The 72089-nt window shown below is 46.5% G+C and overlaps 3 protein-coding genes and 1 pseudogene across 3 annotated transcripts; 2 read left to right on the top strand and 2 right to left on the bottom strand.

Moving 5' to 3' along the window:
* Window positions 1–18711: 18711 nt before the first annotated feature.
* On the top strand, window positions 18712–19644 carry LOC120849315. The gene has a single exon (XM_040221522.1). It carries the CDS (start codon window positions 18712–18714, stop codon window positions 19642–19644), a length of 933 nt encoding a protein of 310 aa, XP_040077456.1.
* Window positions 19645–37538: 17894 nt separating this feature from the next.
* Window positions 37539–39901, top strand: LOC115309147 (P2X purinoceptor 7). The gene is made up of 3 exons (XM_040221536.3): window positions 37539–37669; window positions 38503–38718; window positions 39742–39901. Exons 1-3 carry the CDS (start codon window positions 37539–37541, stop codon window positions 39899–39901), a joined length of 507 nt encoding a protein of 168 aa, XP_040077470.1.
* Window positions 39902–42745: 2844 nt separating this feature from the next.
* Window positions 42746–46715, bottom strand: LOC120849314. Its single transcript, XM_042294564.1, has 6 exons — window positions 46648–46715; window positions 46271–46357; window positions 44360–44682; window positions 43979–44150; window positions 43649–43797; window positions 42746–42921 (listed from the first exon to the last, which is right to left on the bottom strand). The coding sequence occupies exons 1-6, from the start codon at window positions 46713–46715 to the stop codon at window positions 42746–42748; spliced, it is 975 nt and encodes a 324-aa protein (XP_042150498.1).
* A 12435-nt stretch (window positions 46716–59150) lies between these two features.
* On the bottom strand, window positions 59151–59858 carry LOC115327808 (annotated as a pseudogene).
* Between the last annotated feature and the right edge of the window lie 12231 nt (window positions 59859–72089).

The raw sequence follows: 72089 nt of genomic DNA, 5'->3' as shown, positions 1-72089 counted from the left end.
CCGTAGCCTAACGGTTATCGCGCTTGCCTCCCACGCGAAGGGTCAGGGTTCGATTCCTGGTCGCGGATACGCATTTTGTTGACACTGTAATGTGATGTTCTGGTGAATTCGAAAACCGTCTAGCTGATTCGAGTTTAGAATGTTCTACGCGTCGAACCTTCTACGTCGAATGCTCCAGAAGCCAACGCGTGTACAAAAGCGGCTCCGCGTGGCAAGCCGGAGTCAGTTTTCGCCCAGCGTTCGACTCTGCTGCTACGCCGACTTCGACGCCCGCGACGCTCTGTTATTATCTTTTGTACCCTTTTATTTATGGCCCAAGTTCACCACATCAAACGTTTATTTCTTTCTGTTTATTTATTGTTTATTGGTCACCACCCGTGACAGTATTAATTATTAATCTTACCTACTTGTTGCATAATACATGGTTCACTGCGACAGCAATCGCTTTGGTGGCCGAAGTGTGCGACACCAATCGTCGCGATAAGAATCAATGTGCCGAATCCTCCGGACAATCACCGGACAAAAGCTCACCACTTGAGGCCCTCACCTGCACAAAGGCTTAATGAAAGGAACGCTGTATTCTATCGCTGATTTTGATAAGAGGCTCGGATTTTTGTTTCTGGGGACCGAGAAATCCAATCAGAAATGTCCAAAATATTCACGTTCGTTTTGTAAAAAAGAAGAAAACAAAAACTACAATTTAGTGTAATTACACATACTGCACCGAATTCACCTAACAATTTATAATACTAACAATTCAGTTAGTCGTTTTTCTTCCATGCGAGGGACACCATCTTTGCGGGACTAGGGACACGAATAAGAAAAATACAGCAACTCATACAATACGGAAAGACTGTGGCTGAGGATAAGCAGGATTAACGATTCTGAGAACTCTCGTGGGCCCTACATTTGTTTCCGCTCCAGATATTACGACCTTTTAAAATCAAACGCGTGACAGATTGTCAATGGTCAACTAGTTCAGTATTTAATCTTGTGACATGTGTGACCTTTTAAATGTAATTTTTTTTTAAATATTGAAATTATCTTTATTTTTAGATATCTAAAACGAACAATAAATGCATTGTTTTGGGTGTTTTTATGAAGTCTACAAAATACACGACCATAATTTTAATTTCATTTTGGAGACTTCACAGAGGCAACGTCAGTGGGACACACTCAGCGGCACACCAAAATAGCCGTGCATAAAAAATCCCGGTACTAAAATGGCCGGTGCCGAAGCGACCACGTACCGAAATGATCGCGTACCGATATCTCCGCACCGAAACGTCCGGTTCCCCATTTCATCGAACGCGTGTTTCACCACCCTAACTATCAGTAATCCTACTATTCAACAAAGAAATGTCTTCTAAACTTTATGCAAGGTTCATTCTATATTTGTTGGATATTCAGACTCGCTGGACATTGAGGCTCGTTGGACATTCCGTCTCGGTTGGATCTTTCGTCTCGTTGGACATTCAGGCACGTTGGACATTCCGTTTCGGTTGGACCTTTCGTGTTGTTGGACATCCAGACTCGATGGACATTCCGTCTCGATTGGATCTTTCGTCTCGTTGGACATTCAGGGTCGCTCGTCACGTAACCGATTGGACATTCAGTCTCGATGAACATTCAGGCCATAAGCGGGTTTATATTACCCCATCTTACCTTTTTATCTGACTTGGTCACACTTATAAATCAAAGCTATAACCTGCCATGCTAAATAAACATTTCAAAATTTTGTAAGTTTTATCGCACTCAATTTTTTACACAATTTCTCCACAGCAAAAGAATGAGTGCATAAATAAAACGTATTTCTCTATTGTGGGAGTGTTTGCAGTTAGCGAATTAGGAAACGGATTGGAGTTTCTGAAATCACAGAGGATAAACTCTTAACACCAGCTTTTTCGCGAGCAAGCATGGGGTACTTAGAGCGCGTAACTTCGTCGCCACATCATCACCTCTCCGCCACTTTGTCGCGTCTTCAGAGATGGCAACCCTGGCGGAAGGTTGGGCCCACTAGGTCAAAGTGTGAGTCGCCAGGAGTGAAGGGCTAGAGGCGACTGGACGGGCGCAGCGTGGCAACAGTGGCAATAGTCATTTGTAGCTTGCGCAGGTCCCACTACGTAGTCGCAAGGTGAAGTTTGGAAAATAACCCGGTGGAGTCCTTGCTTTTTTTGTGAGGGGCTCTTCAGAACAGTCATTTTAGCCGGTGGGGCATTGTATGAATAAGAACTTATATATATTATTGGCGGTCGCGGTGCTGCTCATCCTAAGGCCGTTTTGAAGCTTGTTTCTTGAACAGTGCGCATTTTGGTGAGTTGTCAGTGGTGACAAGGCCACCACTGACAACTGGATTGATGCTGTCAGGCACGTTCTTGACATTGAAGCAACGTTCCGACGAGGGGGTGCCACAAGTGCCCACATCCAGCCCATCGTCATCCAGCTGGATGGAGAAAACGCCCCATCCGAGAGTGACCTGTCTGGTGTTGAGCCCCTTGACGAAGTTTAACGCCACCATTATGGAGAAAGCGTGGAATATCTCGGAACAGAAAACGTTCTTTTTAAGGACCACTCATATGCTTTAAAATCGAATTGTTGTTCTTGTCCACCACTGACCTCCCGTGTCTCATGTTGTCATGCTTCTCTGCTCGTTGCCGTATAGCATTTCGATATGCAGCCACCAGACAAACCATTTATATTTGTTGCGATAATGGCTAAGCTGGTCTATACATTGCACTGTGCCATGAATCACCAGTATAAATTTTAAGTTCGTGAAAACAAAAGTTGGCAGCCCATCTACGCCAAAGACGTCAGATGCCATAATGGCCCTTCCCGCTGTCTAAACATCTTTGTTACGCAACAAATAGAATTTTGATTGCAAATAAGCTCTTTTTTGTCTAAGAAAAACTACATAACAGATCACTGCAAGTGCTCTAGTTTGAATCATAATTAAATGAGACGTCTGTAGCCATTCACAAGTGGTAAAAAATTTATTTTTTACCACTCGTGAACCAGCCTAACTATTTAAAACAAACTTTTTCTTTTTTTGATTTTAGGGGCCCTTTAAAGGGGTACTCCACCGATTTCTTCCTGGTCCCCGATTTGCTTGAAATTTTGCTATACTCGTCAAACAACATCGCCAAAGTAGTATCCCAAATATTAGGTCAAAATAATTTTTTTTCACGAAGTTATTGAATTTACAATTTTGGTCCTCACCGTGTTTTTCAAACTGAAAGTCTCTACTGGCAACAATGAAAAAGTGACGTCAGTGGAAGTGCAGGCGTTCTCTCTTTTGACTGTAGAATTTGTTTCCAACTGATTCGAAGCAGTTTCATGGTGTCAAATGAATGCTTTGGAAGCTCGCTCCAGTCCCCGCGCTCCAGCACGGAACAAATGATTGGCATATTCTATTTTTTGACTGCTCGCCCGAGTGGCAAGCTCACCTTCCACTGCCGTCACGGCCCTGAAAAGGGCGGGTTTATTTGAATATTTGTTTTTGCTTCATTTTCATTTGCCGATTTCGCAATAACTATTATGAATTTCACGATACTAAATAGCATACCAGAAACGGTAAAGGCCGGGGAGCCAGAAAATATAGTTAGTTGAGGTAGCTCAAAAATCGCCGGAGTACCCCTTTAAGGGCCCCTGAAAATAACAATTTTTTTAAACATCCTTGTAGGGATACGCGTGTCAAGAAAAAAATTTTATGCGAAAAAAATATAATTTTTAGAGCAACATTGATAGCAAGGGATTCATTTGAAATTCTGCTCGCAAAGTCTATGACATCACGGAATGGTCATTTGCTCAACGAGATGGTCATTCGCGCTTTCCACATCAGCATGAAGGCAAAGCCGATCCAGCTCTCCTCCACGCGCCTGAAAGGCCAAAAGAGAAAACAAGTGGAAAGGACGTGAGCGCCGACTGAATCGCGACTCGCGAAGTCAAAATTGCTCTTAGAAATCTTTTTTTCGCTTCAAATTAATTTTTTGATAACGCATGTTCCAACCACATTGTTAAAAAAAATGTTCTTCAGGGTTCTTTAACATAACACTTTATATCCCTGGAAAGGGACATAAATAAAAGCAATGATGGGCAGCTAAAAGCATGTTTCACGGCTAAAACCCATAAGGAGGGTTCACCTTTTAGGACCATTGTAGCAGAAAGAGGGACATGGCAGCGGTTGGTGAGCCAATACCTTCTGAAGCAATTAACTACCCTGCAACATAGTGACCCATTTTTAAAACGAAACTCAGAGGCGGTGGTTGAGTACTTGAATTCCGGTACCCGCGTGAATGTGCCTGCATTTTCTATTGACATAGTTGATTAGTTTTACTTTGTTCACCATGAGAGCCTCTTCCAGGCGGTGCCTTAGTGTGTCGACGAAGACGGTGTGGCCAAGTTCCAGAACACTAGCGGTGTCGGTGTTGATGGTTTCTTGGAACTGCTTTCAGTCGACCTTCGTTCTGTTTGAAGGCATATAATTTACAAAAAGAAGGAATTTCTATAGGCGCATGCGTAGGTCGAGTACTTTGCAACATTTCTCCGGCAAAGATTGACCAAAACCAAACCATTAGCGGGAATTGGGGTGCGAGCAGTGCCAGTAAGGTATTTCGATTTGTTGACGATTGCCTGGAAGTAACCAAAACGTCTGAGGGGGCTTCTAATGATTGCATTGTCAATTAAGTGTTGCATGCTTTTACGCGACACACTGGGCGACTAAAGTTTACACACAAACGCCAAGGCGGTGTTTGTGTGCAAACGTTTTTGTCGTTTCTTGACCAAAAATTGAAGTTCACTGTGCACCATGTGTGTTGGCTCTATCACTCTTGCACTGCGAAGAGACTCTTGTCCAAAAATTGAAGTTCACTGTGCACCATGTGTGTTGGCTCTATCACTCTTGCACTGCGAAGAGACTCTTGCCTTTTGATTCTTCTCACTTGATGCTAATTAAGGTGTGCGTGGCGTCACCAAATCTGCAGGCGGCCCTAGAGAAGTCTTCCACCATCAGTGATAGAAGCGGTATTTGTTCTCTTGTAGCAGGTTCTGTAGCAGGCAAAATATTTGTTTGGAGCAGCCACTGGGGCTTTTGGAACAGATGCCAACATCTGTTAGCACATGACTTGAGAATGAAAAAGTGATTGCATCTCTAAATGAGTTCATTTCTGATAGGGATCAAGAGTTTCTCTTTGATACTCGAGCATATAGTACAAACGTAAATGGTCAGCTAGAACGATAGGGACAAAACACAGACGGGGAGAAACAGAGACATACACGTCGCTTACAATCAACTGAGACTTTATACTTCCTCTTCATCACCTTAACCCAAAGATTCTCACCTAGAGCAATACCAATAAATCACCCTAAATCCTTACATCACACTACCAAATTAAAATAAATTAAAGTAAATTATTAAATTTGGTCACTAACACCTCCCTGACCCAACCCACAAACCACCGCCCGACACATATCGCTCTTATTTCCTTTCACGGAGCCGTGCCATATAAAAAAATTGCTTTCTCTCTTGCTGACCGGGATGGAGGGCATGCTCACACAGCCATTGGCGCTTTCCTTAATGGCCAGGGCCTCAAAAATGTCGCTCGCAAAGGCATTTACGTGGCTTTTAATAATGGAAATAATGGAATTTGGCCGGCGCTCGCACGTGCAGCAATGGGCTGCAAGGTGCCCAGCCCCCGTGCCCTGCACCGACGCCGCGTGCTCAATGACTACAAGGTACCCAGCCCCGACGAAAGAAAGAGTAAAGTTACGTCCGACGGAACCCGAAATAAAAGTTAAAAGTTACGTCCTGTGTAATCTGCGCAACCTATGTTTCGCTTTAAGGCCAATAAAAGATGTAAACATAAAAAAAAATTATTGTGAATTATTACTGCGTTACGTTCGATGCAGCATTCGTGAATCGGTTAAAATCTCACCTTTATATGTACCTTTAGCGTTGCTGAGGGGGCTCATGTATGTTCCTCGCACATCGAGGCTGCTGAAGCTGGGCATCCCCTTTTTAAGGACAATTTATTTTTTGCTTGTTTTTCGATATGAAAGCATTTCTTGCTATATCCTTGCCGCGTTTGTTACACCTGCTTGTACCCTTGCTGGTCCCTGCTGGGAGCAAAGTTGATATGGCTAAAGAATGAGAGTATATTGTCATTCTCATACCCGGGCGGCCCCCTCGAAATAGCTCTTTATTTCAAAGAGTCTGGGAGAAAACACTGCCAAAGCTAGTGCGCGTGGTGATTTGAGTGGTACGTGAAGATTATGCCAGTTGTCTACAAGTCTGCCGGAAACCCAGATGCTCTAAACAGCACACTTTCGCATCACATTACCATTCTATTTCTCCGAATAATTGCTTCGAACGTCCGCGTCTGCTAAAAGCAAGCCTAGCGAAAAATCGTCTTGAAAGGAGAAAAGGATGTCGTAAAGGAAGTAAAAAAAACGAGAAAAAAAGGTGAGGGGCATCGAACTCGGCCGCCTCAGCAGCTCCGATGCACGAGGAACCCACTCCAGCTCCCTCAACAAACCTGGAGGTACGGATGGAGCCGCCATATTAACGAATATTGCATCAGACGGAACGTAATAATAATTCACGATATTTTCGGGGTGACGTCGTGCATCGGCAGTAAAGCCTAGCATTCAATGAGGTTGCGTAGGTTACACAGGACACAAATTTAACTTTTATGCCCGTCGGACGTAACTTTCATTTTCATTTCGAGTCCCGTCGGACGTAACTCAGAACCTTGGGGTAAGGTTTCGTCGGACGTAACTTTCATTTTCATATGAGTAAAGCTATACGCACTACGTAGTGCACTTCGGTCGGAAATGGCTATACGCACTACGCGTAGAGCTCATTGCCATTTGGGTCACCCTTTTCGAACGGCGCGTGTACCACTGGGGAGCTCGTTAACGCCCCCCTCCCCCCCCCCCCCCCCCCCGCCTGCGTTCAAGCCGCTTCGCGGCGACAGTGTGTGACTGTTAATTACAGAACTTAACCCGTACACGCTGCTTCGCGGCGTCCACCTGGCAACCCAAGCCCCGCTGTCCCCGACTGCACCTTTGGAGAGGGAGTCCCATAGCATTTAGTTCTGCAAAGTTTCGTCGACAACATTCTTTTTCTTTTTCAGTGTCGATCGTAAAAAAGAAATGTCGTAAATATCGCCAAATGCCTCGACAAAACAAAATGTTAGAGAGAAAAAAAAGAAGAAAAGGAGGCCTCCACCGCGGATCAAACCCGCGTCCACTTGCGCAGGAAGCAGACGCCGTAACACGAGGGCAGTATATAGCTCCTACGGAGCAGAGTAGCGCAATCCTTTGATCCGCGTGTTTCGCCGACAACACGGCCGACAGAGCAGCTCGGCGCGAGTCACGTGGTACTCAGGGTTCCAGGAGGCAGCCCGCCCTATGGGAGAATTCATGGAGATCGACGCAACACACAATATTAAAAAATAGACGCAGAGTTTACACTTTTCGAAACTAGACTGTCGTGAAGTTGGTAAAGCACTAAACACTTTACCAAAGTTTCAATAATATTGGATGCGCGTGAAAAGTTTGAGAACGTAAGTTCCAAGGCAATGGCGTTTGAAGCAGGCGATTGTTTTACGCAGCGGAGATGAACTTTATGGATTGACCGGAGTGGGTCACGTAAACGCTGTGACGTTGCCGCGTCGTCTGCTGCATGATGCCGCTCGGGCAATTAAAAAAAAAAAAGAGTTAAGTCATTACATGGAAATAAACTTCGAGCAAAATATTGTAAACTGTTCTTTTATTATGTCAAAAACTATTGTCGTTCCGTACATCCCCAAAATAATCAAGAAACAGCGATTTTCTCCCGTTCCCCATGCATTTGTGACCGGAGTTGGAACCCCCGGGCGTTCGCCGCTAGCCGCCGAGAGATGGCATTCTAGATTGCGCTACTCTGCTCCGAAGGAGCTATATATACTGCTCTACGTACCCGAACAGTACTCTTTTTTACATCTTTAATGCATGGCAAAAAATACAATCAAAACAAATCAATACACAATCGCTGCATATTAATACTTCATGTCGACTCGATTGGCTGGCAGCGCCCAGTTCTCACTCCTTGTTGCACGAAACATTCAAGCCACTTAACATGTAACGTTATGCGAGTCGCGAAGTACAAAACTGCACAGACGGACATGAAGTAAAAAAGAAACTATGCTATGCCACCGCTTACAAAACTGGTTGTAATCATTCGTTTTATATGAGTTTCGCGTAGTGCGTATAGCCATTTCCGGCCTAAGTGCACTACGGAGTGGGTATAGCTTTACTTTTTTCATATTGTTTAGATGAAGTTCGGCACTCGTCCTGTCGATTCCTCCCTTTGTCTATTTTTTTGCGCGCTGCTATCAGTTTATAAACATGAACCAACTCGGCTGCATCGCTACATGGATCCATTAGTACTTTACCGGCAAGTCTCGTTTTAATTTTAATTGGTTCGTTTAATGCTTAAAATGGTCAGGCGAGTGCCCCATTTTTACGACTTCAGATGACGCTACTCGTGCCAAAAAGCGCGAAAAGTCGACGTTCAAACAGTGTCACATGATGCCACGGCCATGAGCAGGGCCTTGCGCAGTTTATGTCAATGCTATCGCCTCGCACCTAACGATTCAGTCTTGGGAACAGTACCTGTTTGTTGAGTGGAGAAGTCTTTGACGTGAAATCAACTTCACTTCCACGCGGGGCCGTTGCATAGCCGTTGTTTCTGAAAGAATGTTAAACGAGTTATGGATCAAAGAACACGACTAAAGCTGAAGCCTTTGAATCGGGCGGCGACTCGCGCCATCTGCTTCCTGCGTCAGCTAACGAGCGTCTGCTGCGAACCGGTGTGAACCGCTGCGTGAGTTTTTGTCATTTGGGTAATAGTATAGTGCGTGTTTTTATAGAAACTATTATATTTAAAAACAGAAACTAAGGCAGTTCTCGAGCCCGGGGAGCCGACGATCACGGTGTGAAGTGCAGAATCAGTGCAATCAGGCGTATCGCAAGCTGCAAAACGAAACGAAAACAGCGGACAAGAGACGTTCTATGGAGCTGCAGCCCGCCGAGGAAATTGAAGATCGGCGTCGCGGGGGCGCTGCGAAAGCGAGTCCAGGCGTTGAAGGGACACTTTGCGAAAACCCTTGAAGAAGTCCCTGCCTCGATCATGTCGGGAACGACCAAGGCCAGACGTCACACCAGATGCCTTCAGTCAAGAGGTGTGGCGGATCCCAATCTTTTTAATAAACGTTTTCTGATCTGACCAAGGCCAGGGACGACGGTGGCTTGGCGAAATGCAGCGACTGGGGAAGGTCGGTGTTTTTGGAGGAAACGCCGTTTAAATGACTGAAAAAAGAACACATTACGTCTGCACGCGCGAAGATTAAAGCTACCCAAGAGGTGCTAACGCAGGCAGTGAAACCCAATTCCAAATAAATTAACTAACAAATAAGTGAATGTATCACACCGCTGAATTATTTTATTGAGACAGTAGCTTTCGGCATCTATCCAGAAGATCCGCAATGGAAAACACTTTTCGAAAAGGAGTGCGCACCTTAGCGAATCTGCACGTAAATAATAAGAAATGTGTATCCTTCTTTCAGAAACAGAACAACCACCGGAAGCGGCGTAAAAAGCAGGAAAATGAGGAAAAGAGAGAAAAAGTCCGAGGACACCTAAGCACTTATGCGTTGTGAGTGCGAAAACATTGATGTCGTTCTTCCGCTCCTCTTCATCGCGCGCCGTCGCCATACTTTTCGTAGGGATGTCGCGAACCGGTCGAGGTTCGAGTTCCACCTGGTTTGAATATTTCTAACTTCTTGGGAAAAGTTCGACGAAGGTTCGACTCAGGTTCGACTGCGATGCGAATGCGCGACAGGCGGGCCAGTTGTCTTCGGATTGGATGGTGATGGCTAAGAGATGAATTAAGGGCAGCACTGGTTATTTCAGTTAATACAGTAAGACAAAAATTAAGTTCTTAACTTCCTCAGAGATTAGCATTAGTTTCTGTTCATTGCAACTGTTCACAAAATTTAAAAAAACACCTCTGCGTAAAAACATTCTCCCAACCTAGACATGCCTATATCAAGGTCTGGCCACACTGTCCCCAAAGTTGAAATAGTCGAATCTGGTTACAGTCGCCTAGGGAGGGGTAGTTGGTTCACTCGGCCGCGAAACCGGTCTTGGCGAGAGGACCTGAAAAAGTGAAAAAAAGTGGAGGATAGCGGTGGCGCTGTAGTCGACTTTCCCTCAACAATCTCGCCGGCCGTGAACATCCAGCGTGTTGAGGTCGCTCCGAGTTCGCGGCCTTTCATTTAATTTAAGGAACATCCGCTTTTTGGCGGAGCGAATATGTTTCACATGCACAATTATGAAGCCTGGGGTGCTGAAGTAGAATAAAAATGGACGAGGCAACGAATCGCAAACGCAGCTTGGGTACACTGGCTTGAAGTTTATTGACCAGAAAACGCGAGTTCATACAATAGACGTATTGCTAAATTACCCAAACATCAAAGAGAATGCAGGGATAGGTGTTCTACGCGCCACACGCGCACGCCTTCCCCGTATAAAAAATGCGATGTAAATAACCAAAATAAAGCGTTGACGAACGCGCGTGCAAGATGCCATTTGTTTTAGATATTTGCTTTAGAAAAGTTACTACTGTGCTGAGGCCAGCACGTGCGGCGCGTGGAACACAAATTCCTGCACTCTCCTTGATGCTTGGGTAATTTAACAATAGGTCAATTCAAGCAAAAAATAGGGGGAAAAAAAGGCGTGCCTAAGCTCATACCTCTGTCAGACGGGCACGTTAAATGACATTTAAGGAAAATGACATTACAGCTGCGCCAATCCGCGTGTTCAATACGCCACGCTGCGGGTGCACGCGCCACATGCAGAACCAGGATCACGAGCTGATTCGCCGAGCGGTGTATGACATTCGATGAAAACGACATTTACTTTCCCGTCTGACAGGGGTATTAGTGTGTTTACGGGCACTAGTCCGGCTGGCTAATCCCCTTCAAGGTTCGCACACTACTGAGACAGAAAATAGGCACGCAAAGACACAACAAGGAAACATTTCCAAAGAATAACCAGAACTAGCAAATATTCCTACTTTTGCCAGAACCCCCGTGATTATCTTCTCACTACAATCCGCCTAACAAAAAACCGAAGTTAGGGCAATGAAGTAAAATAGAGAAACTTAAAATAAACTCCCCTACCCATTAATGTATACCAACGAGTATGTCTCCCGTAAAGCGGGACGTACACATAAATACACGGTTCAATATGTTTGGCAAGGCTCTTTCAGCAACGCAAACGCGTCTGTTTTGATCTACCAGAAGCTCGGGCCCCTTTTTTTTCATGATTATTTAGACAGAATGAGTGATCTGAGGGATCTCCAGAAGGTATATATCACATCGGTGTCACCGTTGAAAGGGGAACGGAAGGACAAGCCATTGGCCGTGCTCGACTAGACTGGGTTATTGGTAGCGGTCCCGAAGGGTACGAAGCTTTAATAAAAGAAAACAATTAATTTCTGCTTAAAATAGTTTTGAAAAAAACAGGAATATATTCGGGAAGCAAAACGGGAAGTGTGTACGATTTTGGGTGACGATGAAATAACTTCCACTTGTAAAGGGACACAGTTTTAAAACAAAAGTCTAAGGCCTCACTCAGTGCTTTCTATCGCAGTAATAATAGATAAAAATCGCTCATAGCAGAAGGTTCTTGCAGTTTTTATATGTAATTGTCTGGGGGTATGTTTCTGTGGAAAGGGATCGTGCTCTTTGAATCTCCAAGAAGCCGCTCGAGACTGGTCTTTTTCCCCTTCTTCAAAACGCCTGCACCATGGTGTATTTAGACATAAAAGAACTCTATTATGCTATGCACAGCAACATATCACATGCCATTTCCTAAATAACCCAAGCGCCAAGAAGCGTGCGCGTGCTAGCGTTTGCAAAATTACTTTTCAAAGCAAAAAAAAAACCTCTTTGCACGCACGTTTTTCAACGCCTTATTTTGGTTATTTGCGCACTTTAAATATTTTATGCAGCTAAGGAGAACACGCGCGTGTACTCGCATTACCAGTATTCTGCTCGATATGGGCAGGTTGGCAAAAGGCATGCACTATTCCAATATTTACAGGTCCTCAGGCCAACCACGGCCGGACTGGAAGCGCGCGCTCTCTTTCTCTTCTTACGGCCTTTGCAATCGCCCGGGAGTCAATGGCATTTTTTCTACGTATGTAGTTCACTTGCTTGCCGACAGGGGCGCAACCACCTCACCCCACTTCACCCCACTGGGAGAGTCCCTTCGAGCTGCTTTGCGCTGGTGTTCGAGCTTCGTAGGTTGTTGTTTGGGCTACGGTGTATTGAACTTCGCTCCGATTTAAGTCACTCTAATGACAGGCAGTGTCGTCAGCAAACTGCGTTCCCCTGTGACATGAACGGGACTACAGTACTCGACGAAGCACTTTAGGCTGTAATATGCACTGTGCGAAAATTGCACAGTACACCCTCGCAGCTCACTGACTTCATGTGCGGCCTATGAAATGATGATGCAGACCACGGCAATAGATAGATTGGGCCTGCTTGCATTTCACGAGAGTCTACACATAATTTATCATTTAAAGTTCCTCCACGTAGAAGGGGTCCGTCTCCTCCTGTTCTTGAGTTGCAACAGAAGTCCTGGAGGTAAAGACGAGTATAGTTTTTCAGCAATTGCATTCGTTGTCTCTACTTACTAATTTTTACTCCCGAATCTCTCGGAGATGTGCGTCAAATATTCACCGTTTTGGGCTCATCAGAAGCGCACTAGATAGTGGCTGAGGGTCTAAACGTAAGGCTCAGGTGTCGAAGGCTATAAAAATCTCGGCCGCAAGTTGAGATAGCACTGAGGTACACTGTCAGACGCGCTCTGTGCAAACGGCAAAGGGTAGCCCAGGGGTGAGGTGACAGCGCCCCCACGAATTGCGGTGGGAGGTGGCGATTGCCCTAATTGCAAAGGCCGTAAGAAGAGAAAGAGAGCGCGCGCTTCCAGTCCGGCCGTGGCACAACGTCCGATCTTCTCCTTCCAGTACGCGCGCATGTTCGCCGCTTCGGAAAGCGAGCAAATCACGCGCCATAGGCACGAACACTGAAAATGAAACAGTTTAGGAGCCCTTTTTTGGAAATGTCCTTATTTAACAGAGTGAGAACTTAATTTGCTCCTTTTCGAAGTTCGGGCTGATATCTGGTTGCTAAAACCCTTGAACTGTTTTTAAGGTGAACTGCAGTAAATTTTAATAGCAAGTCTGATTCAGCGAAACAGCGCGAGCTCGCCGGCTTCCCCAGTGCTTTGGTTGCGCGTGCCTGCGCGTTCACAGTTGTGTTAGCAAGGGCGGGAAGCTCGCGCTGAAGGTGGAGCTTCTAGCCTCAGCTTAAAGCACGGTGGCTTAAAGGCCGGCTCTCACATGCAGCGAAGCGCTGTTGCAGCGCTGTTCACGTGCTATCTGCTACTTATCGCCTGTCATGAGCACCAGTTTCGTCAGAGCAATACAAAGCTGGTGAACGCTCCCGTCAGCACGCTCTTCACGCAATCCGTGTGTTGAGAGCCACTCGCTCACCGAAGCACCGAAGTATTAGCGGCAAGATATTTCGGTGGCTTCCTCCTATGGTTACCTCTCCTAACGTCGTTACCCTGTGAACAACAAGTTCGATGGTGTTTCTAATTAGCATGGTGGCAGCTGGAAATCATTGCGCTTTTAAACCAATACTGCCAACACCGTCAAAAATGAAGTTCTTCCATTACTCTTATTTCCGTCGATGAGGAATCCTTTGCTGAGACGACGACGACGACACAGCTTTGGGTTACCTTCGTCTGTATCTCCTAATTCCAGCTAAATAACTAACTGTATAACGATCCTACTTGCTGACATTCCGAGGTGTCCTTCAACAAGGGAGGGATCCGATCGCAGCGCACAAGGGGCCTCCTCCGAGGAGGCCAGGATATTTGCAAAAATGTCCACCACGGCATCGCACCTACCGGCGGCCCTCGGAGAGGACCAAGGACAAGCAAGTTCCGCCACGCTCGTAAAAGATGGGTACACGATTCCGCTGAAGGAAGCTCTCACAGGTACAGTCACCAGCCCGTCATCGACGATCATGTGTACCCACGACAACGATCCCATGAAATCCGACGAGGGAGAACATGAGGCCGTTCATGGGAAAAAGCGACGCAAGACCTGCCCGAGCAAAACGCCAGCTCTCCAGGAAGGGGCAAACCTTCAAGTCGGATGCACCGTACTCTACGCCCCCACTGACAACCAGAACATTGACTCGCTCAGCAAGTTCAGACTCACAGACTTTCTGAACAACGCTGCGCCAGGCATGGTCACTGTTCGCGTAAACAAAGCTCGGAACATCCTTGCAGTCGACGTGAAAAGACCCACGTTCAAAGCCGAGCTCCTCAAGGTGACCAAGCTTTGTACAGTGCCGGTGAGAGCCTACCTACCAAGAGAACACTCAGGCGGTTTTGGCGTCCTCCGGGATATAGACCCGGACTATACCGAAAATGACATAAAGACACACCTGCAGTCATCCATCGGCATAGTTGAAGTGAAGCGACTCGGCAAAACATCGCCCGTGGTACGCGTAACATTTGCAGGAGAGCAGGTGCCCCAACACGTAAAGGTGGGCCTCGTGAGAACACAAGTGATTCCCTACAGAGCACGCCCTCTGCAATGTTACAAGTGCTACAAGTTTGGCCACATTGCAGCTGCATGCACGACTATGTCACAACTGTTCCATCGGTGCGGCAAAAGTCATGACGGCATGTGCGAAGGCGCCCCGTACTGCGTGAACTGCGAAGGTGACCACGCCTCTAACGCAGCGGATTGCCCGGTTAAAGAGAGAGAGACTGAGATTATAAGGTACAAGCTCGAGCACAACACCACATTTCGCGAAGCGAAAGGATCCGTACATGCTAAGAGACAGGTTAGCAAGAAAACGACTACTAAAAACACGCACTCATCTAAGAACTCCACCAACATTGTACTTCCTCTGACTGCTGAAGAGTTCCCTGTGCTTAAGACACCGGAGGGTGCAAGTGACAAGTCCGTGGGCGTAGCGTCCACCACAAACAGTTCTCCAAAATCATCCTTTTGGGAACAGCCAAACATCAAAGACATCACCTCGCACACGGTTTCGGAGGGGCATATGCCGACATCCAACCAGACAAGTGGAATGGAACATGGTTCTCCTTTTAAAGCCATAATTGCACTTGCGATCACTGCGTTTCGTAGACTATTGAACGCACTCTCACCTTCGTCAGCGCTTCATCAAGTGATCGGGGCAATCCTTTCCCTAGAGCCCATTATTATGATGGCATTCTGAAGGTCTTTCATGCTTTCCTCACTCGTGAGCAGAATAACTGTCTCCGTTTTAGAGTAGTCACCGCCGAAATCATCATTTATCATTTATCAAATGCCTCATGGCGTAGCTGGAAGTGTATGGCCTATTCATGACAGCACACAATAAAACGACCAGAACAACCCAAGACACCGGGTGCCCGACAATTCTGCAGTGGAATTGTAACGGTCTAAGACAAAGACTCACGGACCTCAAAGCACGGCTACTGGAACATCCATTTGATATACTACTGCTACAAGAGCCACGAATGGAACAAAAACATATCAAGATCCCTCAGTACACCGCTTACGCGACCAAGCAGACAGGCAAATATCCGTAGGCAGTGATACTCGTGAGGAACAGTGTATACCACCATCAGCTGGACATCACCAAGTACTGCTCAGAGAGGGCGGACTTCGCCGGGGTGCAAGTGCGCGCACGCAGAAAAGATATCGTGATAGTTTCGGCATACATACATCCATTGGGCAAGTGGCGACCACGTGTGCTGGCCGAGATGAGAGCGGAGCTTGGCACAGACAAGGATATGCTGATCGGCGGCGACATCAATGCTCACAACGAGTCCTGGGGAGACGGGAAGACAACAGCCAGAGGTCGGAGACTGCAGAAACTCCTGGACACAACGGACTTCGAAGAAATTGGCACAGGGACCCCAACATTCCTTAGGGCAGACACGCAGCAAAGTGTTATAGACCTGACATTCACGGCCGGGACACTCAGAATGCAACGAGCGACCCCTCAACCCGACGGATGGGGAAGTGACCACACACCCATCATAGTGGGAAACCTCCCTAAACCCCCTAAACCGCCCTCGAAGACTTGAAAAGTTGTCGACTGGGCTAAGTACCGGTGGCACCTCTCCAGCTTACGTGCTAGTGGTCAACCCCTCACCACTCAGGCTACGGCCGAAGCACTTCGACTGGCGACTCACACGGTAAGCGTGCCCACCAACAGGCCAAATTCAACCTAGAGTGGCTGGAGCTTCGCGCAAAAAGAAGACAAGTCCAACGGCGAGCCAAGAGAACAAGGCTACCCGCGGACCAGGTCACGTTCCGGAGACTTGACGCAAAATTTAAAAGGCACGGAAAACGGCTAGCACGAGAACAATGGCAGCTCAAGTGTGAAACACTAGAGGGAAGAGGAGGGAGCACAAGCGCATGGAGAATGGTAAGGAGCTTGACATGCAGACCGGGACTAAGACACCCCATCATCGGCATGGCCATCAAGCTGCATATTACCACACAAGCTGTGGTAGAACTCATCACGGACGCACCTACTCAGTGCCCCGTCCCTCCCTGCAGGACCGAGGAAACCACCCAAAGGCTGGATCCGATGGAGACCGCGGGAATTTCAGGCGATGACCATAGGACAGGAGGACCTTCATCTCCATGAGCTCAAACAAGCCCTCGCATCGCTGCCTCGAAAGGAGTCGGCTCCTGGACCTGACGGAGTGACAAATCAAGCGCTTCGAAACCTTGAAGAGGACGCCTTGCCAGACCTCCTGGCATACCTTAACGAGGTATGGACAACAGCATGCCTCCCGGAAGACTGGAAGAAGGTCATCGTCGTGCCACTGCTCAAGCCCGGCAAACCGTCAGACCAGCCCAACTCCTACCGTCCGATAGCTCTCACGTCGTGCGTCGGGAAGCTCCTCGAGCGGATAATCCTCTGCAGGCTGGTGCACCATCTCGAGACGGTAGGACCTCTGCCAGAGTGCTACGTAGGATTTCGACGTGGCAGATGCACAGCGGACGCCATCGCTGACCTGGTCACAGCGTTGGAGAACGGCAAGGCCCGACACCCAACAACAGGTGTAGTTCTCCTTGATATCTACAAGGCCTTCGATGCCGTTGAACACAACAGCATCGTGACAGAGCTGAAGAGACTGGGAATCGGTGGCCGAATGCTTGCCTTCATCCGCGCGTTCCTGGAAGGCCGCGAGGCACAAGTGAGCGCTGCGGGTGTCTGCAGCACAGTGAGGCGTATGACACGAGGGGTACCGCAAAGTAGCCTACTGAGCCGCTGTTGTTCAATGTGGCGTTGGCGGCGCTCCCACAAGCAGCCCGGATAGGCGAGCGGATGATCCGCCCAGTGCACATGGCGGTTTACGCAGATCATATTGCCATCTGGGCGGTCGACCGAGGCTGCTGTAGGAAAAGCGTCCAGAAGAAACTGCAGAGAGCTCTGGACAACATCTACCATTTTCTAACGACACTGGGCCTCACACTCTCCACGGCAAAATCGGTAGCCCTGCTCAATGCGCCACACAGGATGTACAAGTTCACATTGTCTCTACAGATTGCAGGGGCCACAGTACCAATGGTAAAGCAAGCAACATAGCTGGGCCTGAAACTACAGGGTGTCACAAAAGAAAATTTACACGGTCTTTTTTACCGCAAAAATAAACTAGGCTTCGCCGAACGCTCATTCTCCGCCCAAAGGTACAGCTAGAGGTCACAACCAGATGCCAAAGTTTCAGCCCCATCCGATAACCTAATCAAAAGTTATTAGTGATTTCCTAAAAATCTCAATGGGAAAATGGAGCCCATTTTCGCCAGTTTTCGGTTTCTGGTGCCATAGAGCCCCATGTGTTTGAAAACTCCGTCGGCCGCCATTTTCCCATTGAAATTTTCAGAAAATCACATATAACTTTTGATTAAGTTATCGGATCGGGCTGAAACTTTGGCATCTGGTTGTGACCTATAGCACTACCTTTGGGCGGAGAATGAGCGTTGGGCGATGCCTAGTTTATTTTTGCGGTAAAAAAGACCGTGTAAATTTTCGTTTGTGACACCCTGTAGATGACAGAGTCTCGTGGCAACCAGCTGTGAGCACAGTCCTCAACAACAACAAGAAAACGACGTCCATCCTTCGCATCCTTGGAGGGGTACGAGGAGGCACCTCACAACGCATGATGCTTCAACTTTACCATGGACTGATCAAAGCACGAACGCTCTACGCACTCCCACTCCTGGACTTCAACCACAGGCAGTGGGCAAGCTTGGAAAGGGCACAAAGAGTGGCACTGCGCATATGTCTAGGCGTCCCACGGACGGCATCATCGCGCCACACGCTAGTAGAATCGGGAACAAACACAGTGCAAAATGCAGCGACAGAGCGGGCTGTACGACATCTCATACGGATGCAAGAAACTCCCAGCACAGTATCACTCGTGAAGAACATAGCGACTCGCCGTGCACATCTTGCGACACTCGTCAATCTCCTTGAAGAAATTGCTGGGTGCCCAAACACCCACATTACACTTCCACCGCCGCCCAGTGAGCGTCCCACAGTGAGGATCGAAATGAATATCGCGCAGATGGGTCCGAAGAGAATAACCCCAGCGACAGTAGCGTATCAACACACATCACAGCACATCGACGAATTCTACCACGGATGGTCACGGACATTCACAGATGGGTCAGTGAAAGCACAACGAAGAACAGCTACGGCTGCGGTGATCTCGGAAGGACACAGCAGAATGGAGAAGCTGAGCTTTCATGCGACATCCACAACAGCCGAGCTGGCAGCCCTCCGCCTGGGACTGGCAATGACGGATGGGAAACAACCAGGGAACCTGGTTTTGCTCACGGACTCTAGGGCGGCGCTAAGACTCCTGGAGAAACCCGACAGGGCACCTGCACTCGCACGGGAGGTAATGGCCAAGGCTCAGAATCTCCAAAAGGGAGGATGGACGATCGCCTTTCAGTGGCTTCCATCTCACTGTGGGATTGAAGGCAATGAAGCAGTTGACGCCCTCGCGGACCGGGCCCACGACGAGCCAAACTGCCCCATTTCTGAGGTCCCCGCTTTCGCAGACGCTCGCCTAATGACGCGGCGAATCATCTCTGCACGCAATCCGGAGCTCGAGGATGGACCCCTACCCGCTAAAGTTCCCCGACGCCTGACGAGAAACGAGACGGCCGTCCTTCACAGGCTACGCACCAGAAGCGCCTTCACTCCCGCCTACCTGGCAAAATGGAAGGACCACCGAGATAACGCATGCGGTAAATGTAGGGTAACCGCCGACGACGAGCATCTTCTATGTGTGTGCCCCCTATACAAAGAGCGGGACGAACTTAGACAAACCTACTCCGCCCTCGGATGCCCAATTGACACCCTGGAAGCGCTGATTAGGCCCACAGCAACAGCTGCCAAGGCGGAAAGAATGATAACAGCGCTAGCCAAATTCTTGAGTCGCACGTGGCTATGCGACATAATATACCGACACTACTGACGTTCCAGGATGGTCTAACCGCCTAGGAAGATGGACATAGAACCTCACTCCCGAGTGCTAGTCGCCATACGCAGGGACAGTCCGGCTTTTCCTCCGCCTAGCCGAACAATAGCACTGCAGCCCATGATACGCCTGATCCATACACGACAACGATGACGAGACTATGACTGCCACACTCTCTCTTTTATATTATTCATTTCTTCTCTTCTTTTATTCTTTTCTACCCCTCCCCCTCCCCCCTCAACGGTGACCTACGGGCCTTCATGGTCGGGCAACCCATCGTTGTTTTCTACAAAATAAGTGAAGTAAAGCTAAACAAACAACAACAATCCTTTGCTGACGTCAAAGTCAGCATTCGGATAATCGTGGGGGGGCCAATTACCGCGACGCTTTCGATCGGTCACGTCGCCAATAGCGGATCGGCCTAAACGCGCTGCTTTGGATCGACTGCGTGAGTGTGTTTGTAACGGCGGAAGGTGTTCCCGCGCTACTTGCCCAATTAGAGAACGAGAAGCAGCAGTAAAACACAAGAATAATAGGAAGTTTTATGATACTCTTCAAACATATGATTTCGAAAATATTATTTTGATAAAAATATAATTAAAACTGCGGTAATAGCACAGAGCTTTGCATGATTCAACGGAGAGGAGGCGGAGGGGCTGGAGAACTTCAACCAAAGGTGGCGATGGCGCCCTCTAGTAGCATCCACAGAAAGAGTAACCCCCTCCGCCCTGCATGTGGGCTCACTACTCCTCTCTAGTTCACTGTACCGATGCTGAAGGAACGACGCGAGCCGGGTGCCGCTACCCTATAGTGACGAAACTGGGTCATCTTACAAAATAAAGTAAAACGGAGAAAAAAAAAAACGATACAGAAGAAACAAGGAAGGCAAAGTCACGGCGCTGTTTTGCCTTGCTAAGAGAGGTACCCGCTTGTTGAATACAGGGAAAGTCTATAAGTCTCAGAACATGAAATTGAACTCACCCCGAAAGTTCGCTGAACCCGCCGAACCACCTTCAGCGCCTGGCAAAAGAGTAGGAAAACAATGAACCGCCACCGTCGTCACAGGCTCAACGTTTCGCCGATGGGCGCGCCCAGGGAAACAGGACCGGAGACAGTCTTTTTGCAAACTGACACTTAGTCCCATCCATCGGATCTGCTGTCTTGTTTGACACAAAACTCGAGTAACCATGTGTGGATTGCCCAAGCACCATGTGTACACTTACGTTTTTGTGAGCCTTACTGAGGTATCACCTTGCTAGAAAAATCAACACGGTTGGACCTACAGCCACCTTGGGAGTTGCTGACCAGGCACAATATGTTAATGACAGCTTCTTCTACCTTCCTCGTAGTTATGCACACTGCAGGTCATGTTCACACTTTTGTGCAATTGCTGAGATGGGTACAAGAGCTGTCACTTTGGGCCACTGGAGTCAGCACAGTTCACCATGATCACAGTATAGCGAAGCTGCAACCACGGACCATTAGTGGCCACGAGCATGAGACTACCGACGGCACTCACGCATCATACATGTCCTGACATAGGTTCAAACCATGTATTATGGAGATGAATCCAGACTGTTTTTTATGCCTACCATTTGGTGGCGGTGGAGGCTGCCATCTGTGCTGGGTCCTCACTAGCACCCTTGGCCACAGCACATGAGTCCTGCATAATTCAATTAAACACAAGTTAACGCACAACAAATGGACAGCCTTTCTGGTTATCCGTTGATGTAAAGCACCTTGCGTATCGGAGTGCCTCATTTACAGGTCTAGAGATATTGACCCGTGACCTTGAGCGCTACGATCCCAGCTTTCGAAGAAACATTACGAGGCAGCACACTCGCGCAAAGTCAATAAGACCAAAAACACCGTGTCACTACCAGTAGGCAGTTTTAGCAAACCGTTACCGCATTCTGCGGTGGCCGCGGTACGGCTGGTAAGGCTTTAGGCGCGCGCTGAAAAGGATGTTTTAAAGTTACAGCGCGAGCTCCCAGTTGCAATTCCGCTGCGCACGGCAACGCTACGCTAAAACCGCCCATTACGGTTCCCAGGGTATTTCCAAGCACTTACCGACACTGCAGCCGAGATGGCGTGCAGGGACGGACGAGACGCGTCCGCCCTCGAAATCCTGCGCCTTCTCCCGCGTCCTTGCGAGGAAGCTTCTCATTGGGGCCAGCATTCTGTTCTACTCCCCGAGTTCAGCGACGACACTTGGTTCACGTCTTCCACCAGACTGCTGCGTGGCAATCGCGACGTGACAACCTTTGAAAAAGCCCGACTGAACAGCTAAAATTCCAAAAGTGAGGCAAATCTCCGCACAGACACGAGAGCACTTCACGCTCGACATTACGCCGTCGGCCATAACGATTCATCGCGATCGCGATGCAGCTCACGCGTTGCGATCATCTAAATTGTGTCACCTATGTAAAAATACGTGATTCATGCGACCTAAACTTGACACCGGTAATCGTATAGGATGCTTTAAGTCACCAGGCTCGATCTAAAATGAACCTTAAAAATCTACGCCTGCACGTAGCCATCTAAACTTTTCGTCAAAGGTTATTTCACGCGTCGGTTTTTTCTTGTAAAATTACGGAGCGTAGTTCCCTTTTAGTAAAAAATAGAGCCAAGAAACTTGCCAGGATCTACGGCGGGCGGTGACCCAGACGACCAAGTCCAGCAGCGGGCTGTGTTTGCCGTTCGTATTGATAGATGGCGTCGGGAGCAGCGTCTGAATACAGGGGCCTTACGTCTGAAGGTGCAGCAGACCAGCGAAAGATAGCAGACGGCACGCAGACGAAATCCGTTGGCAGCAAAAGCGCCGCCGTTATGCAGGCGCGTTTTCTTTTTTTTTTACTTTAAGTTTTGCTTTTATTGTTCGCATTCATTTCTTAAACGAAGGTACATTTCAAGAAGATTATATTATTTTAATAAACCACGGTGGTCGCGAGCCGTCGCGATTAGGAGGTAGCTCCATCTATCAATACGAACGCCAAACACACCCCGCTACTGGACCCCTGTCGTCTGCGTTGCTGCCCGCCGTAGACCCTGTCAAGTTTCTTGGCCTTATTTTTTACAGAAACAGAGCTACGCTTCGTAATTTTGCAAGAAAAAAATGACCTGTGAGATATACCTTTGATGAAAAGTTTAAATGGCTACGTGCAGGCGTCGATTTTTACGGTCCATTTTAGATCGAGCTTGGTGACTTGAACAACACTATATTTAGATTGTACCGAATTATACATTTTCAAAAATTAAAATGTTGCTTTTAAAAGACCTTCCAATGTGGCGTTGCGCGTTTCCCTCGGGACATTTTTTGGGCACACATCCCGATCAAGTTACAACTATATCGCCACTCTTCGCCGACGTCATCAACGCGCCGCGATGAAGTTCCCTGCCAGTAGACCATTTCCAATATGCCCAAGCGCCCCGGCCCGCACTCAAGAAATCATAGGAACGGTGTTCCTTCAGCTTGGAAAAAGAAATTTATTTACAAGTTGGGACAACGGAACACAAACAAAACGAAGAAACGTAAGGCACGAAGAGAACGCACGTGAACGTAAATAACAACTAGAAATCGACCTCCCGGGAGCGATACAAATATGTACAGTGCTTATCTGGGCACGGACGGCGAAAAGGTATCACAGACACATAGAAAATAAATAGCAAGTAGACTAGAACGGCTCCAGCCGCTACACTAGGGAAAGGTGCATGAAAACATAATTAATCAGGGCACCACCGAACTTGTAGCACCACTCTGCGGCCAGCAACGTCAATGAAGTCTGCATGCCACCTCCGAAGAAACTCCTCCTCCACAAAGGCAAAAAGTGCGTCCTCGAGGTGGGAGAGGAGCAGTGTCCGGGGCCGTCGCAGCAACAGGAACAGACCGAGACTGCGCTGGCGGCCCACGGCAATGTTCTTCTGTTGCCACAAGACGTAGCAGGTGGCGGCAAACGCCAGACCCGCACTCCGGTGTCTAGCGTGGAAATGTCTGCTCAGTGGCAGCGCAAAGATGCGACTCACAAGAGTCCAAAACGTTTTAGGTACAGCGCACTTAAACACAGCGTGGGTATTGGTTTTAACTTGCTTACAGTTGACACAGAAATTGGAGTTAGTGACACCCCATCGTGCTAGACGGTCACGGGTATACGTAGAACGCCCCACCCAAGCCACCAATGAAAGTCTGCAAGGCCAGGAGGGATGTCTGGGGAGAAAGCGCTGGTCCAGTTTGCAGTCCGACTTCGATCCCGGAGTAGAAGGGGCACCTCCGGCTCGCAAAGGGCCTCACAAAGACGTGAGATAGGTACCTCACAGACGTCACGGTCAGGCGTGGCCGTTTGTAACTGCTGGTAGACCTGAACTACCGTCACGTAGAAAGACAATGGGGACTCCGCCGTCGGGCACGAGTTCCCTAGCCCCCGAGGTACCAGGACGCGACGGTGGGTGCTGAGCCAGTAGAGCGTCAGGCTTCGGCCGGGATAGTCAGGGGCGTCTAGGATGTCCAGGACGTTCCGAAGGGCAAGTAAGCGGCTGAAAGTGACAAGGCAGGGGATGCTCAGGCACCCATCAGAGCACGACATTCGAAGGGCCGAGCGAGCGACCAGCTCAGGGCGCCCCTCCAAGAGGAAGGCGAAAATCACGGAGGTTGTGCGCCGGACGACAGACGGAGGTGGGAGAGCGACCCATGAGGCGTACCACAGCCGGGCGCACAGCACCGACTTCACGATATAAGCTCTATTGCGCTGGGGCAGGGAGAAACGCGAAGCAGCAGCGGCCTTGTGCACGACGTCTGTCGCAATGCTGTTCCATGTTTCTGCCGACACACCAGAGCAGTCAAAGAGAACACCTAGGACCCTGACAACCCTTGTTACCATGATTCCACCCGGAAGTGGGTCGGCAAAACCACCAAAGAGAACGGCTCTACTTTTGGACATGTTGAGCCGGGCCCCTGAAAGGACGGCGTGCTCTTCATACAACCGTAGGGCTGATATAACTCTTCCGGAGTCCCGTACGAAAAGAGAGACATCGTCCGCATATGCGGATACTTTGATGGATCTTCAGCCAGGAAGAGGGAAGCCACGTACCGAGGGTTGGTCGTGGATTCATCGGAGAAGCGGGTCCAGGCAAAGGACGAAAAGTAAAGGTGACAGGGGACAGCCCTGGCGTATCCCTCGCTCAACCGTAAAGCACGCGGTAATCTGGCCATTGACAACGACGTCACTGACCAGATTTATATACAAAACCTCAAAGAGGCGCATGAAGTCTGGAGAGAATCCGTACGTCCGAAGGACCGAAAACAAAAAGCGGTGGTCGAGACGGTCGAATGCCTTCTCCTGGTCGAAGCAAATGAAAGCGCCTGAAAGTCCACGGGACTCTGTGAGGTGGAACATGTCACGCGTTAGCGTGAGGGACGAGATTAGGCTCCGTCCAGGAACAGAGCAGGTCTGAAAAGGGCTTATAAGTCCTAGTAACACGTCGCGAGCGCGGTGAGCAAGAATGGTGGCCAACAGTTTGTAGTCTGCGTTGAGGAGAGTGACGGGCCGCCAGGCCTGCGGCGTGGGGGGGGGGGGGGGGGGGGGGGTCGCCAGTTTCCTTCGGGACGAGGACGATGCGGCCACGCCGGAAGGAGTCTGGAACGTTGCCACTTCAAAGGAAAGTATTGAAAACGCCGATTGGTGCCGTACCAACCTGGAGTCAAAGCTCTTTGTAAAACTCTGCAGGAAGGCCGTCGACACCTGGCGCAGAACCCATCTTCATGCCTCTGAGAGCCTCGTAAGCCTCGAATGCGCTGACAGGGAGGTGAAGAGTATCACGCAGGTCGAGCGGGACATGAAGTAAGGAACCACAAAACTGTTGAACGAGGGCATCGAATATGTTCCGGAGGGAGTAATCTTCTATCCGGAACTAGGCTGCAAAGTGTTCGAAGAAAACTTTCACGATGTCAGGCGGATGGGACGACTGGAAGCCATCTGGTGTGGCGACAGACGCAACCCAGCCCGGTCGATCCCCGCGGCCCCGAGAGACGCGAAGGTAGCGGAGGACCTCAGGGTCCGACACGGGACGGCTGTCCCAGGGCTGCAACGCCACGGTTCCTGAACTTTCCCGCAGAAGGCGAGAGTACCTCACCCGCAACAGGTTCAAGTACTCAGACATGAGGGGCGTGAAGGTACCACCGTGATTAATGATCCGGATGCGTCGCAGGACCTCATTGAGCTTGTGGAGAGTTGACGCCGATTCCACTTGCTCTCGTGGACGCACAGAGAACGCCACAACACCTTCAAGCTGTCCCAACGCGCAGGATCCGGGCCCATGACACGTTGTGCCTCAGCGAGCGCTTGGCAGAGTGACTGAACAGCTTCCCCATCCCGAAAAAGCCGCACGTCAAAACGCCAAAAAATGCCGCGAGGCTGTTCGCCCCCAGGAACAGGCAAGGAAATCAGGACAGGACGATGATCCGGGATGTACCCCGCCGCAGAGGGAAACGAAAGTGTCTCACATCGAGTGAGACATGTAGCAAGCCTGGTTGGGAGGTACACCCAGTCTAAACGACTGCTTGAGTCCGCACGAGACCACGTGGGCGCAAAAGAGGAGACGTGTAACTCGCACCAATCGTCTCGTAAGTCGAACTGTTCAACGAGGCGACGAAGCTCACGAGCATTCCAGTTGGCCCTACCCTGACCTGGACCCCGAACATCGCGGTGAGCGACTAAAACACAGTTAAAATCCCGCAAAAGAAAGAAGGGGTGGGGCTCCAACAAATATGTGTCCAACTCTCAAAAGAAGCCAGTCGATAAAGACATATGTGCGGGCGCATACACATTCACCGCGCGCAAGCGATGGTGACCAAAAAAGAAATCAAATGCAATGACGCGACCAGCGGGATCAAAAATGCTTCGACATCCTCGACTGAGCGCTCGACGCTCAGTCGAGGATGATAAGAACGCCGACGCCGTGACCGCGCGTGTCTCCGAAAGAAAAAAAATGACCGCATCTCCACGTGGTGAATGATGTTGCTGGGGCGAAGCTCTGGTGGTGCTGATGGTACTGATTTTATTGTTCATAGGTAGTGCTAATGGTGCTGATTTTTTTTATTGCTCATAGGTAGTGCTGAGTTCCGAGTTGCGGTTTGACTTCAATATTACTGCTTTATGGTCGGTGAAATGCAGAGCCAGTGGTTCTTCTACCGGATCAGCTTGGATTCGCTAGAAGAACGCTTCAGTCACGTTACGGTAGGTAACGTGCCTCAAGCCCTTTGCGTTGTCGTACTGCCCGAGAACCTGGACGAGGGCGTCCTCGGGCACGTACGGCGGGAGTCGGTAAACCGACACGTGGACGACGTGGGCCCCGACCGGTTGGAGTGGGACCTGGACGTCACCGAGCAACAGGTATCCCTGTGCTACTAAACGTTGGGCAGTGGTCATGGAATTGACCACTGCCATAAACCTTGCACCACAGTGGTGCTGAAGGTACAGAAGGCCGGCGTCGGCAACCACTTGTTGCAACGCGTTCATGATGGCGTCCACTGGCGTGTCCACCAGCACGTTGTTTACGAAGCACTGCGCCTTGGACGGCGCCGCTGACGACGTCGAAGCCGCCATGTCGAAGACCGAAGCCCCGGGACCGCGATGTGATCTGGGTCGCAGGGAACGGGGAAAAACTGGAAGGCACGACGTTAGTGAACGCTAATTTTGACCAATTCCATTGTTACACAGTTCTTGAGCGTAATTCGGAGTCACCCCGAACTCGCGCTTGATATACCCCAAGGACCTGTCATATCACTTTTAAAATTTCTTGTCAATGTGACCATTTTTGATACTATGAATGCGATCCACCTTTCAACCTGGCTGAGCTGCAGAAATCTCTTACAATATTATCATTCTCGTGATTGTTGTTAGAGCAGGAATTGCTTAAAAAGCCGAGTAATCACAACATCAAAAATCAAGATTTAGCTCGGGGTCCGCGGGACTCTTTATTGCACTTGAAGCGTCTTTGAAGCTGTACGAGAATGATAATAATGTAAGAGATTTCTGCAGCCCATCCAGGTTAAAGAGTGGACAGCATGCACAGTATCAAAACGCTGACATTGAGAAATTTTAAAACCGATATGACAGGTCATTGGGGTATATCAGGCACTTATTCAGGGTGACACCGAATTACGCTCAAAATCTGTGTAACGAAGGATAGGTTCGAAGTTACTGTTCAATATGGCGCTGAACACCGTTCCCATGATTCTTTTAGCGCGACCCGGGGCGCTTGGGGGATACAGCAAATGGTCTGTTGAATTCGCCGCCGATTGAGATTAGGCTCCTCCGACCGGCGACGTCACGATGAAGTTTCTTCATCGCTTTTTCCAGCATAGACAGACAGATCACTTGGCAGCTGGACAATTTAGGACAGGGGTACGTCTTCAGTTGGGGATTATCAGGTACATTGTTCTCTCGACAATAAACCTACGCGCGACACGCCAGAGGGTGAGCAGGTGAAAGGAGGGGTGTAAAAGCAGAGAACGAAACTCAAGGTCGCAAGCGACGGGAAAAAGGGATTCGAAATCGGTGCGCAGGTTCCGCATCGTTTGCTACACACAGGCACACACGACACGCCTGTGTGTCTATGAAGGCTCCGTAGCTCACACGGACAGCCAACGCCGCCCTGGTGGTTCAACTAATGTCTTGTTCAAAATGGCCGCCGTGGTACTGCAGCCTATCGTACACAAGGTAACAGGAGCGGTTCTCAGAGCGGAGCAAATTCCTCGCTGAACACGTCGCCAGCCAACCCATCAGCCGCGGAGGATCAGATGCAATCATTTGGGAAGAAACTTGATCTGCTGTTGGCAATGAAAACAAGCATAGACTTTCTCCTCTCACTTCCTGCAAAGGTGGGCGAGCTCTTGACGCTGAAACCTGCAGTGGAAAGACTAGAAGTCAGCTTGCAAGAGAGGAATAACAAGGTGGACGGGCTGACGGCAAACTATAACTCTGTGCTAGAGACCGCGACAGAAAACGAAACTAAGACATCTGACCTTGAAAAACAACACGGGGAATTAAGTGCGACTGTAAAAGGCCAAGCAGAAACGATTCAGTCATTGCAGGAGCAAATCAACAATTCTGAACAATACGGTCGCCTGGTGAACTTGGAAATTCACGGGCTGCCAAAAACTGCGGAAGAAAATCTGAAACGAATTCGAATTCTAAGCCAGTTGGCAATCAAACTTGGAATATCTAATTTCAGAGACGCAGATATCCAAGCAGCCAACCGTCTTCCTGCTAAGCCGGGGTCAATCCCAATAGTTCTGGTTCAGCTCACGTGAACTAAAGGATTGCTGGCTCCACGCCTGTGGCAAACTGCGTGATCTTGCGCGAACAGCAGTCGACCCAACACTCGTTTTCAAAGACAATCTCACGAGGCAAAACAGAGAGCTTTTCTAGAGGGTCAGAGAACGAGCAAAGCAAAAGCAATATAAGTTCACGGGGGTGAAGAACGGGAAGATGTTTGTGAAAAAGAGTGAGAACTCACCAGTGCTGCGCATTAACCGTGCCGCAGAGTTCGACGAAGTTGTTTAAGTGCAAGCCATGGATTTTTTTCCGTTTCCGAGCTGTTCGTTACTAAAAACTAATTTCGAAGAGCCTTCGAAATTTTCGTTTTTTTTTTATGTTAATATCAGAAGTATTCGAAAGTACTGGGAACACTTCATGATTATTGTTCGAGATTAGAACACTGTCATCGATTCTTTCGTTCTTACAGAAATAAATGCAACGAGCAGAGCCGTATATGTAGAGAGTTTGGTCAATGGGAGGCGCGGGCAGAGCCAGGGCGTGCGTCTGACTCGGAAAGAGGGCTTGGCATGCTCTCTTGACCAACCAGAAGCCGAAAAGAATCCCCTAGCGGTGGTAGCGAGGAACAGTTCTGATCAAAGGTCTATGTTCGTAAATGGTTTTATTAAGCGCGTAAGAGTGAAGTGTAGTAACTCTTTGTGGTTGGATATAGAGTTCACGTGTTGTTTTTATCATGATCATGCAGAAGGATGTAAGAAACGAATGCGGCGCTCAACTCTGTTTTGCGCGGACAGTGTGTGACCGCTCGGACGGCAGATGCCCGGCCCTCGGCGCTTGGCGTACGGATTATGTCGATCGTTCAGCTAGTTGCACTCTTCCACCATCATTTTGGATGAGCGTGATTGAAACATCACGTGTACCATATTTTCAGCCATCGAGAGTTACTTCAATGCAGTTATCAGGTTTGTTTCTCGCGACCTTCGCCAGGGTACTATTTCCGGCTTCTGGTTGGTCACATTCGAATTTCTGAAGACGCCTTGGAATACGCCCAGCCCGCTTTCGTCCAATGGCGCCTCCGCATTTGTCTCCTATACTTCCCAACGAATGGCCAAACTCTCTCTGCTACTGAGGGTATGATAACTCTGTTGTCTATTCCCGGTTATAATCGTTTGGCCTATACAAGAAGGTATAAAAGGGGAGGGGAAAAACTAATATCGAGATAACAATGACGCATGCGGAAAAGGTAGGTCTGAAGATTAGCTGCCAAGATTGTTCTGTCATTTGGATTGCCATCTATCGCCCCCCGTCCAGCAACGCGAATTTGTTTTTGGAAGAACTGTCTAAAGCTCTATTGGAATTCAGCCCGACAGGGCATTTGTGTTTGTTAGGCGATTTCAATATAAATACAATGGGTTCCTCGCGTCATGTAGTGTGTGATTATCTAAACTTATTCGCAACCCACGGTATCGACAGCGTTACAGGCACCGACACGGGAGGAATTTTTAGGCGACAATATTGTTTCTTCTTGTATTGACCAGATTAGCCTCCGGATTCTCGACAGCACCGTGAAAGCGGCTGTGATATCAGAAACGTTGGCAGATCATTATTACATAGCCTGCCAGGTTAAACATAACAGCAAGGGGAAGGGCTACGGTAAAAGAAACAGCTATAATTGGCCAAGCGCAGTTTAATAAAAAAAATGAATGACTACGACTGGGATGGTCTTTTAACTTCGGTGGAAGCACCAATTATATATGAAATAATAGTAGACCTATTTTCGCAATTTTCGCCATCATGCAAAAAAACAAGTAATCATTAAAAGGCGCAAGGAGGATCATGAATGGATTACGTCAGACATTTTAAATGCTATAAAGTATAAAGGTTTCCTCTGGAGACGCTGTAAACGTTCCCCAGGTAATTTAAGTTTAAAGGACGAGTTCAAAATAGCCAGAAACAAGGCGGCCGCCCTGTTCTTCTAAACGCAGACATTTCAAGGGAGAATTTGAAAGGCATCGTTTCGATACCGCAGAAACATGGGAGTGCGCTAATCGGGTTCTAGGTAGGTCTTAAAAACTTACTATTGACGATATGATAGAAAAATCTTTTGCGCCTGCTACACAGAAAACAATTGACGAATTCAACGCCTCGTTTTCTCGCACATCCGGGGCACCCCAGGCTAGTGATGACGTTAATAACATTACCTTGCATAAATATTATGAAGTCTCAGCCTTTCTTCCTCCAATATCGGAAAGGGAGCCACGCGATTATTTATTTTTGTTTAAGCAAGGGAAGTGTCCAGGTTTTGATGAGATCCGGATGCGCGATCTCCGGAGGAATCTTGAAAAACTTAAACCTACACTCATTACAATCTTGAACAGTACCATTAACCAGAGAGACTGGCCGTCAGGAATGAAAACCGCCATTGTTAAGCCACCGTATAAAGGAGGGAAAGTGGACGATGTTAAAAGCTTTTGTCTAATATCAATTTTATCACGCCTTTCACAAATTTTGGAGAAACATCTGTCCAAAGTAATGACTATAGTTTCGTAAAACGGTTTGTTTTATTGTCTGCTCACCAGTGCGGTCTTGTTGTGGAACGAGGAACGCGGGCCCTTTTAGAAAATTTCAGCGACTGCCTACACACAGGTTTTGATAATATTATGCTAACTTGTGCAGTCTTCTTGGATGTATTACAAGCTTTTGATAGCATACATCACGAAATTCTTCTTTTTGCAAAACTGTACAGACTCGGTTTCAGAGGCCCTTTTCTTTCTATTCTAAAAAGGTACTGTTCAGGACTGTCCCAGGTTGTGAATTTTAGAGATCTCAAGAGCAGTAGAGCTTGCCTTACGGCCGGGGTGCCGCAAGGCTCAGTTTTGTAGCCTTTATTATTGAATTTATACGTGAATGATTTTCCCTCTGCTATTTCCGAGCGTAGAGTATTTCAATACGCGGACGATACGGTTCTGGTTTCAAGCCATGCGACTTATGCTGTGGCTATTAAAAAATTACAAAAAGACCTCGTTCTCGCAATGGGCTAATTTCAGTCAAACTTAATCTGAGTGAATTCCTCGAAGACTAAACTAGTTTGCTTTAAAAATCCCATAAGAAAAGGTTGAACTATAAACTACTGTAGGTCTTCACACTTCTCATGTCATGTGATTGCATTCCTATTCAGTATGTCAATTCAGTAAAGTACTTAGTGATACATTTCGATACCGATTTATCCTGTTCTGCGCATATGATGTACTTGTGTAAGTTGTTAAGAAGTGTTTCGTACTGTCTTTACAGTCTTAAAATGTTCATGCATTTTTCCGTTCGGAAGATAATCAATCACACACGCTTTGGCATATAGTTACATACGATACGGTATAACATTTATGCAGTGTGTTCTTTTCTTCTTTTTTTTTTTTGCGAGATAGAGTTAATTCTTAATTGAAGGGTATCCTCAAAAGTATTGCGTTTGACCGGGCCGAAGTCTCTAGCCTCTGTATATTAAAAAAATAAACTTAGCGCCTTTTCTGGGATTATTTAAGGAGACCGTAGTACTGCAACACTTTTGGAACTCAAATTTTAAAACTCCGTACACTCCAGGCCGACCTATGAGACAATAATTTCGATTTAACATGCCAAGAATTTGAACTAAATATGGGGAACGTACGCGTATTTATTATGTGCCCGTATATTCAACATTATGCCAGAATCCCTATTTGCTGCCAGATCAAGACAAAAAACTTGAAAAAGCCCTACGGAATTTAGACCAGTGATGTTGGTTACTCTTCTCCCTCTTATTGTTTGTTTTTTTTTCCTCAGGACAGTGCGTATTGTTCTGCAGTGTGTTCTGCGGCTTACACCGGCTCGTCATTGTACTTTTTGCAAATGGATGTATTGGAAATAAAACTATTCTATTCTATGTTATGCTTTCTGATAAGTAAAACTAGGATATCGAAATAAACATGTTAATTTTATTGACCTTGATGTAGAATACCCGAGACTGTGGTAAAAGCTCGTAAACCAAGTCGAAAAAAAAAAGACAAGGGAAAAGAACGTCTCAAACTCAGCTACTGCGTTTATTTCCTCAATGCCTCATATGTCCACAACCTAATCACCGACCACCGACGTCACAAAGTCAACCTTTGTTATGCAATCCTACCCACCCTGGCCTTCACCTCAGCCGTAAAGGGTGACCTCAATCCCAAACTGAAAACTCCGAACCCTTAACAAACAAAAAAAAAAAAAAAAAAAAAAACACCAACTCAATTCCTTTTCAGCCAGAGTCTGGAAGGGCTGTGCTTTATCTAAACGAGAACTGATATGTCCTCCAAGTGAACCCCTGCCCGCAAAATGACCCATTGCACATGTACTTACAAAAAAAAAAAAAAAAAAAGATATGGACAAAATCATTACCGTTTAAAAAACTCCTTGGAACTACTTGCGAGTTGCATTGAAACATGGCTGATACAGTTACCGATGGATTTGATACGAACTGTCTCTCTTATGAGCCTCGTAGTGTTGTTGCGCTCTCTGTGCACAACGTCAGTTTGCGAGCAAAGTGCCGTACAATCGTTGCACTCACTAATGTGTTTAGCAATCTCTGAATTGGGTGAGTTTATTTTTACATTTCTTTTGTGCTCTACCAATCTATCATTTACACACCTTGCCGTTTGACCCACATACTTGAAACCACATTCCAGTGGTATTTCATAGACCATCCCTTCCTTGCAGTCAACCGACTTATCACGGTGCGCTTTCTGACACACTTTCTGACTCGTCTGAAACGGTGTCAAACGGTTTAGTTTAAAGTCGGACCTAAAAGCTACATCTATCCCAAATTTCTTTGAGCATGCTTTAAGGTTGTGAGAAATTGCGTTAAAATACGGAATAACCGCAAAATGCTTTTTCGCTTCCTTTTCTGGTCATTGTTTAGCCTTTTGCTGCAATTCCAATAGTCTTTTTATGAACTCACTGTCATAGCCTGCATCTTCTAACCTTGACCACTGCCTTTCTACCGCACAACCCATAAAATGGGCACACGACTTGTCCAGAGCGTTGCTGATTAGAGATTTGACCACATCTGCTTTTAATGGTTTAGCATGAGAACTTTTCCTACTCAAAACAGGTTTTGTGGCCATTTTTCCGTACTCCCAACATAAACCCCCCTCCACGTAAATGCGTAGGTCCAAAAACTGTAGAATACCATTGCCCGCCTTTTCTAAGCTGAACGGCGCCGCTCCCCTCACTTTCGTTCGAGTACATCCTCTACGCGAAATGTGCAGATCAATATGCCATTGATATACCTCCATACAAAGCCCGTGCTTGAGGAAATACAATTCAATTTATCCGTTTTTGCTTTCTGCTAGCATTGGAGCAACCGATGAACCTGTACATACGCCATCTTCTTGTACAAATTTGCGTTCATTGTACTCGACTACCGCTGCCTGGAAATAGATCCAGAATGGACAGAAACCCATCCACCGTTAATCATAAGTTGGATTGAAAATGAACCACATTTACTTGGAAAGACTTACGAACCCTCTGCATTAGACGTGACTTCTCTAGAGAACAATGTCTTTTATGACCATAGAGACTACCAAACTTCTCTTTCCATGAACTCCTTCTAGGATACTGATCAATTCATTCCAATTCTTAAGGCCCAGACTTTTTTCAAGCTGCACAAGACTCAACCCTGGTTGAATAAATCGCGAGATGGTGTGCTGCCACGTTCCGTTCTTATTCACCACTGCACGAAAGGGCACCATGAACTCCTTCTAGGATAGTGATCAATTCATTCGAATTCTTAAGGCCCAGACTTTTTTCAAGCTGCACAAGACTCAACCCTGGTTGAATAAATCGCGAGATGGTGTGCTGCCACGTTCCGGTCTTATTCACCACTACACGAAAGGGCACCATGAACTCGTTCTAGGATACTGATCAATTCATTCAAATTCTTAAGGCCCAGACTTTTTTCAAGCCGCACAAGATTCATCACTGGTTGAATAAATCGCGAGATGGTGGGCTGCCACTGTTCCGTTCTTATTTACCAGTACACGAAAGGGCACCATGAACTCCTTCTAGGATACTGATCAATTCATTCGAATTCTTAAGGCCCAGATTTTTTCAAGCTGCACAAGACTCAACCCTGGTTGAATAAATCGCGAGATGGTGTGCTGCCACGTTCCGGTCTTATTCACCACTACACGAAAGGGCACCATGAACTCCTTCTAGGATACTGATCAATTCATTCAAATTCTTAAGGCCCAGACTTTTTTCAAGCTGCACAAGATTCAACACTGGTTGAATAAATCGCGAGATGGTGGGCTGCCACCGTTCCGTTCTTATTCACCAGTACACGAAAGGGCACCATGAACTCCTTCTAGGATACTGATCAATTCACTCAAATTCTTAAGGGCCAGACTTCTTTCAAGCTGCACAAGACTCACCCCTGGTTGAATAAATCGCGAGATGGTGTGCTGCCAAGTTCCGCTCTTATTCACTACTACACTAAAGGGCACCATGAACTCCTTCTAGGATACTGATCAATTCATTTGAATTCTTAAGGCCCAGACTTTTTCAAGCTGCACAAGACTCAACCCTGGTTAAATAGATCGCGAGATGGTGGGCTGCCACCGTTCCGTTCTTATTCACCAGTACACGAAAGGGCGCCATGAACTCCTTCTAGGATACTGATCAATTCATTCAAATTCTTAAGGGCCAGACTTCTTTCAAGCTGCACAAGACTCAACCCTGGTTGAATAAATCGCGAGATGGTGTGCTGCCAAGTTCCGTTCTTATTCACTACTACACTAAAGGGCACCATGAACTCCTTCTAGGATACTGATCAATTCATTTGAATTCTTAAGGCCCAGACTTTTTTCAAGCTGCACAAGACTCAACCCTGGTTAAATAGACACAAGACTCAACCCTGGTTAAATAGATCGCGAGATGGTGGGCTGCCACCGTTCCGTTCTTATTCACCAGTACACGAAAGGGCGCCATGAACTCCTTCTAGGATACTGATCAATTCATTAAAATTCTTAAGGGCCAGACTTTTTTCAAGCTGCACAAGACTCAACTCTGGTTGAATAAATCGCAAGATGGTGTGCTGCCAAGTTCCGTTCTTATTCACTACTACACTAAAGGGCACCATCAACTCCTTCTAGGATACTGATCAATTCATTCGAATTCTTAAGCCCCAGACTTTTATCAAGCTGCACAAGACTCAACCCTGGTTGAATAAATCGCGAGATGGTGGGCTGCCACCGTTCCGTTCTTATTCACCAGTACACGAAAGGGCACCATGAACTCCTTCTAGGATACTGATCAATTCATTCAAATTCTTAAGGGCCAGACTTTTTTCAAGCTGCACAAGACTCAACCCTGGTTGAATAAATCGCGAGATGGTGTGCTGCCAAGTTCCCTTCTTATTCACTACTACACTAAAGGGCACCATTAAGTCCTTCTAGGATACTGATCAATTCATTAAAATTCTTAAGGGCCAGACTTTTTTCAAGCTGCACAAGACTCAACCCTGGTTGAATAAATCGCGAGATGGTGTGCTGCCACGTTCCGTTCTTATTCACTACTATACGAAAGGGCACCATGAACTCCTTCTAGGATACTGATCAATTCATTCGAATTCTTAAGGGCCAGACTTTTTTCAAGCTGCACAAGACTCAACCCTGGTTGAATAAATCGCGAGATGGTGTGCTGCCAAGTTCCGTTCTTATTCACTACTACACGAAAGGGCACCATGAACTCCTTCTAGGATACTGATCAATTCATTCAAATTTTTAAGGGCCAGACTTTTTTCAAGCTGCACAAGACTCAACCCTGGTTGAATAAATCGCGAGATGTTGTGCTGCCACGTTCCGTTCTTATTCACCACTACACGAAAGGGCACCATGAACTCCTTCTAGGATACTGATCAATTCATTCGAATTCTTAAGGCCCAGACTTTCTTCAAGCTGCACACTATTCATCCCTGGTTGAATAAATTGCGAGATGGTGTGCTGCCACGTTCCGTTGTTATTCACCACTACACGAAAGGGCACCATGAACTCCTTCTAGGATACTGATCAATTCATTCGAATTCTTAAGGCCCAGACTTTTTTCAAGCTGCACAAGACTCAACCCTGGTTGAATAAATCGCGAGATGGTGTGCTGCCAAGTTCCGTTCTTATTCACTACTACACGAAAGGGCACCATGAACTCCATCTAGGATACTGATCAATTCATTCGAATTCTTAAAGGTACAATAAAGACGATTTTATTTATTTTTTTAAATGGTGTTTTTAGGCTTCTTAGGGACCTGGCATACCGCCCAATTTTTTAGACATTTGTGACGCGTATTTCTGTACCTACGAAAGCATTGAAGAAACCGAAACTGAACAACCTGGGTTCTCATTTTTGGGCCTCCAAAAACGGAGGTGACGTAAGGAGTGACGTCACATGTGAATTGTCGGTACCGGTAGCATTTAGGGCATCGAGGTTCTGGTTACCGCGGTGGGTTATAGCAGCGCGATGGCGTGGTCGTTTCGTCGGACCAACATGGACGGCAATGCCGCTCTCGCGCGCGAATTCGGGCTCCCGTTCAGTGACCTGACACCAACAGAGCGGGAGATGCTCCTGAGGACGCGGAACTCTGGAATGCCTCTTTACCAGGACGCCCCAGAATTGCCGCCGACCGAGAGTAATTCGTCGCCGCCCAGCTCGCCTACGCCACCGCAACGCCGCTACGGTAACACAGAATGGTAAGGACGTAGTTTATCTGTTCGTATGTAAACTTCGCTGGGTGTCCCCTTTTTAGATCGTCTTCTAATGGCTTTGAATAATAAGCATAGTTGCCGAATCAACCGGAGCCCGCGGGCATTCTGTTTTTCAGCTGCAATGCTGAAAGCCTCATTGACATGGCAGCGTTTTCTCGCCTCGGCACGTTATGTTTCGACCATGAGTCAAAGCAATGTTCGTTCTTCGTGTTCGCTTGTCAAGCTACACCTTGAATTGGTTGCCTGGCTGAATGGGAAGCATGGATTTCGTGGGAACCCGCGGTTGTAGCTCCCGTAGCTAACGTAATTAAATAAGTTGTTGTGTCAATCAGCCTTCAGTTGGTCCTCTTTGTCATTGAATGTTTTAATAATGGCTCGCGGGTGACATGATTCTGCAGAGCAGATAATGGTACAAGCTCGGTGGCGTAAAATTACCTGAGCAATGGCAACTTTCGTGGTACCTATAGCACCTGCATGAGTGACGAAATGAAGTTAGTTATCTACTGTATACTCAAGCGGTATATACTTTCCCGAATTGTTTTCATGGTTGTATTATTTCAAGAAACTACTCTTTGCTTCCTCTTGTGAACTCACATAGGTACACTCATAAGATCTATAAGAGGAAACACCCAAGCGCGTGCCGAGAAGTCTAGCCAGCGCTGATAGCGGTATCATGCATGGAACGCCTTGATATCGTTATAAACACTCACTAGACCGCGCTGCCCGTACCGAGCAGCACGCGATTGGGTGTTCCCTCTCGTAAATGTTATGACTACATCGTACATACGTCTCAACGACGCACTAATCTCCCCACCCAGGTGCAGCTGCAACCACTGCGTCGTGTTAGATAACGGCACGGAGGCAGAGTGCGTATGCTGCCGTGAAATGGGTTCCGCACTGACCCGCGTTCAGTCAGCTGGATGCATCACAGAGCACCCAGAATTTAGCATGCTCTGCTTGAGCATTCCGGTGCTCCGCCTGCTCTATTTCGAGCTCAGGGGTCACGGACATCCCATGCATGAGGACATCCACAGGTGAGAGGAGTGCTGTTATGGTATTCTTTTGACACTGCATTATTCAAGCAATTGCAGGAAAGGTGCGGGCCTCGAACTTGAGGAGTGTGTTATATAAAATGCGTCTCTGCACCTAATAAATCGTCATTCATGGGCAATTCTGAAATGGAATTTGGTGCTAGCGCTAGGCTATATGCCATAGTAATGTCTTGCATGTACAGTTCTGCAAGATAGTTTGGTAATTGTACTTCAGCGTATTTGTCTTCAGTGGCAAATGCTGTGTAACAGCATCTCAAAAATGAAATGATGTTTTAATTTTTCTAAATCTTGGCTCAAATCTAAGATGTGAGAGCTTCAGTGCCCAGACAACTCACAATATGCTTCATGCACCACCATATGCTCACATTTAGAGTGATTCACAACAAGTGCATCTGACAGAGTTATTGGACATTCACCTTGCATAATGGTTGGAAATAGTAATCTCAAGTATACACCCTTACTAATGTGCTACTGAGCACTCAAGCTTGTTACAATGTTCCACTGTAGGTATGCTGAACTGAAATTTAGCTTTCAGAAAACAGGGCACTAATCATACAGCGATATCTCGGAACAGACGACTACTTTTGAAGTCCGATCGAATTAGGTGTGTGACGTCGCGGTCTTTGCTTCACGTCCTTGCCACATATGCTGCCCATTCTCAGGAAAAGTGAGGAAACAAGGACCACGACGTCGCATGCCTCATTCAATTGCACCCTTTTTATCCTCTTTTCAAGTAAACTCGACCGTACATTTGAGGTATCATGTACATACGAGTGATATTTTGAGTTTTGCGTCAAATGTTCTGTTTTGTGGGATTCGAATTTCGGTTTGACATCCGTCGCAGAGTACATTGAAAATGCATTAGCCACGGCAATTCAAATGTTTATTTCAGGACTTTTTCTTCATTGATAATCTTCCTGGAGGGTGCCTTCTGTATCAAATGATTGAAATATATCTGAAAGCATCATTGCTCAATTCCTGTTATGTGACCTCCTTTTAATGCAGACGGTACCAGTACACGGCCTACAGGACTTTTGTTCGCTGGTTGTGGCGGCGGCTTGGTAGGGGGAACAGGATGATCCTGCCGGCATGTTTGGTTGGCAGGATAAGGGAGGAGTTTCCTTCCGAAACCACAACTGGTTTCAGGTATCCTCGTTACCGCTAAATGGTAAGTTTCAGAATATTTGTAGAGGTTTCTGTCACAAAATAAATTTATGATCTGGATAAACACTGGAAAACAAAACTAGATCCTCTCAGTTCCGGTCACCACCTCTTGTAACTCAAGCATTCACTGGTAATCAAGCAGCATAGGACATTCATTGTGCCTTTCCTAACTCAAATGATCACAATTGTCTACTTAAATGATCCCAGATGTTTACTCCTGCTTTGACTCTAACATGAGTCTGCAGTATTTATAATAAATTAAATTGAATCTGCAGCTTATGACATCTGTTTCGCTGGACACTACTCAGGTGGCAGCTATTACGATACCTGGGCTGCATGTCGAAATTGATGTTTATCACTATTGCTTTGTGCATACATTGGGGTAGGGTACATAAAAATATGGGTTGTACTGCTGTAAAACTCGCAGTTCAATCTGTTTGTTTGTGGTAGTGTGACCTTGTTACAAGCTCCACAGTGATTAGAAAAGAATGAAGATGTTTGCATTGCCCTTTTTAAACATAACATAATATCGCTAGATGCCGAAGTCCGTATTTCCAGTAATATATAAACAATGGGCAAATATGATCAAGAGCAATTCATATATTAATGTGTGACATATGTGGCCCTAATATGTAAAAGAATCAGTTCACGAGTTTCTCTAACACCTTTGAAGTACCATTTATGTTTGTACATATGTAGCAGCCGGCACATAGAAAAGGAAGAACACGCACAAGGTCGGGCTGGAGACAACCTAAGAACGACAGCCCCTTTTGATCACATCCGGGTCTCTAATGACACAACCTAAATTTATCTACAAGTATTTACATATCCGTCCGATCAGATCAAATGCTTCAAAAAAGATCTCGCCGATGCAACTTTCTTTATCTGTCCTAGCCGTAATCATCCTGTCATTGTCGGGGCAGATGCCTCGGATATTGCTGTTGGCCTTTGATTTGTGTGTGCCATGGAGTGTAAGGAGCCTTTGACTCCTTGCACTCCATGGCACACATCAGAGTGCGAACAACTCACCGGTGCCTCACTTAACGTTTTGTGTGGCCAGGCATCAACAAAGATGTAAGAGATTGGGCTTGCGCTTGTCTGCCTTGTCAGCAGTCCAAAATTAACTGCCATGCATCAGTGCCTTACCAGCCTTTTCCAACATCAACGGTGCGCTTTCATGACATACAGCTGACATTGTGGGTCTCCTGCCACCACTCGATTTCAAACACATAGCTATTTACACGCATCGACTGTTTCAGCCGCTGGCCTAGATTTCTGATTCCCATCATCACCGCAGAAACAATTGCAAAGACGTTTGTTGCAGGTTGGATTCGCTGATTTGGTGTGCTGTTATCAGTGACCACGGACTGAGGGCAACAGTTTGAATCTGCTCTGTTTCGGGAGCTCATTAAACTACTTGGATGCTCCCCTATTTTTACAACAGCATACGTCCTTGTGGCTCCTGACATTGTAGAAAGATTCTACTGCACCATTGGTGCTTTTGGGCCCCCCGCATTGCTCACAAAGAAGGCCTCGGTTGCTGTCCTGCATAATTCATTACGCGTGCCTTTTTGCCTACGAGGCGAATTTATCGGCCCTGCTGGTCCAAGTCTCTCTGCCAACCCTGCCAGCTATGTTGCACAGCTCACGACGGCCATGCAAACTCTTCGAGCAACCACTTACTCTCAAAAACAGCTGCGTCAGTTACTGTACATATCTGATGAGCTCAAGCGCTGCGCCCAACATTATGACAGTCCATTCTGGGTTATTGAGCGTCACAACAAATACTTTCTACTTGACGTCAACGAACGAAGAAAAGACACTACATCAACTGATTGCCTGAAGCCAGCCCTTGACGTCAACGGACGAAGAAAAGACACTACATCAATTGGTTGCCTTAAACCAGCCCACCCCAATATTCTTTTTTCTTGCTTTAAGACTGCACAGCATGGTCTTGCAATAACCTCACTTGCATTCATGCCCCCTGTTCCAGCCGCTTCCACGGAAAATGTTCCTAATCACAAGTTACACAGGGCCCCTGACTCTCTGACGTTTCACCACCTGGGCACCTCTACCACTGCACTCTCGGACAGCTTTGTTGCTGGAGGGGGAGTAGTACTTGTAGCAGCCGCCATTTAGAAAAATAAGTGGAGCAGGAGCGAGGCCAAGCTCGAGAGCGAGCTAAGAATGCAGCAGCTTTTGATGTCATTGGACGGATATGTAAATACTTGTAAGTAAACCTTTGGGAGAAAGCACCGTTCTCTTCACCTACTCACACATTTACAAGAACAGTGTCTTAAACAAGCAGCTTGATAATATTCTTACAAGACATTATAAAGAACATATATACATTCTACAATGCTGGACAGCCTACAGAGAAAATCATCTTGCAACTGGTGTGCACAGTATTCCATACATTTCCTATGTAATATACACCTCCATGATCTCAACGAAGGAACGACCTAATGGATTTAGCTAAAATAAGGCAAAAAGTCATTTACAAGATTAAAAAATATGTATACAATGTTCCATGCACCGACTCAGAAGTTAATGCTTCTAGATTAAAATGACAAAAAGAACACGGAAACTTATCTGTGCATGTCGCCGCTGTCACTTGTCTCTTATGCAGAAGTTTTAAGTGTCAGGGAGTGCTGTGGCAGCATCGGCGAGGCTTTGCCATTTTTGTATATGGGCCCAATCTAGCTTATATCGCGACTTTGCCTGCGGTACGGTGCTGACCATCCCGTTGGTCAAAGCTTCCATGATAGTACTGAATACTTGGGTGAACTGTACATGAGTATCGCAGAACTTGGTAATTCATCCTCCTCTGGTTGCCTGCCTCGACTTATGGCCTTGCAAAACGTTTCTTGTGTGCAGCCACAAGCTCCTCCTTGGATGGCCTTGGTCCAGGACTGACAAAGGATGGGGGAACCTTCGGTGGTCTCTCGGCAGGTGCCACTTTGAAAGTCGGGTGTGTCTTGCAGCGCTCCAGAACTTGTTGATGCAGTTTTTCCACATATCCTGGAATTCAGAAAGAGATAGTATTGAACAAGTATGTCTGCTCCTCCCAAAGAGAGTTACATTTATGTCATGGCGCCAAGCTCCGATTTGAGGATATAGCTGTAGCATTTGCTGCCTTGCCTTTCTCGTCTGCCAGAAATTCATAAATTCTTCGCATTTATGCCAAAAATAAATTATCTTAATGCTAAATCAGTAACTGCCACACTCGCTACAATGAAGAATAGGCTCACGTCGGAGGTGCTTTCCACCGACACCAGCTAGACACTGATAGGGCCTGGTTACTCTCTTGCTACGACATAACGATATGTGTGCAATAACGGGTGGTGTGGCTGTTGATTTGCTCCGTCTACCCTACGAAGCAATGATATTTGTCCGATAAAAGGCAGAGTAAAAAGCAGACCCCTCCCTCCATGATAACTGCGCCGCACTGATCCCTCCCGTGTGGAAAGGGATCAGTGCAGAGACCTTGTATCTAGGTGGTGTTGCTTCCGCCCATCAAGGAGCATGCCATCCACCTGTGAGGACAGAGCTTTGTTACACAGCCATTGCTCCCTCTCACTTTCGTGAACTTTCGCTCTTTGAACAGAGCGGATGAGAGCTGCCCAAAATGTTTTATGCAGGGTAGTGCACACAAACTGTATACCTTTTGTGTACAGTTTGACAGGGCTTTTAATTTCAGTATTTTGACAAATTATCTTGAATTTTTTGGTTATTGAGCTGCACTTACCAAAAGTCACGGGCGTCTTATGGGAGCACAAAGTTAGTGCACCTTTTCGTGCTTTTGGGGCTTTCACATGCCACTGCTTGTGCCCCTCTTTTGTCTCAGCTTGCAGCCGAGCGCTGTTTTCGTTGAAATGCATTATGGCAATCGTAGTGCTGCAACATAATTAAAGCCGTTAATTCCTGAGTGTCTTAATCACCTTGTGTGAAAGCATGTTACTATATCTTTTTTGTGATGTCTGACAGCATTTGTTGGACTGTAAGCCACCGCAACTGTCATTGCTTGCAATGTTATTTTCAGGATTGTTATATATCCTTGCACCTTTAGGGTTCTTACCATGCAGCCATGCATTCGTAGGAAAACGCTGTTGATTTCGGTGCGAATCTGTTCAGAACGCTGTGAAACGACTCCAGGCCGTACGTTTGTGCGTGAGGCGACAGCTGCCTGACGTCCTTCAAAAACAGGGGTGCTGTAGCAATCGCCTTCAGCTTCTTGTGGGCAGCTGAGCCTGGAGGGATTTAAGCATTCAATGTGTACATTGCAATTTGATAGCAAACTTTTCCTTTTAGATGGTATTTGTTCACTTAGACATGTTCTCAGCATAAATTAATTTATTAACAAGTTCCATTGCACAAATGTTTGCGAGCTATGTATAATTAGGATTTATTTACGTAGAACTGTTTAGCACTGTAAACAGAATGCTCATATTAAAATTTTACAAGCCAGGCGCAATCCACTGTTTTTCACCGAGGTCCTTGTGCATGCACCGCGGGTAGACTGGACCGTGGCCCACGTGGACGTCACAGACATGGTTGGTGACGCTCAGCCACACTGCGGTGAGCAACTCCCCGTCGCCACCACTGGCATTTGTGCACCACCACAAGTGATTGCACACAGGGTTCACCCAATGTGTCAGATCTTTGCACCCTGCGGTCTTGCTTGCAGCAGTGAGCTTCTTCCTGAGTCCTGTACAGAGACAAGCACCGCAACCAAAATGCTTGCAGTCGTGATGCCCCCTTCCTGATGGCAAAGTTTCCACTCTGTGCAAGAAATCTGTATTTGGCTAGCAGATAGTGAATTAGCATGGCTGTGTACCATCTCATAAAGGGAAGAGGACACATTTAGTTTAACATTTTAGCTAGTCACAGAAACATTGCGATTAGAAGCTGCGCAATTAGAAATCATATTCTATGCTTTGAAAAGCTTTCGTATGAGGGCTCAGGTATTTTATTTCTCTTTGTGCTTGTCTAGATGGGATAGAATTATTATCAGCGGTCTCATTGAGAGCAGATAATCGATGGTAAGAACAGCATCAACCCTCTGGAAGGTTCAAGGTTCTGAGAAACTTAGCAAATGGACAGAATGTGCAAGTTGTTTTCATTATCTAAAAAAAAAAATTTCTTCTTTGGGATTACCTTTTACAGCATTCCACACATCAAACAGATGCAGGATTGTGGGCTCGTGTAGTCTCATGTGTGCCTTGATTGCAGAGTGTCTGTCAGTCGTGAAAGAGCGAATGATGACATCCCTCGACTTGAGGAACGCAATTTCACGGATACACCCCTCATTTTCCATCTTGCTGCTTGCGCTCGCCTCTGGACACTGAAAACAAAAGATGCGTATTGTACATTTACCAACAACTAGCTCGCAGATTGCAACTGCTATGAGGGTTTTTACCTCTTTGACTCGAACCAGTTCACTGGGAAGTATCTTGCCCAATTGGTTTGAATAGAAGCTGTAGGTTAGAAATTTTGCACTGTGTCCTGGGGAATCACATCGTCCGTCTCCAACAAGTCCATGGGCGCTCCTGAAAGCGCTGCCAGATGTTCATCTCTCTGGCTCTCCCAGACCTGGAACCACATGTTGAAAATGACATTTGTAACAATGAAATTAGAAAAAGGTGTATGTCAACCAGACCAGAATACCGTAAGATAATGACCGAGCAAGTGCCCACTCAAACTTTGAAGATAATCGCGAAAAAATGGGGGATGCGCGCAAGTGCGGTCATCAATTTTTCATATATATGTACTGTGCATATTTTTTAGATGTTACGAATTTTGGGGAAGGGTGCTTAGTGCGGCATGGGCGGATGCACGGTATTTTATCGTAGAGTGCAGCAGCTTTTTTGTATGCCAGAAAGCATAACGTGATGTTTTCCACTCCATATACATATATGCATGGAAGAAAAAATCAACTGAAAGGGGGCCTAATGCAGCTTGCACGGCCAAACAAATGTGATCACTCTAAAGAGGGCATGCTGCATTGTGTTGGGGTTGGTGCACAGCGAAAATTGGTGCTACTTAGGAAACTACATTACGACTGAAGCAGAAAAGATGTGCACTAACTGTTTGCACCGCAGGGAGGAGGTACGCTTCCTGGCACTCATGGAAAGTGCGTTCTGAGATGACCCGAAGGTTCATCAGCCGCATCATCCTGAGTGCTGGGGCAGGGCTTGAACCAGAGAACAGTATGCCAGCACAAAGATCAATGTTCCCAGCTGGCTTCCGTCCCACGTATGGCTGACTTGACCAAGAGTGCCGATCGCCATTGCAGCATTCCGTGAGAACAGTAAGGCAGCTCCCGCTCAAACTTAGTGATGGCTTGCAGGGTGCTAGACATGTTACGCACACCTTGAAACGTTCAAGCAGGCAGCTTTCATACACAATGTACTTGTTCTCCCCTTGTGGGTTGCCTTCATCGGTTTCCTCGTCCTCGCTGCAACAAAATATAACAGGGTTAAGTATAACCAGAATGGAGAAAATGTTATACATAATAAAGGCTCTCTTTAGGTTGCCGTTGTCAACTGGAACCCATCTTCTGTCATATTTTGCTGATGCTGCACAGGCTCTAATGATACAGAAGCGAAAGCACCATTGAAGACCGCATGGTCATACTAAGGCAAGGCACCCAAAACAGCTGACTAGTCATTCATCAGCTGTTGGTGGCTAGGAACACTTGGCTACTCTATTAAACAACCTATCACTTGCTGAAGGCCCTGTACTCACATTTCAAAACTCTTGTCGTACGATGGTTCATAGGCAGGGTCATATGTAGGATCATCGTTGTGGTACATGCTCGGTGGCTCTGAGGAAGGTGGTGAACTTGGGCGTTCACCAGTTAAGTCATCTTCTGGAGAGATGGTCGCAGCCTCTGGTCTGGGAAATTGGCTCAGGCTTCCAAATGGTTCGTGAGGTGGAGACGAGAGAATAAACTCTGATGGAAGCGGCACTTGCATGGAAGTTGGGGATGAGGTGCCATGAAGCCGGTCTAGGAGATCGCAGGCTTCGTCCATTGCAGATATATCTGTTTGCACTGCACGTGACACTCTTATGACCGTGTTCACTTGGACATCTGAAAAGGATGCAGGCCATTCGTAATCCCTGTGGCTGGCCCACACATATATTACAACCATTCACAATGAACTCAACACTTACATGCCGACCGAGTCTGCGGGCGTGTCTGTGTGAGCACCGAGAAAATTTTTCTTCGGACTTGTGTTGCTAGAGTCCTTGTCAGCCGTGGCTGCATCGACACAAAGAGAGAGTGATGACGGATCATAATTTCTGTTTATTGAACCGAGAAAACAAAATTGCGAATGCTACAAATAGGTATGACTGACCATGGTTGCGTTCCTCGGCTGGAGGCACGTGCTGCGGGACATGCAGTCCTCGCTGCTCGCATCCCGCAGGTAGTTTGATCGACAACCCCAACTTGATTCATGCTCATATACACAACAAAACTGATCACGCTGTTCGAGAAGCTCTGGGCTCAATTCGACACAACCCGATAGGGATCATGGATCATAATTTCTATTTATTGAACCGAGAAAACAAAATTGCGAATGCAAGAAATAGGTATGACTGACCATGGTTGCATTCTTCGGCTGGAGGCACGTGCCGTGGGACATGCAGTCCTCGCTGCTTGCATCCTGCAGGTAGTTTGATCGACAACCCCAACTTGATTCATGCTCATATACACAACAAAACTGACCCTGGGCTCAATTCGACACAACCAAATAGGGATCATGGATCATAATTTCTGTTTATTCAACCGAGAAAACAAAATTGCGAATGCTAGAAATAGGTATGACTGACCATGGTTGCGTTCCTCGGCTGGAGGCACGTGCTGTGGGACATGCAGTCCTCGCTGCTTGCATCCTGCAGGTAGTTTGATCGACAACCCCAACTTGATTCATGCTCATATACACAACAAAACAGATAACGCTGTTCGAGAAGCTCTGGGCTCAATTCGACACAACCCGATAGGGATCATGGATCATAATTTCTGTTTATTGAACCGAGAAAACAAAATTGCGAATGCTAGAAATAGGTATGACTGACAATGGTTGCGTTCCTCGGCTGGAGGCACGTGCTGCGGGACATGCAGTCCTCGCTGCTCCCATCCTGCAGGTAGTTTGATTGACAGCCCCAACCTGATTCATGCTCATATACACAACAAAACAGATAACGCTGTTCAAGAAGCTCTGGGCTCAATTCGACACAACCCGATAGGGATCATGGATCATAATTTCTGTTTATTGATCCGAGAAAACAAAATTGCGAATGTTAGAAATAGGTATGACTGACCATGGTTGTGCTCCTCGGCTGGAGGCACATGCTGGGGACTGCACAATCTTCATTGCTTGTGTCCTGGAGACAAATTATTTGGAAAAATTTACCTTGTGTGGGTCAAAAGGAAAAAACTAGAAATCTGGAATCATGATCAACTGCACAAATTGCTTTTCTGAAACCTAACAAAATAAACTCGTCACTTAACAAAAAAAAAACTCTTTTTATAATAGTTTTAGAGACCTGCAATCACTCTAGGCGCGCGCGAGAGCAGGCTTCAAAGTGGCAGTGCGAGCACCCGCTACACAAGCGTTGCCAGAAAATACGGTCCACGAAAACTCTCTGATATATAGTTTAAGTAGATCAAGTTTTTAGGCAACGCTCCTTGTAGCGGGAGCTCGTGCTGCCACTTCGAAGCGTGCTCTGAAGCGCAAGCACGGAGCGAAAGCGGAGGTAGCGGGCCTCTGAAAACGATCTACTAAAGCTCCCTATTGAGTGTTATAAGCGTAAACGTAATTGGCTGGCGGTCATGAGCAATTAGTTTGTCGCAGTGTCTAGCGTTACGTCAGACGGAACCCGAAATTAATTTAGTTACGTCCGACATAACTTTACCCCAAGATTTCGAGTTAGTCCGACGCAACGCAATATGAAAATTGAAAATACGTCCCCGGTCTCAGCAGCCCCGATACACGAGGTACACACTCCAGCCCCATCAACAAACCTGGAGGCACAGAGGGAGTCGCGACTTAAGCAATTAATGAATGCTGCATCGGACGTAACGAAGTAGTAATTCACGCTATTTTTGTATTTACGTCATGTATCGGCCGTAAAGCGTAACATTCAATAAGGCCGCGTGGGTGGGTTTGGGGCAAAGTTACGTAAGACGTAACTTTAATTTATATTTCTGGTTTAGTGGACGTAACGCTAAACACCGATTTTGATTTCGGGTTCCTGCGGACGTAACGCTAGACACTGCGTTAATATTCACTGCGCGAGATCGCACACTTACGATGATATGTAAAATCTCGTATGTTAATTGTATGAAAGACAGACACCATTTCAGCAGTGGCCACAGAGTTATTGAAATTAAGCAAATAATAATCAACACAGAAATACACTCACCGCTATTCGTCGCCGCTTCGGTGGGGACGGTGGGGACTCATCGCGCGGTGCAACGGAAGGGATAGCATCTTTCCTCAAACGGGGTCGCTTCGCACCTACGCCCAGACTCCGGCTAACCTGAAGGTTCTGTTCAAAGTCTCCTGACCGAAAATGCACCGAACAAATTCTGACGCCATCGCCGAGACCTCTGCGCAAGAGAAGGCTGTTCAACCAGAGGCTTTGCAATGCTTCATCGCTTGGGAGTAGGTCAAAACTAGAGTTGCCCGAACGATCACGGGTCTTCAGTCGACCGTTTGAACATCCTTCAACAGCGCACAAATTTGGCATGGCTACCGCTTTGCAGAATCCCTTGGGTGCCGTGTTCCTAAAGTGAACACGGCACCGCCACCTGAAACCAAAACCAAAAGTCTCCCGCGTGTGCCGCGCTGTGTTCTTTATTTTATGTGTTTTGTTTGCCCATAGTTGCTCGTTGCCAGTTTCGCGTGAAGTGTAGCAAATAGTAAAATAATTATGGTGTTTTATTAACGGTTTAGTTATTATTTTCGGTTCGATTTATAGTTTTTATGGTTATTCAAGTGGAATTAGAACAGTGTTCGTAAAAACCACGAACCAAAGCGAGACCGGGGGCACGTCTGTCGTTTCGACCAATTGCTGACGCGTCTCTAGTGACGACACGCTTCCAGGCCCCGCAGGGTCACGTGACCTCCGCTTCTGCTGGTTTCTCCCGCAACGCTCGGGGCGTCGCCTCGATCGATTCCGGTACGATTATCACCGCGACTGTTTAATTGATTTGCGCGGCACACAGGCTCCGGTTTCGGCTGAAATTTGGGCGACGTAGCCTGGAACGTTCCCGGAACCCAGTCCAATCACTAAAAAAATATTCATTGTCCCTTTAAGGCCCAGACTTTTTTCAAGCTGCACAAGACTCAACCCTGGTTGAATAAATCGCGAGATGTTGTGCTGCCACGTTCCGTTCTTATTCACCACTACACGAAAGGGCACCATGAACTCCTTCTAGGATACTGATCAATTCATTCGAATTCTTAAGGCCCAGACTTTCTTCAAGCTGCACACTATTCATCCCTGGTTGAATAAATTGCGAGATGGTGTGCTGCCACGTTCCGTTGTTATTCACCACTACACGAAAGGGCACCATGAACTCCTTCTAGGATACTGATCAATTCATTCAAATTCTTAAGGCCCAGACTTTTTTCAAGCTGCACAAGACTCAACCCTGGTTGAACAAATCGCGAGATGGTGTGCTGCCAATTTCCGTTCTTATTCACCACTACACGAAAGGGCACCATGAACTCCTAGGATACTGATCAATTCATTAGAATTCTTAAGGCCCAGACTTTCTTCAAGCTGCACACTATTCAACCCTGGTTGAATAAATTGCGAAATGGTGTGCTGCCACGTTCCGTTCTTATTCACCACAACACGAAAGGGCATCATGAACTCCTTCTAGGATACTGATCAATTCATTCGAATTCTTAAGGGCCAGGCTTTTTTCAAGCTGCACAAGACTCAACCCTGGTTGAATAAATCGCGAGATGGTGTGCTGCCACGTTTCGTTCTTATTCACCACTACACGAAAGGGCACCATGAACTCCTTCTAGGATACTGATCAATTCATTCGAATTCTTAAAGCCCAGACTTTCTTCAAGCTGCACACTATTCAACCCTGGTTGAATAAATTGCGAGATGGTGTGCTGCCACGTTCAGTTCTTATTCACCACTACACGAAAGGGCACCATGAACTCCTTCTAGGATACTGATCAATTCATTCGAATTCTTAAGGCCCAGACTTTTTTCAAGCTGCACAAGACTCAACCCTGGTTGAATAAATCGCGAGATGGTGTGCTGCCACGTTCCGTTCTTATTCACCACTACACGAAAGGGCACCACGAACTCCTTCTAGGTTACTGATCAATTCATTCGAATTCTTAAGGCCCAGATTTTCTTCAAGCTGCACACTATTCAACCCTGGTTGAATAAATTGCGAGATGGTGTGCTGCCACGTTCCGTTCTTATTCACCACTACACGAAAGGGCACCATGAACTCCTTCTAGGATACTGATCAATTCATTCGAATTCTTAAGGCCCAGACTTTTTTCAAGCTGCACAAGACTCAACCCTGGTTGAATAAATCGCGAGATGGCGTGCTGCCACGTTCCGTTCTTATTCACCACTACACGAAAGGGCACCATGAACTCCTTCTAGGCTACTGATCAATTCATTCGAATTCTTAAGGCCCAGACTTTCTTCAAGCTGCACACTATTCAACCCTGGTTGAATAAATTGCGAGATGGTGTGCTGCCACGTTCCATTCTTATTCACCACTACACGAAAGGGCACCATGAACTCCTTCTAGGATACTGATCAATTCATTCGAATTCTTGAGGCCCAGACTTTCTTCAAGCTGCACAAGATTCAACCCTGGTTGAATAAATCGCGAGATGGTGTGCTGCCAAGTTCCGTTCTTATTCACTACTACACGAAAGGGCACCATGAACTCCTTCTAGGATACTGATCAATTCATTCGAATTCTTAAGGGCCAGACTTTTTTCAAGCTGCACAAGACTCAACCCTGGTTGAATAAATCGCGAGATGGTGTGCTGCAACGTTCCGTTCTTATTCACCACTACACGAAAGAGCACCATGAACTCATTCTAGGATACTGATCAATTCATTCGAATTCTTAAGGCCCAGACTTTTTTCAAGCTGCACAAGATTCAACCCTGGTTGAATAAATCGCGAGATTGTGTGCTGCCACGTTCCGTTCTTATTCACCACTACATGAAAGGGCACCATGAACTCCTTCTAGGATACTGATCAATTCATTCGAATTCTTAGGGCCCAGACTTTCTTCAAGCTGCACACTATTCAACCCTGGTTGAATAAATTGCAGGATGGTGTGCTGCCACGTTCCGTTCTTATTCACCACTACACGAAAGGGCACCATGAACTCCTTCTAGGATACTGATCAATTCATTCGAATTCTTAAGGACCAGAGTTTTTTCAAGCTGCACAAGACTCAACCCTGGTTGAATAAATCGCGAGATGGTGTGCTGCCACGTTCCGTTCTTATTCACCACTACACGAAAGGGCATAATCGTGATCTTCGTGAACGTTAAGTGTGAAGTGTAAAGATCACTTCGTGATCTTTACACTTTACACTGAACGTCATTCCTGCTTGGCTCATAATCTTTTTTTTTCTTGCCAGTGCGTCTAACGCGTCTTCCTTTAAAACCGTGACAACACTTTTTTTTTCACTTTGCCAATATTTCTCTTCCATTCAACAAAAAGAGAATTCAGAGCGTCAGACGTTTATCCTTCGAACATCGTCGACGGAAGGATAGCGAACTTGAGGAATTTATCTTTCATGCAGCACTTTGAGCGAAACTCTTTCCAATTCTTACCCGTAACCACGCCTCGGAAATTCCTTCGTTCTGCTGGATAAGGGTTATCTAGAAGATATTCTATTCTATCAACTCCCTGGTCTACAAACGCTACCCTCTCGTCAAAATTGACCAGCTTCGCAATGTCCTGAATCGAGAAGAAAACATCCAACCTCGAAGGTTTAACAATCACACAAAACTCTGGGCCTTTGCTTAACACCTGTTCTGCTTTGTCTGAGATGCCCATATTGCAAGGATTAACAATGCTACATTTAGATCCGTTCGTCACGTGCCCCGAGCTTGGTGTACTCTCATTTCTCCTTTCTCTGGGTTCCGTATACTCTTAAAACTGTCTAATACAATTCCTCGCTTCACATACTTTGAGCTATAAGAAAATTAACAAGAAACACTGCTACTTCTATGAAGACATCCAATCGATGCATATTGGCGAAGAGAGCCAGGAGTCACAACTACAGCACTCAGGAACAAGTGCCTGGTGCAACAAAATATTCTGGTCATGTAAGTGCTAGATGGGGATGGTCGAAAACAACCGACTGTTGTTTAACGATATGCAATTACGAAGGTGCCTGTGCTGAGGAGTTCCTCCAGTCTCCCACGTCTTCTACATATACCATTTGAAAATGCAGCGCGACGCCATCACAAGCATTAAACAGACCAAAAAACATGATGTCACCTCCTACGTACGTAAACCTGCTGGAGGGCAGGATTTGGGCTACGGTCAGAACCGACACGAGAAGCCACCACTCTCTTATGTGCTGCGGTAGGGACTTCCACTTGGTAGTTAATTTCTTGGCGACAAAACTGCTACAGTGGGATCCCGGCATCAAGCAGGTTGGCAGAGTGGGAACATTCTAAAGAGCTGCTCTGCCCGCAGCACATTTGCTTCAGCGAAGATATGCAATGGAAGAAAAGAAAAGGCAACACTGCGGGAGCTTGACTGTCAACCTTTATTCCTGGGGAACAGTAAAACAGGAGTCTGATTACATACTTATTATCCGCAGATTTCGTTCGAGACAAACAACATAAAAATAATAAAAAAATATTGCTGCGACAGAGATATGCCAGTAAATTAATTACAAAATGCAAAAATAATCACACATTGACCAACGATTCAAAGAATACTGTAAACAAGAAAAATTCATGGCCAAGTTTGTATTCATTGACACTTAAAGGGGCACTGACATCCCAAAGGTCGTATTAATTTTTATTGTCTAAAACGATGCAAATTATAGTCATGGACGCAAAAAAAACGCATTGCGAAAAAAAAATTTCCCCTTTTATTTTTAGCGTTTATATTTACCGCGCTCACCTCCTTGCTTCTTTTGGTCGGTGACGTCAAAAATCACGAAATTTAGAAGCTTTGTAGGCGACATTTCCATAACATTTAATAACGGCGATCGTAAAACATGTTTTTCAAACGCAATTGCGAACGCACTACGGCCCCTCTTTTTGAAATACCAAAAATCAGATTTCGGTGTGATGTCGCTTCCTGGATTTGTATCCTCCCTCGGAAAACTTGGCGGCGCTCGAGCAGAGGATGATTGGCGAGTCGGAGAAAAAAACGCGTTTTTCTCGTGCTGGCGCCCTTCTATCCCGCCTGGTCACCTCCTCCCCGCTTCGCGTCGCGGTGGCAACGGAGGTCCCAAAGAAAGTCGAGTCGCAGGAGACCGCAAAATTTGAGTCACCGCACTGGCGCGGATCACGCGGGAACTTTAAATTCGGCATTTGGAAATTGATTTTTTTTTAATTCAGAAAGACTGAATTCCCAAGTTTTGAATTATAAGGGTAATGTCCCGGCATCGTTTTCAATCGTTTCGGATAAAAAAAAATATGATTTTGATGTGCCCCTTTAAGCAGGGGACACATAAGCGATGAAAACGGGCGCCACGCGCCCTTCCGTCACTTCCACGCGGCACGGCGGCGCTTTGATCTGGTCCATACAGATGGAGTAAAGCCCCCATATACAGAAAGGTAGGGCAAACCATTGTCTGATATGGGGAGAAGAAATTTCTCCTCGCCCATGCCCTTTCTTTCTCGAAAGTTCTCTTTCCCCTCGCTTCAGTTGGATTGGGCACGACACGTGGCCGTTGCTTTCTCATGATCCCGCGCGAGTCGGTGGTCGGCTAGAAACCGGCGCCATCTTTGTGCAAGGCGTGGCGGTGGCTCCGTTGCCTACAACCCAACCGAAACATTTTTTTTTATTACGATTTTTGCAGCAACGCGATGCCATCATGCTGCGCTGTGCATTGTACAAACAGCATTGCGAAAGGGAAGAAGCATTTTGCCGTTCCGACGAGAAAAGAAAATTTTCAGCAACGAGACAATGGCTACACCGGATCGGTTGGAAAAGTGTTGACAGCCTCCGACGGAGAGTTTGCGAGGTAAGTCATTAGGGAATTGTAGTAGACCGTTTCTCTTCACCGCTACGGTATCCCTGAAGAAAACGCCGCAGCTGCGCATGCGCGCCGCCAGCCTTATCTGCATAGTTCGAGGTCTTGTGGCGGATTACGGAGCGCTATCCGGGTGCTTAGCGGGCTGCGGAAACGGTCTACTACAATTCCCCATTGTAAACCTCTGGATCGCACGACCTTTCTCTTTTGGTTTTGCCAATGAAGATCGCCAAATTAGAGCATGAGACGAGACAAGTACGGAACTAAGTTACCGTATTTCAGGAAAAATCAGCCCGACCTTCCGAGCAACGAAATGAGCCTCCCTGCTCTAAAAGAAACAGTCAATTGAGCTCGTTGTTTACTGCCAATGCCTTTTCCACACGCCACGAAGTGCACAAAAGGTTGCGAAATTGTCTCTGCGAACAAGGATGCACTTTCTTGTGAAGAAACAATGTCGAAGTGGACAAAAAGGAAGTGGCGTCAAGGAACCTAGTAGCAGGAGCATCGCAATGAGAGATGCGGTCACAAATGTGCAAGTAATGCTTTTGTTTTAAGGTTGTTTTTTTTCTTGTACCACTGGTTTTGTATAGATTTATGTGTGATCGAAAAAAATTAGACATTTATAATTCTCTGCAATGACGAATAAGAGCGCAGCTCTTGAGGAGGAGGATGGGGAGGGCACAGTGGGGAGGGTATGCCCCTCCTCTTCTCCTGCTCCCCTCCCATTCAGCGGAAAATGTCTGCTGAATTTCCCGTTAAATTTAGAAAAATTTCCTCGCTACACTTAGTGGGTAAAAATTGCCGCTAAATTTAGCTGGAAATTTAGAAAAACATGTGCTGCTAAGTTTAGCAAAACAATTATCGAAAATTTCACTGCTAAATTTACCGCGGAAATCTTTCCGCTAAATTTAGCGGGAAAATTTAGCAACAAGTTTCCTGCTAAATTTAGCGGGCAAACTTTACCCTCTATGTTAAGCGGCGGTCACACTGATGCCGACGGGGTCCATATCAGAAGAGCGAATGACATTTTAGCGAACGGCGACATTTGAGCGAATGGTCGTTTTAGCGAATAACGGGGGCGCGCGTTAACCCATCCGCCGCGCTGCGCTTTACGCCGCTTCGCGGCGACAGTCTACGGCAACTCATTACAAAAATATGAACTCCCTTGGCTCACCCGAAAACGCCGCTTCGCGGCGTCCGACTATTCGCTAAAGTGTCGTTCGATGAAACGTGGGCGTTCGCTAAAACGTCATTCGATCAAGTGAGTGCCTCCCATGCCGACGCCGCTCAACTTGGAAGCGAGCGCCTAATGGTACGTTTACACTTGCGGATCCACCAGCGAATCCGCCCAGCTTTTGCCTCTGGGGCGAAACGCTGGGCGAAAAACGCAACGCTCCGTGCGAGAACTAGAGGGGGTCGCTTTGAAAAACGCGCGTAGCGTTACTAGCGGAGGAGCTGGCGTTCGACAGTGAGGCGCTTTCAGCAGCCTGCGGCGCCTTCTCGCATGCCAGGCTGTGGCGGCGGAAGCGCGCACGGACGGAATTCTTGCTTTTTGAGCCGATACGTTGAGGGTGACGTTGCATGAGTGCTGGGGCAGACCTAAGAAGGACATCTAGCTGTTCGCCGCTTCTTAGATACTGAGTTTGAGTCGTTAATAGGGGTAATTTATCTAGTTGCGCTCGAAAAAAAGATTTGAGCAATTTTCCGAAAAGCATGATGGCCGCCACAATAACTGCTCTCAGTGGGAAATTTGTTTCGCTCGTCGCTAGAGCAGTAGGACTGCTCGGACGATGATATTTGGACGCGAGTGAGATGTTCACTAAGCTTGTGCACTTAGTGCGCCAAGTTTCATTAAGAAAGCAGGTGTGAAAGTTATGTTTCGAACGAATAAAGGAATAAAGAAAAAGAATATTGGACCCAAACTGTCGTGTTATAACCGGGCTGTGCGAAGTGCAGATTTGGACAAACAGGCTCGTGGATATGACCGTAACTTGACACAACACTTCTTACACCAAAAATAGGTGGCATAGGGAATCCATGCAAGTAAAAATTTGGTTTAAGCTGTGTAACTGAATGGGAATCGATTTTGACCGTGAAAGGGCTCTCAAGAGAATAACACTCGTAGTGGGAGGCGAAGACTTTACAGCAGTGTTGCGGAGTTGCCACTCGGAGTTGGAATGATTCCAGAATCATTCCGCATTTTCGCGACCCCGGAATGGAATGGGAATGAAATGGCGGCAACGGTGAGGGGAATGGAATGGGAATGGAATTAGATGCCTTTTGCCCGGAATGGAATGGGAATGGAGTAGGCCAGGTTCTTTATATTTTATTTATTTTTTATTTATTTTTTACGTTCAGCTATACCGAGGCAGTCAGGGAGTCGGTTGTTCAGAAATAAAATGAGCGGGAAACTGCGAACCCGCGTAAGGCCCCAACAGACTTATACACAAAAGAACAAAAAAATACAGTACAAAACAAAAGCGTCAAAGCAAAGAACAGGGGAGGGGGGAAGGGGGCGGCGGTGGCGCTTTTCATAAGTGAAGTTCAACACAAATACGAATGCGTCTGCGCCTGTAATATTGCACGGCTCAAGGGTACCTCGTCAGCCGACGTGAACGTGACCCGCTGTTCTGGTCATCCGATACCCAGGAAGGAGGCCAGACGTGGCCTCGCTGTGCGGACCCAGACTTTGTACACCTGCGACTCGTCTCGAGCGCGCTGTTTCTCGGAGAGCTCGCACCTGTGCCGGCCATCTCAGGTCGCAATCCACGAGGTCTCTGTTTGAATGATGCTAGGCGAAACTTGAAGACTGCCTTTCATGTGTTGGAGGCGGAGAGTCGGCAGGAAGGGCCGTCACAACAGGGAGGCCACCGTATCGATTTTTCAACCGAAACAGAAGATAAGACATGTGCTTCTGGATGCTTCAAGTGGTCCACTTTTCTCGAAAATTCCAAATGCAACTGCCTGCACGGTCTTCAACGAGGTCACCTACAGCGAAAGTACGTATTCTCCTTTCATGCAGCGTGGGTAAAGTTTCATGTTCAACACCTACAGATTCAAGAATACTAGTTCGTCCCACCGTGACGTCATGGGATCAGTGCTGACAGGGGCGCCCTTATTGGACGGGGAAGTGTTGATGTTTTGATGGAACTTATTTAGAGGTCGAAGTCTTTTCGCATCACTGGTCAGTCAGACAGGATGTCAGGGAAGGGACCGCGGTCAATCCTTGATGGAACGTTTTTTAAACACATTGACTTGAGGACTCTTCGTCCGGAACCGCTACCTTCAAGGCGAAGTGCCAAGCCTGCGGAAAAGTTTTTACCCAGAAAAAAAATTGTCGGACGCAAAACATCGTACATCACGTAGAGGTGGAATGTCGCTTTGCTTGCATAGCCGGAGGGGGCAACTTAATAACTAAAATTATACTTCTTAGGTGAGTTTCATAATATTTTAGCACAATCTATATGTACTTAGAAATACGGAAAAAAAATATTGTTATTGTTTAGTATGTTTTAAAAAATAAATAAAAAACATCAATTTCGGCTCCTTGACCGCTTCTCCCCCAACTTTGCAGGCCTGTATCTTAGGAAATAATGTAGTCAGAAACGTCATATTTTAAGTAAATACACTACTTATAAATAGAAGTACATTCACTAAAATTCAAATTTATTTAAGCTCGGGTTGGGGAGATTTTGGCAAGCAAACACGAGACAAGCACCAAAAGAAAAATATTTTAAGGGCGATTTTTAAAAAAATCCCGTTCTCGATTTTTTTTAAACTCTGACCAGTCATTCTACTCTATTTAGGGGCTAATATCCATTAAAAACATGTTGCATTATATTGATGTTGTAATAGATGCATCACCTCCTTCGAGCCCCTTCCGCGAAGATCGGCACGGTGTACCCCTGTGGTGCAACGCCGTTATTGCGGCTTCTTACTCTGAGAGAAAAGTATTTTTTTATTCATTCGAGTATAGCAAGTAATAGTTTGTGACATCTTTGACACGTTATAATAAATTGAGCATTAAATATAATAAATTACACATCAAATACAACACAGTTCTGCCTTCATAGGTTTCAAAATGGACAAATTTTGACGCAAACATTTTCTGACAGTGTGCACTTAGAGTTTCTTCCAAGGGGACCCGACAGTCCGTGCCACTTCCAAGTCACAGGTCGAAGCTTCTGATGTTTTGCATAGCCACACATGCCACGACTGAATACCAGGAAAGGCGCACTCACATCCACCATTCATTTTTGCGTTCACGGAATTCAACAACCTCGTCTTCGTCCAGAATTGTGAAATTCATTCCTTTTAGTTTTTGGGAAAGACTTTTCACCCTGCATTTTGCAGACTGTATGGCCTTTCCTGGGAGCTGCCTCAAGTTGTGAAGCGTTGCTTGGTGTTTGACAGCCCCTCCAACTCCGTCACAAGCGTTTTTTCCGTGCCCAGTGGCCATTGGGCTATAATTATAATGCAATTAAATGCAAAGGTGCAAGCGAGCTGGACAATGTTTTTCCCAAGGCCATTGAGCCTTGGGGAAAACATTTTTTTTTTTTAATTCATGAAGTTGGAAGCGATTCTTGATCTGACTGGCGGCACCGTCACTTACATAAGTCAAATGAGAGTACACAGCAAGGTTGTCATCGACCCACTCTCTCACTTTTCGTACAGCCAGACAGGCATGAGCGGAGTCATGATGCAAGTCGTCACTGATGACGGCAAAAGTGTATGTCGATCTTCTAGTCATCACCACACACGTAAATATTGAGACCTGTTTTTTTTTTTTTTTTTTTTTTTGTTTCCAGTGGTACGCTTGAATCTCGTCAAGAAGGATAACAGTCCAGTTTTCAGCCAAGTCGAAGTGGAAGACAATGCTACCACGCTGCGCGCACTGCTTTTCTTCATAGATGACTTTGCCTTGCGTCTGTCTGATATGGTTGTGAATGGTCCACCTTGAGACCGACACACGAAGCTCTTCCAGAAAAGTGACCGGATCTAAAGTCTTTTTCACGAGCTCGCCTGACTCCAATGCTGCCAAAACTATCTCTTCATCCTCGGAAATGTTGAGCTTTTCGAGTGTAAGAGACTGGCCTTTGGGACAATGGTCACATTCGCTTAAAAGGCACTGGCGCGGTGGCGGGTTGCAAATGAATGCCGAGTTCGATTCCGCTGCGTCAAGTTGTGAGCCAGCAGCGTTTTGTAGAGAGGCGACACAGAGGTTATAGTTTGCGCAGTACACACAAACGCGCTCTTCTTGCTGGGGAGTGCATTTAACCCATCGGGGTCGCAGAGAGTAAAACTTCGTCAATCAGATGCCGGAGTCGGGATGGTCACTTTTATACTCACGAAACGCTTCTCTGATAGACCGTGTCATAAGACGTTTCGGCCTGAGCGTTTTCTGGCCATCGAGCACAACGGAAATGACGTCCTTCTGATTGGGACTCTGCCTACAACACTAACTCGTCTTTCATGTATACTCAACCGCTGCAGATATGTTTTCAAGGCTCACCTTACACATTGTATAGGGATCGGGCACATACCACACGCCGTGGTCCTCCCTCAGCTTCCGGGACCTATTAATGACGTAGATCGATGCCTCTGGGATGATCTTCTGGACTTCATTTCTTGCCACGGTTGATGGCAAGAGGGTCAGCAATTGACAGCGTTCCCGGGGAGAGGCTGTGGTCGCAAAGGCGCGGCGAATGTTGCCCGCCCACTCGGTGCATGTGGAGCACTTTTGCTCCGACGACACCGATGCCACGTTTTCATATATATATATATATATATATATATATATATATATATATATATATATATATATTAACGAGTATGTGCAGATGAATGAACCGTACTTAATCTAATGAATCAAAGAATCAAAGTTTCCAGGAACCTGCCGAAAGCCAAAAATTGGCGGAGCCAGGATTTGAACTCTGGGCCTCCCAATGTCCGGTCGGCCTTGGCTTTCTGGCGTTTCCTACCTGTCTTATTAATGCACAAGAAACGAAATGTATCCAATCGGAGGTGTTCTGGAAACACACGCCGCCGCGTGGAACGCGGTACGACGCTTAGTGTCACGTGGTACGTGCTCGTTTGTGCTCCAGAAATCCTCCCACTGTTTGTCTCGCCCCGTGTACATGTAGTATTCTTTGTTTATGAGCTTTAGAGACACGGTATCATCATCATCTGCGAGAATCAAGAGCCACGTTATTGAGTATACAACACGGGCACTTCACACCATCGTACGTGGTCTCCGAGGAGGATATTAACGAGCATGTGCAGATGAATGAACCGTACTTAATCTAATGAATCAAAGAATCAAAGTTTCCAGGAACCCGCCGAAAGCCAAAAATTGGCGGAGCCAGGATTTGAACTCTGGGCCTCCCAATGTCCGGTCCCACTCCCTTGGCTTTCTGGCGTTTCCTACCTGTCTTATTAATGCACAAGAAACGAAATGTATCCAATCGGAGGTGTTCTGGAAACACACGCCGCCGCGTGGAACGCGGTACGACGCTTAGTGTCACGTGGTACGTGCTCGTTTGTGCTCCAGAAATCCTCCCACTGTTTGTCTCGCCCCGTGTACATGTAGTATTCTTTGTTTATGAGCTTTAGAGACACGGTATCATCATCATCTGCGAGAATCAAGAGCCACGTTATTGAGTATACAACACGGGCACTTCACACCATCGTACGTGGTCTCCGAGGAGGATATTAACGAGTATGTGCAGATGAATGAACCGTACTTAATCTAATGAATCAAAGAATCAAGGTTTCCAGGAACCCGCCGAAAGCCAAAAATTCGCGGAGCCAGGATTTGAACTCTGGGCCTCCCAATGTCCGGTCGGGTGTGCTAACCAAATATATATATATATATATATATATATATATATATATATATATATATATATATATATATATATATATATATATCTTTTTTTTTCTATTTTCACAAAATAATAAGTCGCAATCATTGCGTCGCCACACAGGGACACCGCGTGCCGAGCTTCGGATAAGGGGCTCGGTAGAGGAACTGTATCCATTGCACCATCAGTATGATGCAACATTTTTTTAATGGATATTAACCGCTAGATAGAGTTGAATGACTGGGTAGAATAAAAAAAAATAAAGAACGTTTTTTTTTTTTTAAGTCGCATTTAAAATATTTTTATTTTGGTGCTTGTCTCGTGTTTGCTTGCCAAAATCTCCCCAGCCCACGCGTATACAGACTTGAATTTTAGTTAATTTACTTCCATTTATATATAAGTAGCGCATTGAATTAAAATATGACTCTTCTGACTAAAGTATTTTCTAAGATACATGAAGGCAAAGTTGGGGGAAAACAGTCAAACAGCCGAAATTGATGTTTTTTTACAATTTTTTTAAACAAAATAAGCAATAACAATATTTTTTCGTACTGCTAAGTACACATAGATTGTGCCTAAGAATTGTGAAACTCAGCTAAGAAGTATAATTTCCGTTATGAGTCACCAAATTTTACCCCTCCGTCTACGCAATCAAATGCGACTTTCCACTTCTACGTAATGTGTGACATTTTGCGTCGGACGATTTTTTTTTTCTGGGTAAAAATGATCTTGATTTTTTTTTCGGACATCGTTAAATAACATATACAATTATGAAGCAAATTAAAAGGGTCGACCAGCCACCCTCTTTTCGATCGTATCTGAAATCACCCTGTATCTGTTGTGTAATTTATTCTACATAATACGCAATTTATTATAACTTGCAAAAGATGTGGAAGAAATATTACTTGCTATACTCGAATAACAAAAAAAAAACTTTTCTTTCAAAGTAAAAAGTTGCAATAACTACGTCGCACCACGGGGGCGCACACCGTGCCGAGCTTCGCAGAAGGGGCTCGGTAGATGTGCTGTATCTATGACACCATCAATATAACGCAACATGTTTTTATTCTATAGTAACCCCTAAATAGAGTAGAATGACTGGTCAGTTTGAAAAAAATCGAGAACGTTTTTTGTTTTGTTTTTTTATATCGCCCTTAAAATATTTTTATTTTGGTGCTTGTCTCGTGTTTGCTTGCCAAAATCTTCCCAACCCGCCCTTAAATAAATTTCGATTTCAGTGCATGTACTTACATTTATAAGTAGTGTACGTACTTAAAATATGACGTTTCTGACTACATTATTTCCTACGATACAGGCCTGCAAAGTTGGGGGGAAAATGGTCAAGGCGCCGAAATTTATGTTTTTTATTTATTTTTTATCACATACTAAAGAATAACAATTTTTTTTTCGTATTGCTACGTACATATAGATTGTACTAAAAGATTATTAAACTCACCTAAGAGGTATAACTTTAGTTATTAATCACTAAAGTTGCCCCCTCCGGCTATGGTTGCCCCCTCCGGCTATGCAAGCAAATGCGACTTTCCACCTCTACGTGATGTACGATTTTTTGCGTCCGACAATTTTTTTTCTTGCTGAAAATAATTCTGATTTTGTTTATTTTGGACTATGGGAAACAACATATAAAATTATGAAGCAAATTAAACAGGTCGACCAGCCACCCCCTGTTCGATCTTATCTGAAATCACCCTGCAACAGCTCGATTTGGAAAAGGCATTTGATCGAGTAGCTCATGACATCCTTTTCTCTACCTTGGAACACGTGAATGTTGGTGCAGTCATTTTAGAAGGTGTAAAAATGTCGTACGCAAAGTGTTGCACGAGCCTTATCAATAAGAAAGTGAGTGAAAGTTTTGAAGTAAAATCCTCGGTCAGGCAAGGTTGCCCACTATTACCTTTGTTATTTGCAATTTATCTCGAACCCTTTTGTTTAAAGCTTATTTATAATCAAAGAATACGTGGTTTTAGGCTGGCCGCAAGTGAGGTCAAGGTTCTCTGGTACGCAGACAATATCGCTGTTTTTTTGCGACGACGCTGAAAGTGTTAGCGAGGTTGTCCGTGATGCGTCTTTGTTTTGTAAGTTAGCGGAAAGTGCTATAAATTGGAGCACTTTGCTTGTGGCACGGCAGCTGGGAAGCCACACCAACCTTTTATCAAAACATCTAGTTTAACGTTTCGCCGCCCAAGTATCTAAGCGTGCCCCTTGAACAATACCGAGATACTACCGAGTATTGGGGGGGAGGGGGGGGGGATAGAGCAATTGCGAGCTAAAACTACAGACTGGGGAGTCCGAGAATTTTCAATGTTTGCACGTTCAACAATTTGTAACTTGTTCTTGGTGGCAAAGATATGGTACCTACTTCAAGTGCTGTGAATGTCGCGAGGGAATGTTCAGAAGTTGCATAGGGTTTTTGCCGTTTTTGTGTGGGGTTCGGGATGGGAGCGCACCAGTCGCACAAATTTATTGCGTTCGGTGCAAAGTGGCGGTTTGGGTCTGGTTCATCTGTTCCTTCGGCAGGTTGTTACTCGATTTATTTTTCTTAGAGATCAGAAGAATGTTTTCCTACGGACTGTGTTGCAAGTCAGACTGAGTGATGCCTTACCCGAATTTATCATTACCACTAGAAACATGCGGTGTGGGAGAGTACGCGGGTTTTTGTATGAAGTGGCTAAGGCATTTGACTTTTTAAACGTGCGCTTTTCTATGGAATATTTAAGCGTTGTCGCGGGGAAGCGTCTGTATAAAGATTTGGTTGATACGGTGTTGCCGACACCATTGTACCGTTCCTTATATAGTGAGGGTCCAGGTAAGGATGTCCTTAAAAGATTTAAAAGAATGCCGGTACGGCCATCCGTAAAACCGTTTTTTCTTTCAACTACACAGCGGAACGCTCCCAGTAAAGCCCTGGCTTCAGGAGATCTAAAGGCATTTTCGTTCCCTGGTCTGTTGACTGCATTGTGTAGACAACCAGAAACTGTCGAACATATCTTCTCAAGACTGTTGGGATGCTATTTTTTTTATTGGATATTCTCCAACGTACTTTAAAACAGGGCCTGCCATTAACTGCCGTACGGGATTCGCTTCCTTCCAATAGACAATGGGGGGGGGGGGGGGGGGGGGGGGGGGGGACTGCCTTACGACATGTTGATGCTGTTGGGCCTCCACAGTCTATGGCGGAGTATAATGGATGTACACTGTTAGCAAAAATAACACGCCCAGACGTGTAAACCGTTGTCCCATAGCGGACACGTCGAAACGTGTTCGTTTTACACGGAGCCATCTGTGTTTTTCGTCTACACATGAGGTGCTGTGTAAAGTTAACACGCTACACCGTGTTTGCCTTCCGAGAAGCACGGTTCAACGTGTTCCTTATGAAACATGGCGGCCAGCAGCCGAGAACAGGCGAGGGACGAGCCCAGCCAGCCGCTCCTTTCAGCCGAACTGAAAGCATACAGGACGCGTTCGTTCTCGTTCGATGTCTTTTATGCACAGTAAACAGTCTCCGAGCGGCGGACGTAGCTACGTGCAAAGGTACCTACGTGCATCGTCGGCGGTCGGTGGCGTCGGCAGCTACGACAAAACCGCTAGACAAAAACAAAAAAAAAACGAATATTGAACTTACATAGATAGATAGCTCAAGCAAACTCTTGTAATCGGGCGGTAACTTGCGCCACCTAGTGCGATTTCTAGCAACCAATGAAAAAAAAAGCAGGAGTCGGTTAATACGCTGCGAACTATCACGAGTAGACTGCTACTCTCATACATCACAGACAACACGAGCACCACGTAGGACACAGCAGCGACACATACACAAACACAACACCGACACTACGCCCGACACTTCGTACTAACAACGGACTCTCCCCGCGGCGTATATATGCTTGACATGAACGGGTGAGCTCTTTGGTCGCTGATCGTTACCGATTTATAGAAGAAAACACAAAACACGGCACAATGGACAGCCGTATGTAAGAACTGTTGGCATTTAAAAAGTATGGAGGCAAAATCTGTAAAATTAGTCCTTTGAGAAAAACAACGATGTACTAACAATAAATCTTAAACCGGCCATGAAAAAGTTCAAATTTTTTGTTATTTTCATGCTCGACCAGTGTTATGAGCAGTCCGACTCACTTGAATCAGATAGAAAAACAAATGATTGGGATTTTATCAGTACGTATTCAATAATCAATGGAAATTATACTTGCGCAAGGCATTTTTTATATATATTATTGTGAAGGACATTCGCCCAACACTTCACTTCCGCTAGTTGTAGTACGCGTACGGGAGCAGACGCCTTCACTTTTGGGGCGTTTTGATGCAGATTGTTGTCGTATGTTGTGTTGGTGTCGAGCGAAGCGGTGAGGCTTGGGAGTTTGAGACCGGTGTTATTCGTGATCATTAATGTGGCGCTGATGCGTTTTTTTTTTTTTTTTTTTTTATATATTTCTATATAGCCACATTGAAAATTCACGAGCCCGTGGCACTGCATTATGCTAAAATCGCGAGCTCCTTCTCTGTTGACGTCGTTTTTCTGGTAGCACTCGTGGATACTGCAACCGTTTAAACTAGGGGTGTCGCGAACTTTTGTCGAACCGGATTTTCAGGTCGAACTTTCGGGGTTCGACTGAGTCGAACCGATTCGACGAACCTTCGAAACTTTTCACCAAATTCGACCGGTTCGACTTTGCAAACAGTGTGGCCAGACCTTGATACAAACATGTCTAGGTTCGGAGAATTTATTTTTATGCAAAGGGTTATTTTATTTTATAAACAGTTGCAATTAAAAGAAACCAATTCTAATCACTGAAGACGTTAATAACCTAATTTTTCTTGCACTGTATTAACTGAAATGACCAATCAGTGGTGCCTTTATTTCATCCCTTAGCCATTACCATCCAATCCGAAGCCAACTGGCCAGCCTGTCGCGCATGCGCACTCGAGTCGAACCTCAATACAAGGTTCGTGGAAATTTCCACAAAAAGTTCGAAAAAGTCGAACCTGGTCGAACTCGAACCTCGGCCGGTTCGCGACACCCCTAGTTTAAACAGTGCCTGCAGTCTCGCCTACATCCGCGGTGACGTACTCGACCTGTTGAAACTTATTGCTTGCGTCATTTTGGAGTACGCAAGGCAATTATCTCGCTGCTCTGGTTTCGGTTATAAAAGCAAGGCAAAACACTCGTAGTTCCCGCCCTCAGTACACGTTGGACATCTTCCACACTTTGACACTGGATAACTGGATGAACGAGGATTTACATTTACTTAGAGGTCACACTCGCCGCTTCCTCACCGTTGAGCAGCAGGATCAGCTGGCGACAAGCCGCGTATGAAAGGCTCGAGCATCAACAGCCCAAGTGCACTCGGTGCCGATGCGGGCGATGCGGGTTTCTGTCAACCGCTAGCCCAGCACAGACCGTGACCGTTCCAGCTCTTCGTCATGACGCGGTGTTGCAGAAAGCAGCGTATAATACCACTACACGGACCACCGAAGCGAACGCACTGTTATCGTAAATCTTGGCTTGTGATTGCGCCTAAATTTGTAAATAATCTTATTCTTTTTTCTGGAGACGCAAACGAAGGGCATAACAAAATCGTTTGCATATTCCGCATACCTCGCAAAAGCATCAGTCACCTTGCGAGAAGCGCAAAACACGGTGTCCGCACCGTCCTGACTTCCCAGTCTTTTACCTGCTTTAGAGCAGTTTGTACCTGTTAGTAGGTATGTCTACTGAAACTGCAACTTGAAACTTGGGGCAGTGGCAGAGGGAAAAGACAAATTCGGGCCTCTTCCCAATGTGAAGAAAAACCACTATGTTCTCTACGTAAAAAATTGGTCTCAGTTCATGCATCTGTGGGCAGGTAGAAAATCTTGCCCTAGTTTATTCACACCGCATGATGAGCGCAACAAACTCACACGAGTCACACGAGATTTACAGGAAAACATCGGTGGTGACTTAAGTTTCCCTGAAATTCTGTATAACCGGTCGTTTGCGGGACCGAATCATCTACTCGAGCGGTGTGCGTCGCTGTGCGAACACGTCGCTGTGCAAATGCAGTCTAACGACACGAAGCATAGAAACGGCAGATTTAGGGAAACTATCCGAAGTCCCTTGTTCAATTAAAACGACGTAATTTTGTTGAAAACGTCCGCAGCATTTTACTCACGGTATGCGTCGGGAATCTTCCACATTTTGAAACGGAACGAAGGAAGATTTACTTTTAAGAACGCTCGCTGCGTCCTCCCCGACCAGCTGGACCGGATCAGCTGACGACGACGGGGCTAAACCCGTCAAACGCAACCCCACAACAACCAATATGAGCTCCGCGTTAGTGCGGGTTTCTACCTACAAGCACCGCACCACACACCACGAACGTTTCGGCCCTTTCTCGCATCGCCGTGTTGCCCCAAACAGAACGAGATCGCCGAAGAACGCAGCGCTGTCGTGAACCTTGGCTTGTGGTTGCGCACTCGTGGACCCTGTGACTCCCCTCGCTTTCAAAGCACACACGACGAATGGTACTTTCCGTCTTCCGGGAACATCACCGGGGCACTTCACCGGTCACGTCTTCACTATGTGCTCGCAAACTGCGAAGCTCTATGCGAAGCTTCTCGCGTCCCGTCAAACCAAAACAATAGCGGCTGCCAGAAATTTCTCCGGTCAAACAAAAAGAACGAAAGCCAACCGGCTCTTGCTTCCACCGTACATCGACGTTGCGCTTGCGCCATGGCCAGATTGGCCAGATCGCTTGCAGTTGAAGCAGTTGAAGGTTGAAGCAAAAACGAAACCAACTGCAATGTCACGTGTTCACATCGAAGACACGCTTTTTATATTCATTTGAACTGTTTTGAACGAATAATTGGACCGATGACTTTATTTGTGGTGTGTAAGAAACTATTATCAAGAGCCCTAAACTAAATGCAAACATGGGCGACATGAGGGAAGCCGCATTGCCATCGACCAGAAAATGGCGGCGAGCCACGGTAAGCGCGGGTTTCGCCAACGTCCCGCGACATGGCGTAATTGCTTTTGGTGCATATCTGTTTCCGAGACATGTTTCTTTCCGCGGCATTTGTCTCGACGGTCCTTTCTAAGTGTGTCCCCAAGCATTCCGGTGCTTCGATAGCCCGCAAAGCCGCGGTCGTCGCCGGAGGCGATGCGTGTTATCGAGGTCGGCTACACGGTTATGCGTGTATGACCGAACCAAAACACGTTTTTTACAACCTCGCATGATATCTGAACGTATTATCCGTTACTCATCGTGTAAATTTATGGTAATTTGTGTAAATAGCGTGTTTTTCACCCCAAATATTCACCAAATACACGGCACTTGCTAACAGTGTACGAAATGCTGAAGTGAACCCTCGTCAAGCCAGGGACTATTTCATAGAAAGTGTCTTTCATTTAAAATAAATGTTTGGAATGCTCAGTGAACAGCCTGAATGGCTGCCTGTTCTGGAAATGCTGGTTGTCATGAAAGAATTTTAAATCACGTACGCCTGCCCGGGACTGGCCGGCGTTATTCTTTTACCTGTCACGTTTGTAAATGTGTGTCAATATGTGGCAATAAAAAAAAAAAAAAAAGGATCGGTGGCCGAGTGGGCTGAAGCGCACAACCAGCTCGACGCGCGTGAAGCGAAACCTCGCGCTGCAGCCCTGGGTTCGAGCCCCAGCCCTGCCCGTTTCGATCTGGATGAGCATCGTACCGGTGTGCGGTACGATGCTACTGCGTGAGCACGTTAAAGACCGCAGGTTAGCAGTCGCACTGCACTGGCAAAATTGCTCATCTACAGTGTAAACCAGTGTCGCCCCTACTGGCAAACCAACCTTACGCTGTATAAATCACTAAAACGTCCAATTTGACTTTGATTTTTGACGGGATGTTACGAGAACAGATGCCGCAGGTGCCGCCCCCGCCGCCGCCGCCGGGAGCGGATCCGCTCCCGCGGCAGCGGATTCCTTCTCAGGTGTAAACGTACCATAAGAGCTGCGCTCTAAAAAAAAGTTCTTTCGGATCCTCAGCCACAGCAGAACACCAAAAACCGGCGACATCCTGAATAAAAAGGGTTGTTTTGCCGTGCTCAGGATATTTTCGTGTAGGAGGTTGTATATGACGAGAAATGTCCAGTAGTTATTTGGTGACGGACATCTTTGTAGTTGAACAGAACTTTTTCTGGACCGGGCAACTAGGCCAGATATTGACAAATATGCAATATGTGGCCTCGTAGCCATAAATATTTTGTTGGGTTCATCGTTGTATGTGATTTGTCCTCTGTAATTATGAGAACAATTTATTGACAATCGAAAAATTGCTCGTCTGTTAAAGTCTTTGCTGAAGGATCTCCCTGTCCTCATTTGTAACTCACGCAGTAACATACTCTGCGCGTGAGAACGTCAAAACAATATCTCGAACACAGTAAGGATGAAACAAAGCCTCCCTAATAAACGGGATAAATAAGAAACGCACTAGATGGCAAACCAAAAATGCGCAATGTCTTATTTTAACCGAGGGAAAACGAGTACGTGTATTTGATGGCTAGTTTGATGCTCGAGGCGCGTGAATAGCAAACGTCTCATATTCCTCCGTGCACATGTGCACAGCTGCACGTAGTATTCGACGTTTATAAAATGTACACAAAGTACACCAAGGTACTGGTACGACAAGAGGGTCGGTAATGCTAAAAATGACCGAGAAGTCCTGGCTTAATAGGCGTTGCGTTGTGTTTTATTTGCCTAGCTCGGGTGATGCCGAGTCTGCAAATGAACTTCGTTCGAGGTACTAAAACTAAGGGCTGTTTATACTCCGACGTTGAGCGCAGTAAACGCAGCGCAGCGCAGAGCGCGCGCCTTTCATTGGCCGGCAACCAGGAACTCGATATCTGCCACCAATCAGTATCTGCGCGCGCTGCGCTACGCCGCGCCCGTCGACGTTACGTCGGAGTATAAACGTACCTCTCGAGCACACGCTGGGATTGTGAGCCTTGCCGGTGCGTGCCCAATCCATGCTCAAAGCTACGGCACGAGCACCCGCTAGCATCACAATCCGTGCCTACGAAACTCTATTTACAGGCAGGGAGAGGTACATTCTATCGTGTGCCTTCTCTGAACTCTTCCTGCAATAAACGGGTAAACGCAATATATTTTTGGCAGTGCATGCCGATGTCCCAAGATACTCAAAACTACATTGCCATTTCTTTTTTTATGGTCAGCGCTCAGAGGAGTTAAAGAAGGTTTTGTCTGCATCCGAGCGTTTCCAACTCCGCTCGCATAATGGACTACTTCCAAAACCGACGCGCCCCATCGCGGCGAAATACCACGCAATGCACTCTGGGAACTAGTTGGCCACTCAGTTTCGGTATCGACTGAGCAGCTTCATCTTATGCTATCACGCCGCGACCGAACACGCAGCTTGCGTTTTCGGTTATCTGACTTTTCACGAACGTACAATACACTCATTCTCGAGCGATACATAACGACGACCGGGGCACTTTCCTTGGTTCCCGAAACACCGGATATTGTGCGTGCGTATGCGAACGTAGTAAGTCGTGGCTTAGTCACCTCACCCCACGAGTGCATGTTTGAGCTCAATTTCGATAATCCCGACTAGTACCAGTGAACTAGAACTGAAATTTGTTCATATGGGGCCTTACACGTGTTTTTTTTTTTTGCCAAACGTCCGTTTTTTGTTACTTCATTGGGCGAAAAGCAAGCCGCATCCTCACAGGGTATCAAAGTTGAGCCCAGCGTTAACGCATGAACTTTTAAGAAAACGCAATAAATTGGACCTCACTACTGCACAAAAGTTACTATGATGTCTTCCTCGTGTGATCATATATCTCCCACCTAAATTTTATGCTGATAGCAGATTAACTTTTCGCAAACGCTGAGATCAGCTAGTTACGACGGAGGCCCTAACAAGCGTCCCCTACTCCTCGCTAAGCCTTTTTGCACGAGCTTTTACTGACGTCCAAGATCTGTGCCTGAACGGTGTGTCTGAAATTATCTCGGCATACTCAGGCAGGAAGAAAGCAAACACATAACAAATATTATGGCCATTAGCAAC

The sequence above is a fragment of the Ixodes scapularis genome, unplaced genomic scaffold (assembly GCF_016920785.2).
Source record: "Ixodes scapularis isolate PalLabHiFi unplaced genomic scaffold, ASM1692078v2 PGA_scaffold6__148_contigs__length_123643588, whole genome shotgun sequence".
Lineage (NCBI taxonomy): Eukaryota > Metazoa > Arthropoda > Arachnida > Ixodida > Ixodidae > Ixodes > Ixodes scapularis.
This window is presented reverse-complemented; position numbering and strand designations above follow the sequence as displayed.

Bases quoted from the DNA above. Each gene is read 5' to 3' on its own strand.
- LOC120849314 (XM_042294564.1), bottom strand. From the start codon at position 46,715: ATGTACCACAACGATGATCCTACATATGACCCTGCCTATGAACCATCG. The intron at 44,683-46,270 runs GTGCGTAACATG...TTTCTTGCACAG, and splicing joins CTGCTTGAACGTTTCAAGGT to AGTGGAAACTTTGCCATCAG. The intron at 42,922-43,648 runs GTAAGTGCAGCT...TCTGAATTCCAG, and splicing joins TAAGACGCCCGTGACTTTTG to GATATGTGGAAAAACTGCAT.
- LOC115309147 (XM_040221536.3), top strand. From the start codon at position 37,539: ATGCTCCTGAGGACGCGGAACTCTGGAATGCCTCTTTACCAGGACGCC. The intron at 37,670-38,502 runs GTAAGGACGTAG...CTCCCCACCCAG, and splicing joins CGCTACGGTAACACAGAATG to GTGCAGCTGCAACCACTGCG. The intron at 38,719-39,741 runs GTGAGAGGAGTG...CTTTTAATGCAG, and splicing joins ATGCATGAGGACATCCACAG to ACGGTACCAGTACACGGCCT.
- LOC120849315 (XM_040221522.1), top strand. From the start codon at position 18,712: ATGAATATCGCGCAGATGGGTCCGAAGAGAATAACCCCAGCGACAGTA.